Below are 60,948 nucleotides of genomic sequence, written 5' to 3'. Positions count from 1 at the left end.
CGCCCCGAGTGCGGCTTGATTCGCCCTCAGAAGTCACTGCCCTCGATCGGGCGCTCCTTCCGGGACGCGCCTCCCGGGGCACCTGCCCCTGCCCCTGCCCCGCCTGCAGGGCCCCCAGGCGCGAGTCCCTCTGCTGGGAAAAGGCGGCCGCCCCCCGCCTCCCGCAGGGGAAGCGACGCAGACGGGGCCTCGCGTCCTCCCCGCGCGCCCCGCCCCAGAGCCCGCGCGGCCGTGTTGCACTTTCCCCGGTTCCCACCCAAAGCGCCTGCTGCCCTCGCCTGGGACGCCGCCTGCCCGGCTCCTCCGGCGCCCAGGCGGCCATCGCTGCGGGCAGTGGGCGCAGGAGACCGGGGCCCGGGAGCCGGCAGCACTGGGCGGCCCCTCGCTCCCCGCCTCCCGCGCCCCGCGATGGATCAGAGGCTCTCGGAGTTGATCGAGGACCTCACGACGTCGGGGGAGCCCCGGCTGGACCCCGAGAGGATGAAGGAGCTGAAGAAGATGTGCAAGTACGTCCTCGGGTCCGTCCAGCGGGCCGGGCGCCTCCCGCGGCTCCCCGGCGCCTCGCTGGGAAAGCGCCCCAAACGGACGGCGGGGGGGGGGGGGGCGCGCGGCGGAGGCTGGTCTCCCGTGCGGGTGGTGGGCGTCCCGGGGGCGCATCTGCTGCGGTAACTGTCGGGACCGGCCATGGGGAGCTGAGGGTCCCCGGTGGGCGGGTGTCCACCGCCCTTCCCTCCGGCTCAGACCCCTCACCCTGTGCTACAAGCCGGAGGCTTGGAAGGTGCTTATTCCGCGATGAGAACTTACATCCCCCCGAAGGTTCCAGCCCAGACTGTTCGCCCAGAAGACCCGCCCTCAGCAGCCGCCGGGCAGGTGGCAGGGTGGCCTGTGCGCAGCCGCTCAGCGGGGGAAGCCAGGGGTGTGGCCGGCGGCCCGTCCCCCTGCGTCCCCCTGCGTCCCCCTTCCCCGCAGGACGCTGCCCTCTCCTGTAACGTCCACCCGTCTGAGCTTTACTCTTAATTCAGCCTTTAAAGTAAAAACCATTCTTGGCTTGCGGGTTTTTGTTGTTGATTTTTGCTTAACCTCACATGAGAACGTGGAGAGAGGGGGAGAGAGAGGAGCATCCATGGGCTGCCTCCCGTGCCCGCCCCAGCTGGGCACTGAACCCACAGCCCTTGGGTGCACAGGACGCCGCTCTGGCCAGGGCTCGGCTCGGGTTTTACGGAAGCAGAAAGGGGCTGGGGGCGGCCGCACAAGGGGGAGAACCAGGACAGAGAGGGCGTGTCCCTGCCCACGGGCGCTTGGTAAGGACGCCGGGTCCCCAGGTCCTCGGAGGAGCAGCTGAGCCGCGCTTACCACCTGCTGACGGCCCAGCTGAGGCAGGAGCACGCCGAGGTCCGCCTCTCCGCCTTCCAGGTCGCCGAGGAGCTCTTCGCCCGCTCCCACCTGTTCCGGCTGCTGGTCGTCTCCGACTTCCAGGGGTTCCTGGAGCTCACGCTGGGCACCGACCCCCGGCAGCCCCTGCCGCCCCCCCGGGAGGCCGCCCAGAGGCTGAGGCAGGCTGCCGCCCGGGCTGTCCAGGGCTGGAGCGAGAAGTTTGGCGTGGCCTATAAGAAGCTCGCCTTGGGCTACCACTTCCTGAGACACAGCCAGCAGGTGCGTGGGCCTCGCGTGGTGGACAGACGTGCCCGGGACCCTTGGCGGCTGGGCCAGGGTTGGGGATGGAGCAGACCGGAGAGCGGCCAGCAGGTGGGAGGCGCAGCTCTGGGAGGAAGCTGGGAAGCTCCCCAGGGTGAGGGGAGTGGAGCCTGTGGCCCCGGTGCCCACAGGTGGGCAGGGGAAGGAAGGACAGCGAGAGCCCTTCTCTGACAAGCCCCCACCCTCGGACCCTCACACCCTTTGGCGCCTCTCCCGCGTCCTCAGGTGGTGGTCTCGGCCCGGGGCCCAGCCGGCGGTGCCCGTCCCTGCTGATGGAGCGACGCGGTCTGTCCGCCTCCCGTTGTTGGGAGGTGCTGCCGGCTGGGCTCTGCCAGGAGCTAAGCCTGCCGTCCAGCGGGTCCCTGGTGTTCTGAACACTGAACTGGAGACACTCCGAGGCCTGGTGTGGGCGGTGCCAGTGCCACTTCTCTGGGGCCTTGGCTCTTTCTGTGTTCTATTCAGTTGGGTTTTATCTCAATCTCTCAGGTGGATTTTCAGGATGTGAACGCCAGGACGCTGGCGGAGAGGAAGCGAGAGGAGGAGAAGCAGAGGCGTTTAGACAGAATCTACCGGGAAAGGTCCGAGCAGGCCGTGCGGGAGATGGAGGGTGAGTCTCCGTGGCCCGGTGGGGGGTGAGGGGCGGCAGGTGGACAGACCAGCTGGGCCCGAGGAACCTCTCCTGGCGGGCAGCCGGAGGGCCCTGCGAGCCGTGCCCCCCTCGGTGGTCACGCTGGCCGCGCCCGCCCCGTGCTGCCGGGCAGGGAGGCGAGATGTGCAGCCTTCGGTGGCCTGTGGGCCGTGTCTGAGCTTTACCCCTCGTCTCTTGGCCTCACTTGCTCTTGCAGCCCCGCCAACCCCAGCATTTGCTTTCCGGCAGCCAGGGTGTGAGCACGGGGAGGTGGCCCTGCCTCTGGCCAGGGGTCGGCAGGTGCACAGCAGGTCGCTGGGCCCAAGGAGGGGGAGCCGTGTGGGCGTGGGTGCAGGTGCACTCAGGTTGGGGGCGTCCTCATGGCCTCACAAACCTGCCGAGGAGTGGCTGTCGCAGCTGAGAGAAGACCCTCGGGGTCAGCAGGAGTGGGAGGACGGCCCCGGGGCTGCGGCTGCAGCCAGGGTGCTGGGCTGGGGGGCGGGGGGGCTGAGCTGTGGGCAGCCCGCCTGCTGCTGGATGGGTCTCCCTGAGACAGCGGGCCCTGCCCTTGGCGGGCGGTGCTGTCCTGAGACATGATCGACGAGTAGCGTCTTGACCTTCGCAGAAATGTCCGGGGACATCCGGGGCTGCCTCACGGAGGTGGACAGCTGCTTCCAGCTGCTGGTGCCCTTCGACTTGGGGCCGCACCGGGGGGCCGTCGCGCCTGCCATGGCCTCTGGGGCGCCCGAGGAGGGCCCGCCTCGCCTGGCCAGCGCCCCAGACCTCGGGGACGAGGAGCAGCCCTGCTGCAGCAAGAGCCTGCCTGCCTGTGCGCGCCGCCCAGTGGCCACCACGGGGGCCTCGGGCGACGAGGAGGACGAGGAGGACAGCGACCAGGAGGACTTTGTGCGGCGCCATGGGCTGGGCTCCCACAAGTACACGCTGGACGTGGAGCTCTCAGGTACCTGCTCCTGCCGCTGCTCGGAGCTCCCTCGTGGCCGCAGCCCAGGGCCCTCGGGCACTTGTGACAGCCCAGACTCGTTGGGGCTGAGAGCAGGGTACGGCCCCCAGGGCGGGGTTAGGCTGTGGGCCCCAAGGCCTGCCCTGTGCCCTCGTGGTGGCTCTGGCTGCTGCCCAGTCCATCGGGGTCCCAGGGTGGCCGCCGGGCCTGGGAGGAAAACGAGATGGAGAAGGGGCTTCTCGCTGTGTCTGCAAAGATACAGGTGGTGCCCTCAGAGCCCACGGGGCCCTGGTGTCCCAGCCTCGCGGCTTCACCCCGATACCCCCCCTTCCGCCGAGCTTCCTCACCGGCCCCGACGCCCGTCCTTGTGGGTGTGAGTGGGGTTGCCCTTCAGATGTGTTCTTGGGAGGAGGGCAGCCCTGCTGGAGCCGCAGGACGTCCTCACACGCACGCCCTCACCCAGCGCCTGACGAGCCCCAAGGAACTGCCCACCTGTGCCCGGGGCAGGGAGCTGGCAGCGGTGGGAGGTGGGGGTGGCAGCTGGATTGGCTGGGCACAGGGAGGAGCCGGCCTCCATCCTGAGGCAGTGGGGGCGGCGGTGGACGGCCGGGCCTGTCTGTCCGTGGGAAGCCGTAGAGGTCTCGGGTCCAGGGGAAGGAGCATCAGGTCAGGCTGCCCTGGTCTTTGCCAAAATCATGAAGCAGCAGGTTTGGGCGTCAGGTTTGGGGTCCCAGGGGGTCTGTGATGGAAGTGGGATGGGGGAAGTGCCAGTGACCTGCCCGGGGCCCTGCTCCCCCGCAGGCAGCCTCAGGGTGCAGGAGGACGAGGACAACTGCGCCGTCATCCAGTCGGCCCGGGACGCGCTCAAGCTCATCCAGAACAAGTTCCTGCCGGCTGTGCGCACCTGGGTCCAGGTGAGGCTGCGCGCCTGGTCGTGCCTGCGGGGAGTGCGGGGAGGGTGCCCAGCCTGCCGGGTGACGCGCCCTTGCTGGCAGCTGTTCACCCGCGCAGGTGCACGTGGCCAGCACTTGGAGGCCGCCATCGACTTGAAGGCTGAGCTGGAAACCGCCCTGCGGAGATCCCAGGAGCTGGACATTGAGCCCGAGGGGCCTCGCGGGAGGGAGGTGAGTCGGGTGAGGGCTGGTGGGGCGGCAAAGTCTCTGGCCCTAGCTCAGCCCTCTAAGCAGAGAGGCTGGGCTCTGGTGCATTCCGGTTCCTTCCTCACCAGGCCCTGGAGTTGAGGATGAGGAGGTAGAGGGGCTGGGACAGGGAGTCCCCAGTCCCTGGGGTGGGGGCCTGTGACTTCCAGGTGAGTTTCTGAGCAGTTGGGCCTCAACTTTGTGGAGTGTGCAGCTCCCTGGGGCCAGCAGAGGGCGATCTTGTCTTCAAAGAAAACGAGGCTGTCAGGGACGCTCACAGCAGACGGGTACAGGGCTGCAGTGAGCCTGGTGGCTGTTGGTGTGGCTGTGAGTTCATGAGTTGCTTGCAGAAGCCCTGTCGGCACCTCCACCACCTCCGAGCTCACAGAGACTCGCACCTCTCACGGGCAGGGGCCAGCGTGCTGCCCCGGGCGTCTGCGGATGCTGTGTGGGTGGGAGGGTCAGTGTCCACCCTGGTCGTCCGTGAGGCAGCTCCAGGCTGCTTGTGGCAGGAGCGGCTTGGGGAGTGGGAAGCCATTGGTCGAGGAGATGCCACCGCCCATTCTGAAGGCTGGAGGGCCTGGCCTGGCCTGGCGAGGGGCTGACAACAGGGTAAACCGAGGCGGGCGCTGTGCGTGCAGCGCAGGGCGGTGCGGGCCAGGGTCTGACTGAGCGCGGGAGCAGGCGGGAGGCGCCTGCCTGTCAGGGAAGGAGCGGGCGGAGATGAGGCAGAGACGAGGCGCTCCGGGGGCTGATGTCTAGGCCTGCGCGCCGGTCCCCGGAGACAGCTCATTCCGGGGCTGCAGATGGAGCGATTGGCCGGGCTGAGTGGCAGCGCGGCTCAGGTGAGCGCCGTTCCCAGAATAGACGCCGCGGTATCTGTGCATCTGCTCCCGTTCTGTTCTGCGCCGGGCGGCCGCCTGCGGCTGGTAGTTAGAAACTCGGATCGCATTGTTCTTGGCTGGTTTTCCTGTAAGACGCCTGGGGTTAAATCCCTGGCCTCGGTGCCTCCCCACTTAGCCCGGGCCTGGCTGAGCGGGGTGTGGGTTCAGTAAGTGACTTAACATCTGAGAGCTGGTCACTGTGTGAGAGGGTCCCCGGGTCCCAGCGACCCGAGCCCCAGACACGGGAGGGGAGCCTGGCTCTCCAAGGTCCGAACGCGGGGCCTCTCCTCCCGCAGCTGCACTGGGGGGTGGAGGGGGGCCTTTTTCTTTTGATTTCCTGTTTCTGTCCTCGTAGCCACTGGTTCCTACATATTGTTTTCCTTTTGATGTAGATGTTCTGTCTTTAGGAAATATTTAAGCCGGTTTAAATGGGTCTAACGGTGCTTTATAGAGGCCTCGCCGCCTGCGCTGGGGAACGGCTGGGATAAATCTCGCCCCGATCGATAGGCAGCAGCCCTGGGAGATTTAGTCTCCAGCCGGCAGCTCGGCAGCGGCACGATCACGGGCTGCATCCGTTACGCTGATAAACATCCTCTGGAAACTTTTAATTATGGAGCTAAGATCACCAATTCCTTAGTGTTGTGTAATTAACAAAATAGTAATTTCCCCTCACCAATAAGTCAGAAAAAAATAATTTTAAGTGTCGGTCTATTTAAACTACCCGCAGTGGGGGTTTAAAATAACATTGGCTTACGTGTGTCAGTGGCTAAAGCCCACACGGACCCTGTTCCCACCATCGCCGGGCTCTGGCAGCCACGTGAGGGTCCTGGGCCGGGGCCACTGTGGAGCGAGGCCCGGCCGCTCTGTGTGGGCCCGGCCTCCTGTAGGTGAAAAGGACAGGGCAGGAAACGCAGGGAATGAAATGTTGGACGTGTCAGGCTCCCAGAGAGGCAGCGGAACTAAATCAGTGGCGCGGGGACCTTGGACTCGGCAGGGCCAGTAAACAACCTTCCTGTGACGTGGCCCCTCCATCATGCTGAAGGCCAGGCCGCTGCCTCGAGGGGCTGAGAGCAGGGAGGGTCTGCATGCTGATCTCCTGGGACTGGGGAGCATCTCAGCCAGGCCTCTCCCGCCCCAGCGCCCCCTCCCCCCACCCCCGCAAACACCTGCATCAGCTCGCCTTCCCAACGGCCCTGCCAGCCCTGTGCTCCAGCCACCTTCACATGTTGTTCCTCTAATGCCAGAGGCAGCTCCCCCAGGGGCCATGCTATAGCCCATTTTACAGGTGGGAAGACTGAGTTGGGCAGTTGTGCGAGCCTTGTCTTCCTCCCAAGACCGAGCCACCCAGGGAGGGTGCCACCCAGTGTCACGGGGCAGGAGTCCTGCCTCCCGAGCTCTGGGAGGCCAGGCCGAGCCAGAGAGCAGGACTCCTCATCGAGCTTCCTCTCCATGCTGGAAGCACCTCCCCAGCCAGGAAGCGAGGTCTCCGTCAGGTGCAGGAGCTCAGGGGGAAGGCTCTGTGCCCCTGCGCACTCTGACGGCTGCGGCCTCCATGGCACACCTGTGGTCGCTGGAGGAGAGGGCTGTCCATTTGGACCAAAGCCTGGCGTGGACGCCCGCCTGTCTCCTGGCTGCCATCCGCTGAGGTTCACGCATGCGCCCTTACCTGTCTGCCCGCTGCCCATTTGCCCAGACCCAGCAGAGCTGGACCCCAGCCTCACCCCCGAGATGGACCTCCAGGCGCAGCGCCCTCCTACCCCCAGCAACGGGCCTGGCCACGGGAGCAGCCCCACGCAGGCTGCGTGCAGCTCACTCCTGCGAGCCATCAGGCCAGAGAGGGAAGGGACAGCCCTTCGAGGACGGGCGGCTCCTGTCCCCAGCTCAGGGCTAGGCCACGCAGGCTGTGGGGTCCGTGCGCTGCCCGTGTCCTCTGCTCTCTGATGCTGCTGAGATAGCGGCCTGGCTGGGCAATTTGCACGGCCTTCTGGGAGGGCATTAGCATATAAATAGCCGCCGGATGACGGCCATCACAGCTGAGCACGTTTAATTTTTAGTTTATAAGATAGAATGGGGTTTTAAATGCATAGCCATCAAGGCTGGGAGACAAATGCAGGTGGGAGCTCACTTGTCTGACGAGGCCTTACATCATTTTTTTTTTAAAAGGGAAACACACATAAACTGAACAGAAGTGATTTCTTGGGTGAAAAGTAATTGAGATTGCGCACCAAGTTAATTAGATCGCACAGAATTTATTTAATGGTCCCAGCTGTATCGGGCGGCCTGGTGGGCGGGCTGCCCTGGCGCGAGGCGCGCTTCCCATCCCCTCTCCGGTAATTAGTATCCTCGCTACCTCACTTCTGCAAACTGATTGCGTTGTATATTTTAGCCATTTTATTGCTTGTTTAATTATGATTGTGGAGGCTCATTTTTCTAGATCCTTTTAACTGTGGGTGAAGAATCCGTTCGTATAGAACCAGCGAGGCCATGGCCTCCTCTAGGCCTCCCTGACCGCGGGCGGGCTGTGCGTCTGAAAGCTTCGAAAAGCGCAGGAGGAGTCCGGTGGCCGAGGACTGACCGCCTGCCGGGCCCTCACCTGTTCGGGGTGAGCACGTGGCCGGCATGACCTTCACGAGTCCCAGAGGAGGCGCCAGGTCAGGTGGAGATCTGAAGCTGCCCCGGGGACACCTTCAGCGGAGGCCACCTCAGGGTGTGACTTCCTCCCAGAGGATGGCTCCTCGGGCATCCTGGCGCCTGCTCTGCCCTGCCCCCAGTGCCTCCCCCAACCCCTCCCAGTGCAGGGTTCTGACCCCATCCGTGACCTTTGACCACTTGGGGAGGTTGTTGCTGCTGCCTTGAACCGCGGGGCTGGCCCAGGAGCTCAGGTGCAGGCCTTCGTGGCCAGCTGTGCTGGGTCCAAGGTCGTGGGAGGAGTGGCAGCCTGTGGGGGCGGTGCTTCTTGGAACAGGTGCTTGGTGCGAGGCCCACGGGCAGGCCACGCACGCAGGGGCCACGGAGGGCGGGGCAGCAGTGCCTTCCCCACCTACCTGGGCGCCCCGTGCAGACTCCCTGGGCCTGTTGAGCTCCCCTGGGACCCCACACGGCAGGGGGAGCTGTCGAGCTGAGGGTGGTGTGGCCGGAGGCTGCTCTCGGCTGCAGTGAGCTGACCCAGCGCTGAGGGTGGCCCGGCTGGCACCTCCGGAGGCAGTTCTCACAGCCCAGCCGCCTGCGCTTGCAGAGGTCCTCGCCCCAGCCTGTCCCGGACTCGGGCGCGGAGTGAAGGTGTGTGTTCCTGCTAGTTAGCTCAGCAGCTGAATGTGTTTTAGAAAGTGGAAATTTAACACAAGTCCCTGGTGAAATTCGAGGGTGGGAGCGATAAGCACAGTCTTTTATGAAAACGACCCCCATATTTAAAATGTGGCATCTGCGTTCTGCATTGTAGCACCCGGTCGGTCCACATCTACCTTTTAGGAAATTAAAACACATAAATTCTGTTTAGTGTTGGGTGCGCACTGTGAGGCCGGGAGCCGCCATGCCCTCGAACCTTGGGCTGCTTTCCCTTTCATAAATTCCAGGGAGATTCTATACAAAAATAATTTTCAGGTCCGCGGCTCATTGTTATTCAAACGTGATTGATTGTCGTCATTTGCTCAGCTCGGGAGTTAAGTGCCCCTGTCATTTCCAAAGAGTATAATTGGGACGTTTCACAGGTCAGCGGCGGAGACAGGCTTCCCTTTGATCAGTGTTAGGCTGATAACAGAAATTGCCGTTTCCAGTGATGGATGTCTCCGCACTCCGAGGCAGGGCTGCCGGAACCCAAACCAAGTGCATTTGCATCTGATTATGCCTCTGGGCTGCGGAACCAGGTACCGCCTGCAGCCCAGGGTGCCTCGGCCTGGACTTGGCCATGGGGCCACGCGCGCCGCCCCCTGTGGCCAGTGTTGTGTCGGGGCCTGTGTCAGATGGCCCTGTACCTGCGTTTGCCTCTGAGCCTGACCAGCCCGTTGCTGGTGCTCATGGGACAGGGTCTGTCTTCCTTCCTGCCGCCTTTTCTTAGGGGGCCTGGCCTGAAGGCACAGTGGGGGCCGTGGGCGGGGTTTCTGGGTGCCTCTTGCTGTGGCCCTCTCCCTCTCAGGAAGGACGTCTGAGGGGCGTGGCTCCCCTGGGAATGGGGGGCTGAGCCGTCCTGGGCTTCATAAGGTTCTGGCCAGGACTCCTGCCCCCAGTGTGCGTGGCCCTGCACATTGATTGGCGTGTGCCTGGCCCTGGTCGCCCCGTGTGGGAGCTCCTCTAGGAGCACCCGCCCTTCGTGCACAGGGCCTGCCACTCCCACTGAGTCGGGAGGGCGAGGACCCATCACACGGACCTGGGCGGGGCCTCGCGTCCAAAGGAAACTTCCTGTGGTGGCTTTTAGCATCGTTGTTAAGGACAGAATGTTCCAGAAGTGCTGTGGTCACAGCAGCACCCGAGGCTCCAGCTGGCCCAGAACAGGGCGTGGTGCTGTGGCCGGGCCGAGCCGAGCTGGGCTGTCACCTCCCTGGGCCTTGCCTTTTAGGGTGAGACCTGCTCTGGGGTGCTCTGAGGTGCCTGCAGGTTCGTGTTGGGGTTTGAGGGGGGTGCACAGAGCTGGTGGTTTTAGGAGCGAGCGGGTGGGCTTGGAGACAGGTCAGTGAGTACAGCCACAACGCTGACCCCAGCTGGGGCCCCGGCACCTCCACCTCTGCCTGCTCCTCCCATTCAGCCTTGGGGTGTCCCACAGGCGGCGGCCCTGGGAGACGAGGACGAGGACGAGGACGAGGATGATGGCGACTTCGTGGAGGTCCCGGAGAAGGAGGGGTACGAGGCCTGTGTCCCTGAACACCTGTGGCCCGAGGACGGTGAGTGGTGGAGGGGCGTTGCATGGGGCCTCGGGGTGGGATCTGGGCCGCTGATGGGCCACGGTCCTGAGGTGCGCTTGGCGCGGTGCCCTGGCAGGCTGCAGTCAGCCCCCGCGGTCTGCACCCGGCCCTGCTCTCCATGGAGCGCGGGGCCTGCGGCCTGTTCCTGGTCCGCGGGAGCCAGCCCCGGACACGGAGCTCGCATTTCCTCGGAGTTTTCACGGAGGGGCTTTTATCTTCCCCTTAATCCTGCGTCTGTCAGGACGCAGTCTCTTTCTCAAATTTACATTTTAATTACAAGGCCAGCTGGACTGGGCAAAATCAATAGTGTCAGGCGGAGGCTGGCTGTGGGTGCCTCGCCTCCTCTCCTGGATTGATCCGTCCGCCCCGCCTGCCTTAATGCTCCAGGCGGATGGTGCCACTCATCAGTTTAAACAAAAAAGGAGATTTGGGCATTTCCATGATTCTTCCTAAAGCAACCGTGGGAGTGAGACTGCACCAAGCCCTGCACCGAGTCCGACGCCGGGGCGGTGCCGGGGCCGCGGGCCCTCCCTTCCAGCCTCCCCTGAAAGTTCCCCTGAAAGCCGCGTGCCGCCCGCGCGCCTGCTCTCCGGCTGCACTTGGAAAGTACGTCGGCGAGATTGATTTTCTACCGCAGTGTGAGATGGCGGTGTTTTTTTAGTGCCCCGAGTATTTACCCCGCTCTAACACGCTTACCCATCTTTTTAATGGTTTAAAACAACAAATCAATGAAAAATATATTTCATTCTTGTAACTCAGGAATTCTCATATTGATCTTGGGCTGTGACTGTATCCATCCAAACCCCAGTGTCATTACCAGCCTCTCCGTGCGCGTGCACGCGTGCATACATGCTTGTGCGGGCCACCGTGTGTTCCTAATGGCGTGCCATCAGCCTCCCAAGTGGGCATGTGGGCGCCTTCGTCAGTGGGGCCTGGGCCTCAAAGCTCATGCTCAGGTGGCCAGAGGTGGACACAGTCACTCTAAGGGGCTCTGTCCTGTGTCCCCCTCTCAGCATGGGACCCCAAGAATGGGGCGGACGGCAGAGCTCCAGGGTGCCTGGGGCAGGGCGGGCAGACATCTTCTGTGATAGGCGGTGGGCCATGTGCGCCCCTGGCAGCTGCTCACCCCTGCTCCCTTCTGCATGTGGCCGGCAACTGATCAATGTTCCCCTCTCCGTGTTTCTCTCTCTCCTTTCCTCTCTATCTAAACTCACTGAAATACCTGCAGGTGAGCCCCCAAACATTCATTCTGAAGGTCATCCCTAATAATTAAAGATTCATACTTATATCTGCTGTCCACTGCTTGCTTCTGCAGTTTATCAATGTCTGTACATCCCCCGCACAAGATGGTAACCTGGCTCCTGGGCACAGCTGGGCGCCCATGCTTCAGTCAGTCCCCCGCGGGTGGGATGTACAGACAGGTGGGTACTGGGCAGCACAGGCTGGCCAGCTGGTCTAGGGAGGGCAGTGGGCTTCCGTGGTGCCTGAGACGCTGCCCTTGTCTGCCCCAGGAATGTGGGGGTGGACGCTGGGCGTGTGGGCCCATCGGTGGCTGTGTTCTGGGGGGATGCTGCAGGTGCCAGCATCGGGGCTTCAGCTGGCTGGTGGCAGGGCCGGCCCTCCGTGGGCTGCAGCCATGGCTGCTGGAGGCCTTGGTGCCCTGACCTGCAGGCCTCCTGCTAACCCCGGGTCACACCTTTCCTCCTGGGCTGGGGGCACAGTGCAGGGGTCTGTTCAGGACGGTGACCAGGAGCAGGAATGTGTTTCAGGGTCAGAGAAAGACCTGGCTGCGCAGGGCTTGCTGGCGAGGAAGAGGAGGAGGACGGACGAGGAGGCGAGCGACCCCACCTCTGCTGCCGCCCAGCTCCACCGGCTCCGCAGCCACTTGCCCCCAGCCCCGTGCCCGAGCCCCAGGTGACTCCCGGTCACCCCGCCTCTGCCCAAGGCACGGCCTCGAGCTCCTTGATGGCAGCCCCAGGTGTGCACCTGGCCAGGGCACACCTGCCAGCACCTGTGCCTATGGGGGTGGGGGTGGGGCAGAAGCGGGTGGGGGCACCCAGCCCAGGGCGAGGGCCCCAGATCCAAGGCCCGCTCCCCGTGCCGCTCCCTGAGCAGTGGGAGCCGGGCTCCTCACAGCCTCAGTGGTGCCTGGAGCCGACCGGCCTGTGCTCAGGGAGGGAGAGGGAGAGGCGGTGGCTGTGGCGGCCTAGGTGTGCACGGTCGGAGCGCCCTGCTGTTCTGTGGCCCCTGCAGGGCGCCGCTGGCACCGGAGGAAGCCGGGAGGCTGGCAGCAGAGCGGGCCCGGGCGCCCGTGGTGCCCTTCGGGGTGGACCTGTGCAACTGGGGCCAGGAGCAGCCTGCGGCCGGGAAGGTCCTCAAGTGAGTGCAGGCGCGTCTGGTCTGGGGCCTGCCCTGCTCCCACCGCCACCCGCAGACAGGCATCCGGGTGCCAGGGCCCAGGGCACTCCCCTCGTTCAGGCTCCTCCAGCCCTTGTCACCATGGTCTCATCCCACTGCCCTCGCCCTCTGGCCTCCTCGGGCTCTGAGCGGCTGGGCCTGGGGCCCTGAGGAGGGTGGGAAGCCCCTTGCTGTGTTCGCCTGCGCTCCGGCCCCACAGACCAGGGGGCACGGCTCTGCCCTCAGGAGCCCCACTGGGGCGCAAGCCCGCGCGGCTCTCACAGGCGGGCCCGCCTGCAGGGTGGAGTCTCAGCACCGCTTCTGGAAGCCCAGCGAGGTGGATGAGGAGGTGGACAGCGCCGAGGTCTCGGAGGTGCTGCGGAGCCGCCACATCACCTTCGCAGGGAGCTTCGAGCCCGTGCAGCACCGGTGCCGGGCCCCCAGGCCCGACGGCCGGCTCTGTGAGCGCCAGGACCGGCTGAAGGTGAGCGTGTCCGTGGGGGCCTGGGGGCCTGTGCTGGCTGCAGCTACCACTCAACCCTGGGCTGTGCCTGGGCCGCCTGCTCCGCGGGGCCTGACTCAGGCACCAGGCGCCCCCTTCACCCTTTTCCGTGACGGCAGCTCCCTGGCACCTGCCTTCGAGGGGTGAGGGTGGGTGGCGAGAGGCAGAGGATGACGACCACTGTGCTTTGCCCCAGTGCCCGTTCCACGGCAAGATCATCCCCAGAGACGACACGGGGCGGCCCCTGCACCCGGAGGACAGGGCCCGGGAGCAGAGGCAGCAGCTGCAGAGGCAGGCCGGGCACTCAGGTGGGCACCTGGTGAGGGGGGGGGGCCCTGTTGGGGGACAGTGGGTCCCAGCAGCCACCAGGGCGACTCTGTGTATCTGTGTGTGGACCCTGCCTCGCCAGCTGGGCCCCTGGGTCCACACAGCCTGTGGGTGTCGGGCACTCCTGTGGGAGAGTGGGCACACCCACTCCCGAAGCCCCTGTCACCACTGGCTTGTGGGGCTCTGGGGTCTGAATCAGGCTTTGCAGGCACATGAGGGAATTGAGGCAAGAACAGCTGATGGGCTGAGCCCATGCTGCTTAGAGGAAGCAGCTCGTTCTGCCCTCATACCTGCGGTCTGGCTCTCGCCAAGCCCCATCCCTGTGCCTAGCATGTGCGGTGTGTGTGTGCGTACGTGTGTGTGGTTTCTGTGCGTGTATAGTGTGTGAGTGTGCGCGCCGTGTGTGGTTTGTACACCCATGTGTTCGTGTGCTGCACTTGTGTTTTGCGTGTGTGTGTGTGTGTGTGTGTGTGTGTCTGGGCAGAGGCGAGGGGCGCTGTGTCTCCAGATGCTCTGTGGGGTCCTCGCCAGGCTCCCCATCTTCTGGCAGAGGGCCAGTTTCAGATGTGCTGGCCAGTGGGCTGCAGCCCCTCGTCGTCATGCTCAGGACAGCGTAGGGAGCTGTCTCACCGTGGTGCGCGTGTCAGCTTGGTGCTGGGGCACATGCCATGCAGCAGGGCCGCGAGGGTCTGACGGGCAGTGCCGTCACCGGCTGGGCAGCACGTGGGCGCTCAGTGGACTGGAGTCTTGAGGCCCTGGCCACCGGGTGTCCTTTCCCCAGACCCCCGAGGAAGGTGGGAGGCAGCTGAGTCTGGGGGGTGCTGGCCAGCGTGTGGGGTCCCAGCGGTGTTTGTCATTAGTGGAGTGTTTCCTTTGTCCCCAGAGACGGAGATTAGATTTAGCCTGATGCCCGGCCGGCGCCTGGCCCTGGCCCGACGGGCAGGAGGGTCGGACCTGCTAACCCGCAGGCCAGCCTCCCTGGAGGTGCACACTCAGGAGCAAATTGAGAGCCTGTTTTTGTGTCGCCCTGAGGAGTGTCTGTTCCCGGCCGTGGTGACTTGTTAACAACAGGTATGGGCCGCGGCCGGGCCGGGCTGGCCAGTCAGATGTGAAATAGCGTCTCTGCACTAACTGCGGTATCGATCCCGCCTCCCGCACGCGGGGCAATTTTCTTCCCGGGCCTCCCCGGTGACAATGCAGGCTCAGCCTCGCAGGAGGCGCGCCCGGCTGCTATTGATTTTCTCCAGGGGCTTTAAATTGCTCCTTCATTTCCCCGAGATGCTCATTCCATCTCGCGCGGGCACTGCGTTTTCCGTTGTGTTTAAACAATCGCTCCATTCACTGGGCTCCTAAACTGTGACGCCTTCTTATTACCGGGAGATAAACTGTTTAGACAGTTTTCCTTAATCTTGGATTAATCGTCTCTGTATCTGAGCTCTGCAGCCCGTTTTCCTTCACTTCAAAAAATCAACTTGGGGAGGCCTCGCCATCTGTCTGTCTGCCGCACGGCTTCCCTGTGCCCTGCGTGCTCTGCTCCCAGCCCGCCCCCCAGGTTCCCGTTCGCGAGGTGGGGGGCCCAGCACCCCCTGCAGGTCTGCCTGGCCGAGCCAGGGTGCTGTGCTGCGACTCCTGACCTGTGTGGCCCTCTGAGCTGCTGGCTGGACCCACACCATGTCTCATGGGCCCCTTGTGGCCTTTCAGAGCACCAGGCCCTGGCTGCCAGAGTGGGCACCTTGGTCTCTGACCCCCATGCCTGCCCCTGCCCCTGCCCCGGGCCAGAGCCCCCTTAGACAGAGCCCTCAGCAGCCCTGTACATGAGCACACGGCCGGGCCTGGTGCCACCTGTGGCCACTGCCGCCCCCAGGCCTGGCCGCGAAGGGCGCGTGCAGGAGGGACAGGGCCCCGGGTGAACACACACCCTCACTGCTGAGACCTGTGGCCAAGTCACCTTTGGACCAACACAAAGAAAGCCCAGCCCTCCCTGCCCCCTCGCCAGGGCCCCCTGCTGTGCGTGCCCTCGGCCAGCAGGCAGGTCAAGAGGCCGTGATGGGGGCCTGGGGGGACAGTCCAGCCTGGACGGCAGGAGCAGCTGTGAGAGGCCCTGCCCCCAGCCCAGCTCTCCTGGCTGGTGGTGCAGGTGCTGCGTCCTAGGGCGCAGGCAGTGGCCTCAGCCCTAGGGAATGGCCAGCGGCCTCCCTGCCCCTCGGTCACTGGGCGATCGGGGAGAGGCACGCGGGTGGTGCCAGGTGTTTTCTGAAGTCTCGGGTCTGTTTGCAGACTGGCAGGACCCCGAGTTTATGAGGGATGTGGAGGTGGCCACAGGGGTGGACCTTGGCTCGTCCAGGGCTGGCAGGAGAGGCAAAGGCAAGAAGAGGAGGCACCCCGGCCTCACCGACCTGAAGCAGCAGGCAGACACCGCCCGCACACGCATCGCCAAGAAGGTCTTCGCTAAGTAAGAGCCCCTCATCAGCCCCAGAGGGCAGCTGACCAAGCTCCCAGCCGTCCCCTGAGGCCTTTGGCACCCCCTCTGCTGTGCATCTCTTCGTGTGGCCACTGGGCCCTGGCAGATGGGGGCTCCAGGCCAGGGAGGGGCAGCAGGCCCTCGGGTGGAGCCTGGAGCGGTCGCCCCGAGGTCATGGGTGAGCCTCTTCCCAAGCAGGGCTGCTGGCGCGGAGCCAGCCTGGGTCTTCCCTTGCCCGGCCGACCTGGAGGGCTGGGCACTGGCCTGGGGCCTCGTGGTCAGTGCTCAGGGGTGTCCACCCGATGACTTCAGGGAGGCCAGTCCCCTCCAAGTCGGGCGGAACGGTCATCGCACGGGCTCAGCCCCAGCAGAGCTCAGCCGGTGCCACCAGGACGGTGGTCACTCCACGTGCTGCTCTCACAGCAGCTTGGGGTCAGGGGTCAGGGCAGGACCCTCGTAGAAAGGCTGCCAGCCCAGCAGCCCACCGCCCCGCCCGCTGCTGTGGTCAGAGGCTCCCACCAGCTCAAGGTGTGGCCAGAGTGTTTGTGGCTTCTGTTGAGGAAACCCCATGAGGCAGGGCCGCCCTCCTCGGAGTTACGCCCTTGATGGCTCTCAGCTGAATGTACGGGGCAGGTGATGCCCCTGCCCTCCTGGCTGGCTGTGCTGTCTCCCCGGTCCAGGTGGGGCTGGGCAGCAGGGCAGCTCCCTGGGTGCCCACCTGGAGCCCCCCAGGCTTCTCACTGCTGGCTTGTGTCCTCCCACGTCCAGATGCGGGCGAGGCCCCAGGCTCCAAGCACGAGGCTGGTTTCCTGTGGATCAGCCAGGGGCAAAGGGTACCCTGGGTGCTGACCCGGAGCCGTGTCCTCGCTGCATCCTTGGGCTGCTCGCAGCAGCTGTGTGACGGGGGCCCTGAGGAGAGCTGGGTGACCGAGCCCCTGGAACAGGGCCCAGCAGTCGCTGCTTCGCGGCCTCGGGGCTTCCTCCTGGGCTCCAGCGCCGGCCGTTTCCGCGCTGTGTCACTCACCAGCCTGCAGTCTGAGAGAGGTCCGAGGGCCGCGTCCGCCTCCGGACCCAACCCCATTGCAGCCGGCCCTGGTCAGGAACCAGCCGGGCTCCCTGCTCACATCTCGCTTTGCTCTCCCTGCAGGGCGGCCGTGCAGAGGGTGGTCACAGCCATGAACCAGATGGACCGGAAGAAGCACGAGAAGTTTGCAAACCAGTTTAACTACGCGCTGAGTTAGGGGCCCCTGCGCTGTGGCCCCCTCTGCTCTCAGCTCCTCTCCCTCTGCCAGGGCCCCGGAGGGGAGGGCGGACAGGTCTGGGCTGTGGCCTCCGTCTCCATGATTGTGTGCAATGTGAGGAAATGGTGCATCTTCTGATTAAAATGCTGAGGGTGTGGACGCGCCGTGGCCATGGGGGCCACCACCATCTGGGTTATGGGTCGGGCCTTTCTAAGAGGCGCTGGGCGCACAGGGCTCACCTCGGGCAGCCGTGTCCCCAGCGGGCACCTGGCAGGGCCCGCGCACTTCATGGTGTGTTCAGGCCATGAATTCTCCCCACGTGCACTTGTCTGGGAATGTCTTCATTTCTCCTTCACTTCTCAGTGTGGGAATGTGCGTGTGGCCACCCCAGCCACCTCCCAGCCCTCTGCGGGGGTCACCCGCTCAGGGACTCTAGGAAAAGCCCCACTTGTGTAAATGCTGTTTTAATGCAAACACAAAGGGAAGCGGGCACCCGCCCGTTGCACAGTGAGGGTCCGGTTCCCCCTGCCTTGGTGCCGGCTCCATGAGCCCACTGTGTGTCAAACACGACCTAGTTGAGTTACAGCTCGCGTGCCGTACTCTCTCTAAGGCACGCGGGCAGTGGCACCACGTGTTTCCAGTGCTGAACCGTCCCCCCACCCCCACCACGTAGTTGCAGAACTTCATCCCCCTGAAAGGCAGCCCGTCCCCAGGAGTGGCCACTCCCCACCTCCAGTCCAGGCCCCTCTGAGCTACTGCCTGTCTGAATTTCCCTGTTCTGGACCCTGCATGGAATGGAGCCCTGATGGCCTGTCTGGCTCAGGACAGCGTGGCTGTCCGAGGTTCTCCCGTGTCCAGCCAGTGCCAGAAAGTTGCTCCCCTTTACTGCCCGCTTGCTCCAGCGTTTGGAGGTGCCTTTGTTTATCCACTCGCTAGCGACGTGGATATTGGCACATTTTGACTTGGGAATAATGCTGCTGGGAACATTTGTGTGTTGTGTGGACACGTTTTCACTTCTCGTGGGCATGTAACTAGGAGCGGAATTGCTGGCTCACAGGGCGACTGTTTAGCCTTCTGTGGAACTGCTGACCTGCTTTCCCTGCGGCTGCACCTTGTACGTCTGTCTCCCCAGCTGTGAGGGTTCTGACTCCTCCACATCCTCTGACACTTGTTAGCATCTGTCTTCAACCACAGCCATCCTCGTGGGTGAGGTTTGGTTTGCATTTTCCTAGTGACTGGTGATATTGAGCATTTAAAAAAAAATACTATTTTATTGATTCCAGAGAGGGAGAGGAACATCAATGATGAGAGAATCATCGGCTGCCTCCTGCACGCCCCACACTGGGGATCGAGTCCGAAACCCGGGCCTGCGCCCTGACCAGGAATCAAACCGTGACCTCCTGGTTCATAGGTTGGCGCTTAACCACTGAGCCACACCAACCAGGCTTGAGCATCTTTTCATGTGACTTTTGTACAGATGGGAAGTTTTCACTTGTCTTATACTAATTCAGTGTTTTATAGATCGGTTTGATTTTCCATTCCCTCCTGAGTCAGTTTCAGTAGTTTGTAGGAATTTCATCTAGGTTGTTACAATTTGCTGACATATAGTTGTTCATAGTATTCGTTTATAATCTTTATTTCTGTAGGGCCAGAAGAAAGTATTTTGGGAGTTTGAGTGAAATTATTTGGTCTGGCCCTGCCCTGGCAATAGGGGTGAGTGAATGCAATGCTTGACCAAGTAGAGCAGGCTTTTAGGCTGATGTGCGGCCTGTGAATGGTGTCGTGAACACGCACAGGGCCCTGCTTTGTGCAGCTGGCTTGCATCAGAGGGAAGGCAAGGTTCAGGAACAAACGTGCAATCATGCCATCTTCTGTCTGGCTCTGTGGTTGCCTTTGTCAGCGCTCTTCTCCTGGTGGGGTTGAGTCTAGTGTTTTCTCACTTGGGCCTCAGAGATGCCTTTTTTATTTCTTGAAGGGAGATCTGACAGTGAGTTCTCTCCGTGTCTGTCTGGGAATGCCTTCGTTCCTTCTCCTTCATTATGAAGACAGGCTCTGCTGGGAGGAGAATTCGCTAACAGCTAACACTGGAACCCGCCCCCCATCGCCGTCTGGCTTCATGGACCTGACGAGAAGCCGCTGCCACTGACACGCGGAGCCTTCGGCACGGGAGGGTCTCCTGCTGCTTCCCAGCTGCCTGTCGTTGGCGGTGTCCCTGGGGGGCACCGGGTGGATCGTGTGTGTCCTACTTGGAAGTTGTTGAGCTTCTTGATGTGGAATTTGGAAGGTTTGACGGTTACTTTGTGGGGGAGTCCCGCCCCGTCTCACCCTCGGCTGCCATTGTGTGCGCGGCCGTTTGGCCGATGACGTTTCTGAGGCCTGTTTGTTCTTCACCCTTTTTTCTGTCCCTCAGGCTGGACCTGGTGGCTTCTCTTCAGGCCCAGGCTCCTCCTGCTGCCAGTGAAGGTGCGATGGGCCTGCTGGTGACTCTCGGTTTCGCTGGAAGAGGCCTCGTACTTCTCAGCGCCAGCACTCCGCTTGTTCTCGCCTGCGATTTCCTCTTTCCTGACGCTCTCTCTGGTGAAACGTCACTCTCACCCTCATTCTGGAGCTGTGGTTCCCTTTAGTTCTCCGAACATGTTTGAGTGGTTGCATGGAAGCCTTTGTCCAGGAAGTTCACCAGCTGGGCGGAGCCAGGGCGGTTTCTGTGGACTCCTGGTTGGCCTGTGTGCGGGCCACACTTCCTGTCTCTGTGTGTCTCACAATTGTCTTGTGATTGAAAATCGGACATTTTAATTAATATGACATAGCCGCCTGGGAGTCAGGCTGCTCGGTGTCTGATGAGTTCTGTAAAGTCTGTGTTCTCTGTTGTGCTTGGCCGTGAGGTCTCTGCTGGGTCAGTGTGCTGCCCAGCTGATGATGGACCTTCAGCACTCCGCCAGGCAGTGCCAGCGCTGCCTTGCCTCCCCTCCCACCTGTGCAGAGCTTCAAGGTCAGTCAGAGGTGAGGGCTTGGGGTCTTGGTCAGCCTCTGGTTGGCCCAGCTGGTATCCCGCCAGCAGCTGCATCGTTAAACAACCCGCACCGAGCACTCAGGCAGAGGCGAGCCGGCCCTGCGAGTGCGATCTCCAGGGAGCCGCTGGGCGGTCATCTAGTGGCCATGCCCTGAGGATGAGGCTCCCCCTCCCGGGCCCGGAGCTGAGGGGCAGTGGGAGCAGCGCACACTGAAGCCACAGAGCGGCCCGGCTCAGGCCCAGCTGTTTTCTCGGATGAACACTCCTTGGATTGTTCTGAGTCTGTGTTAATTCCCAGAGTTTTGGAAAAGTTTGTCCGGTTTCTCTGTGGCTCATGGGCCTTTCCTCTGCCGTGGGAGGGGCTGCCCCGTGCCCGCGTGGCCTCCGCGTGCGGACGGCCGTGGTGTGCGTGGAGGTTCAGTGTTGGCAACGGCTCTGCCCCCTTGCTGTGGCCAGCAGTCCTGCGGCAGGTGTGCATGCACGCGTGTCTTCTCACACGCGTGTCTTCTCACACGTGAATGCTTCCTGGGCTTCACTCCTGGGAGGGGGGTGCTGGTCAGGGCGGTGGGGCAAGTACCATGTGGTGAGACTGCAGTGTGGCTCTCAGAAGTGATGTCAGTCCACCATGACCACACCCTGGGCGTGTTCCCAACGTCGGACCCCAGGTCTGACCCCCACGCCCTTGGCGTGTTCCCGACGTCGGACCCCAGGTCTGACCCCCACGCCCTTGGCGTGTTCCCGACGTCGGACCCCAGGTCTGACCCCCACGCCCTCGGCGTGTTCCCGACGTCGGACCCCAGGTCTGACCCCCACGCCCTCGGCGTGTTCCTGACGTTGGACCCCAGGTCTGACCCCCACGCCCTGGGCGTGTTCATGGCAGTCGTCGATCTTCGCCAGGCAACGTGCAGTCTCGGAGTCGGATATCTGTCTCAGAAGTGAGACTTGTTTTCCGTTTCTATAAACTGTGTCCTGGCCCTTGCTCTTTTTCTGTTGGCTTGTTTCCTTCTTATTAAATTGCAGGAGTTCTTTATTCGTTAAGAAAATGAGCTCTACGTTGTACATTGCAAATATTTCCTCCATTTGTCTTCTGATTTTGCGAAAGGCTTCTGAGGGCTGTTTTCCCCAAGCAGGTTTATGTAAAAACACTGCCACGGTTCTCTGTACACGGTGGGTTTCCTCTTACATTTAAGTCGCTGCTCTGCGTCCCTTCGGTGTGATATGCACTGTGACCCGGGAGCCCTGACTGCAGTGGCTGGTCCCCTCCACTTACTAACGGGCCCATGCCCTGCAGACGGGCCCCTCTGAGGAGGTGCTGCTTCTGAACTTGCTCCGCCCCGTCCCCTCCCTGCCTGCCTGTGTCCCACACCTGCCACCTCCCTGCATCTGGAGGTGGAGTCAGGGCGTCTCCCTGGCTCTCCCTGGCGTTGGGTCAGGAGCGCTGTCACCCGCTCCTGTGTCAAAAGACAAACCTGTGGGTCTTTCCACGTGTCTCTGGCCAGAGGGGCCCGTGGAGGGCGGGGGTGGCTGGCCTTGGCGGCCGGCAGGCCCAGTGCAGGTTCCACCACGGAGTCCAGGGTGCCCAGTGACTGGGCGCTGGGGGGCCACTTCCCTCAGGCCCCAGGTGAGGGGGAGGAGGCTGCACCCCCACCTCTGTCCTCAGCACCCCTCCTCTGCCTGTCAGTGTGGCTCAGGTCCCTGTGAGTCAGAGAGGGGCGGGAGCATGAGCCCACCTGTAGGAGAGGGCTCCACAGCTGGGAGGGCACGGAGGTCCCAGCAGCTCCTCCCTCCGGCCCCACCGCCTGGGCACAGGGGCCACTGCACAGGACTGTGGGGGGGAGGGGCAGCGTCCTGGAGCAGCTGCCAATCCCAGGATGCTTGGGGGTGGGGCCCGGGATGGATGAGGCCCCCCAGGACCTGTGCGCCTCAGGCCTGTGTCTCCCCTCGGGACACTCCCTGCATCCCTGAGCGACCTGCTTGTCCAGCCCCCAGCCCCTCACTCCCTGCTGCCCACCCGGCACCCTCCCCGAGAGCACTGCCCTCCAGGAGCCTCCCTGGTCCCCATGGGCTGGGAAGGCCCCTCCCAGCTGAGTGGCTTTTCTTGGTGGCACGTGAACCCCAAGTGGCCCAGGACGGAGACCTAGGGGCCCTGGCTGCACCCTGGGGTGGTGGACATGACACTCCAGGCCCGCTGGCCAGGAGCAAGGGGCCTGCGAGAAGTGGGCAGGGGTGGGGGCAGCCTGACAGCCCTGCTGCGCTGGGCTTGGGTGGGCCAGCAGGGAGTGAGGAGGGCGAGGGTGCACAGGGCGCCAGGGTTCCCTGTGATGTGGGCGGGGCCCGGGCGAGGCTGTGGTCCCAGATGGGGACGAGGGAACCTGGCCTCCAGACCCGGGACAGCGGGTGGGGCAGGAGGGGCCCAGGAGCCACAGGAGCCCCGAGAGGGAGGGGTGATGGGCGCCAGGAGAAGCCAGTGCAGAGGGCAGTGGACTGTGGGCTCTGAGGGGCCGAGCAGGGGAGCTGAGGGCAGGTTTGGAGACGAGGACAGAGGCACGTGGGGGCAGGAGAGGGGTGGGTGCTGCAGGCCAGGTGACTGTCCCACTGAGGTGTGGCCATGGCTGGACAGGGCCCAGAGTCCCCTCCATGCCAGCGGGGAAGGGGGCAGGACAAAACTGGTTAAGCCAGCTGTGCGGGTGGCAGGTCTGCTAGCAGCCCCTGCCCACCCCTCTGTCTGGGAATAACACTGCCCCAGCCGCCTCGGGCCAGGAATGGCCATGTGACCGAGCTCTGGCCAGGGAGCTGCGAGCAGCTGTTACCTGGGCTGTTTAACGGGAAAGGCCATGGCCCTTCTCCCTTCCTGTCTGCTGAGTGGAGGGGACCTGACGGAGGATGAGGGCCCAGCAGGGACCACGCAGGAGACACCTGGGCAGAGCCGGGTCCGAGGACTCTGTGAGGGTGTCCTTGTCCAGGGCCACCCCAACCAGCGTCACCCCACAGGAGAGACGATGACCTCCTTTCAAGGCTGTTCCAGTCGATGTTTTCCTTCCTGCAGCCAAAGCCAGTCCTAACACAGCAAGGGACCACCCTCAGAGCGGGCAGTGGGCTGTGGGCGGGGCTGCGGGGCGGGCGGAGGGAGCCTGGGCGGCCAGGGCAGCGGGCAGGGGTCCTGCCTTGCTATTTGCAAGGCTCCTTCCACCTGGTGGTTTGTTGTGGACACTACATGGGTACAATTTTGGGATTGTGGACGGAGGATGCTGCCTGGGCCAGGACACTCAGGTCCTGGGTGGTGACAGCCCCCCAACACACTGACACCAAAGTGGAACCATGGGGAAGGGGGTCAGGGGGAAGGGGACAGCAAGGCCACCGCTTGCCTCTGCATCCAGCCCAGGCCCTGGGTAGCTGGGCCCTGAGTCAGGCACAGGACCCCGGGGAGCTGGGCAGGCAGGGGGCCCAGGCCCAGTGGGAGCAGAAGGGGCGGGGCAGCTTCAGAGAGGCCAGCACCCAGCACCGCCCCACTGGGGAGAGTGGGGGAGCTGGGCCAGAGCCAGGTCTCAGCTGGGCTCCCCCAGGAGGGAGAGGGTGTCCCCAGCACACCCACCACCTCCCGGCCTCAGTGCCCTCCATGTCACAACCATAGCTAGAGCCCACAGGCTGCCCTGCAAGGGCCTGCACATGCCAGGTGTGCCCTAGAGGGACTGTGGGCCCCAAGCCACAGCAGGGCCTGCTCAGGGCCCCATGGGGGAGGGGGGGATAGAGCACATGGTGGGGGGAGGGGGAGGGGCATCGCATCCCTGGCTTCATGGCCTCCAAGCCGCCCTGAACCCTGCTCCAGGCGGGGTGGCTGCTGGGTCTGGGTGACCTTGGAAGGTCAGCAGCAGCAGCATGAGGGTGCAGGGAGTGTGCGGGTGCGGGTGCGGGTACAGGGGAGCTGAGGGTGCGGGGAGCTGAGAGCTGAGGGTGCGGGGGAGCGGGAGGGTGCGGGGAGCTGAGGGTGCGGGGGAGCGGGAGGGTGCGGGGGAGCGGGAGGGTGCGGGGAGCGTGGGTGCAGGGGAGCGGGAGAGGCCAGCGCTGGTGAGCTGCTGTGTCCAGAACACCTTCTCTCCCTGCCGCTTCTCGGTTGGCCGCAGGTACAGGGGAGAGGTCGGCCCTGCTGGCAGCTGAGGTCTGAGCCCCCAGAGCTGGGCTGGGGTCCCCGTGCGCCTGCACCTGGTCTGAGAAGCCGCTGAGCTCCGCACTGGAGACTGGGAGGCAGGGGCTCCTCCCGGGTCCTGGGGGCACACCTATCCTGGCCTCGCCGCCAGCCTCCCTCAGGCTAAGTGTGCAAGGACGCTGGTGATTTATGAGGCCGAGGGCCTTCTGGAAACTTCTGAAGCCTCTGGGCCTCCTCAGTCAGCTGCCTACCCCTGGGGAGGTCTCCACGCGAGGCCAGAGATGTCCTGCGCCCCCTCCTGTAGCCACGGGTTGGGTGGTGCTGAGCCTGCGAGGAGGGTCAGGCCGAGCTCAGACCCCCTCCCCGCCCCTCCCCACACCCGCCCGCCCCTCCCCACACCCGCCCGCCCCGCAGCGAGAGCAGAGGAGGGAGTGGCCGGGAGGAGAGGGGTGGTGTGGGGGGCAGAGGGGAAGGGCGGCCGGTGGCCAGGCGGTGGGGGTGCCAGCTGGTGGTGGGGAGGCTGCGCTCTCCCACTCCTGTCAGGGCGGGGTGGGGTGGCCGCCCCTGCAGAGGGATCGTGCTCTGGGCCGCAGCCTGGCCCTGCAGCCGCGGTGGCGCCGCTGACCAGCTCCGGGTGCCCGTTAGACCCTCGGGCCCAGCGCCGCAGGATCCCTCCGCGTGCGAGGCTCAGGCCGCCAGACTGGTGGCTGCGGCCCCACCATCCCCTCCGAGTCCGGCAGGTGCTGTCTCAGGGACCCTCACCGCCAAGAGCGTCTCTGACCCCGGAGCACCGGGCCTAGAGCTTCGGGTCTCGCGTGGGGACGTCGCCCAGAGGCCCCTCGGGTCGCTGGTGGCCACACGGACGCACTGGGCTCCTCCCGGGGACATGGAGTCGGGCTGGGGAGGGGCTCCCGGCAGGTGCCTCCACTCCCGGAGCCCCAGCTCCTTCCGTGCGGGCAGCGGCTGGACGTGCCCAGCAGGAGATGCCCCACCCCGGCCTGGCGCTCAGGGTGGAGGGCGCTCAGGGGACAGGCTGCGACCTGCCTGTTCCGTCCTCTGGGCGCACCCACTCGCTCCCCGCGGCTGCGGAGGATCAGGGGAGGGGAAGGGGACGTCCGGGGGCCACCGGTCCGGGCGGAGGGAAGGGTCTTGGACGGGAACTCCAACGCGCACGCGGGTAACCTCTGTGCCCAACCCCAGCGCACGGGGTGGGACCAGGCGAGTTTGGCTGTGGGAGGCCGGCCCGCGCCCGATGGAACGAACGCCGCGCGGGCGCCCCCGTCGCACCGAAGCTCCCACCGAAGGGCAGGGAGGGGGACCGGGCGCGGGCGGCGCGAGAGTCGGAGGGACGCGGCGCAGTCTCTGCGCTTTATTGATTGAACCAAGTTCGGCAAAGTGCTTCGCGGCCCGCCGGCCCGAGCGTCCTCATGAACTCAAACTCTTCCGGGGCAGCGGCTGTCCCGTCGGCGAACCGGCCCCACGCCGGCGCGGCGCTCAGAGGTGCGGCGCGTAGAAGGCGGGCGCGCCGTAGGTCTGCGAGCCCAGCACGAAGGGCGAGAGCACGGCCGGGCTCGACAGGAAGGGCAGCTGCGCGGCGCACACCAGGCCGCCGGGGCCGTGCGCCGGGTACCCCGCCGGCCCGTGCATGGCGAGCGGCGCGCCCATGGGCGGCGACGGGCTGAGCGGGCTGAGGCCGCCAGGCAGCCCCGCGCCCGGCCCCGCGCCCGGCCCGGGTCCCCCGCCGCCGCCGGTCGGGGCGCTCGTGTCGGCGCCCGGGTTCTGCTTCTTCCACTTGGTGCGGCGGTTCTGGAACCAGATCTTCACCTGCGTCTCGGTGAGGCTCAGCGACAGCGCCAGGTTGAGGCGCTCGCACACCGACAGGTAGCGCGTCGCCTTGAACTTGTTCTCCAGCGCCACGAGCTGCTCGTAGGTGAAGGCGGTGCGCGCGCGCCGCGGCTTCCCCGACTTGGAGTCGGAGCCCGTGCGCTTGCGCTTGGGCTTGGCGGCCCCCGCCGCGCCCTGCGGGGCTGTCCCTGCGCCCCCCGGCGCCGCCGCCCCTGGACCTCCGGGCGAGTTCCCGCGGGGGCCGGGCGCCGCCGCCTCGTCCACGGTGCCGGGCGCCGTCTCGGCCTCGGCTGTGCCCGGGCAGCCCGACCCGCGGGCCGCGAGGCTGCCGCCGCCTCCTCGGGCCTCCTCGGCTCCGGGCGCCGCCCCCGCTTCGGGCGCCCTGTCCCCGTCCCCGTCCTCGTCGGGCGCCTCGTCCCCGCTGTCCGCGCTCGGGCTGCGGCCGCCGCCGCTGCTGTAGTCGTTGGGCTCGGCCTCGTCCGCCTGGTAGGGGTCGCCGGCGTCTGCGGGGGGCGGGGGGACGCACAGTGAGACTCGCGCCTGCTTCCCCGCGGGCCCCCACTCCCGCCGCCACTCCCGCTGCCCCACAACGACGACCCCTTCCCCCGTTTCGTTGCTTCTTCCTTTATTCGCTGCCTTTCCCTTCGCCTTCGCCCTCCTTCCCTGCGCTCCTCCCGCGCCCCAGCCACGCGCCTGGGCCTGAGCAGGACCCTCGGAGCTTCCGGCGTAGCGAAAACTCGATCGACCCGCAGGCAGATACAAACTTCATTAAACTCATCTGTGTGGAGCACAGACTGGTTAAGGGCCGTTTCGTTTATTTCGGGGAGTATTACGCCCGAGTCCCCGCCTTGAGGAGGCGCGGGCGGGTGCGGACTGGAGGCTGGGCCGCCCCAGGAGGGGCTTCTGGGACCAGCACGGCTGCCCGGGCTGTCTCTGCCTCTGGCCTCCGCCCGGAACCAGCCACCCTCGCTCCTCTGCTGAAATCTGGGCCTGGCGGCACCTTAAACCCAGCCGGGTCCTCCAATCGAGGCCGCGCGGTCCCGGAAACTAGGAAGAAAGTGTCTGCCCTGGGGCGGGTCTATGTGGCTCCCGCCCCACAAGAGGGAAGCCTGGCGGGTGCCACTGCTGGGCACCGAGGTCCTGGCTGGTACCGAGACCAGGGAGTAAACCACAAATTCAGTAGCAGATCCTCGAGGGCAACCGCCAGGGCTTGGGAGCCTGCAAAGCCGAAGCCGGGCCCACGCCCCTCAGCAGCGGCTGGGACCCTGAGCACCTTCCACCCAGCTTCTGCCCCGCGCAGGGTGGGCCCAGAAGGAAGGGGCTGACCGGCTGGAGTCTGGGCCTCCCCGGGGTGGGCACCCAGAAACCCCGCCGGCCAGGCTGAAAGCGGGAAGGGTCCTCCCAGCTCAGCCCCACCGGGAGGGGCCAGCGCAGGTGCCTGGCCACCTGCCTCAGGACCCCGTCCTGCGCCCCCTCCCAGTGCTCCCCATCTTGAGAGCCAGGCCAGGAAGTTGGGCGGAGGAGTCACCCAAAGCAATCAGGAGCCGGTCGAATGCAGCCTTGGTCGATCGCGGCCCTAATAAGTGTAATAGGTTTTAATCGAGTAATTATCCGAATTTTGACCCTATAATTTAGATGTTCAGGGGGGAGTTTGCAAGGTGCTTGAAAGAGATATGCGCGCCGCCGTAATGGGATATCGACCGGCCGGTGCGGGCCGCCCCATTACCGGCCGCTTTCCGCCGCTAAGCACATTTCCCCTTAACTGTAATCGAAGGGATTTAATTGTTTTTCCAGAGATAACCAGCGTTTTGTCACAATTAGTCTGATTTGTCAAAAAAAAAAAGTGGGGGGAGGGAAGGAGGCCTCAGGCGGCCGCGGCCCGGGCGGGGAGGTCACCGGCCAGCGCGCGTCCTCGCCTCCAACTCCCTCCGGTGCTGGCGACACGCGGGGCAGAACCCGGCCGCCCTGCAGCCCGCAGCTGGCCCCGGCCTGGCAGAGCCACCCGGAGGCGCCGTTCGGCGCGGGCCCCGGAGTCCGGGTCGGACGGAGGCTGAGGGCGGGCGGGTGCGGGCCCCGCGCGCTGCGAACTTCCCGCCGCGCCTGGGCCCGGGCCGCTGGGCTCGCCGAGGGCGTCTCGGAGCTCTAACGCAGCACGGCCGGTCCCCGCCCCGCGCCCCCGACCCAAACCCGCGGCTTCTACTCACGAGGCGGCTCCGCTGCGGCGGCGGCTCCCGCTCCTCCGGCGGCGGCGAGGGCGCGGTGCCCCAGCTCCTCTGCGCGCGGTGGGCGCCCCGGGGCGGCGGGGACGAGGGCGCACGGGGCCGAGGCGCACGCGGCAGGCGGCACGGGGCCCAGCAGGACGCAGCGGCGTCTTCTGCTGTTGAACTTGTTGGGGTCCAGGATGTCCAGCACCGAGAAGGAGGTGGGGCGCGGCGGCGGGGCGGCGCGGGCGGCCCCGGCTCCCTCGGGCGCCGCGGGCACCGTGTCGCTGGCCGCCAGCGCAGGGGCTCCGGACCGAGAGAAGGCGGGCGGCTCGGCTCGCCCGTCCATGGCGTCCCGGGCGGCGGCGGCGGCGGGCGCGAGCGGTGCGGGCCCCAGGCCGGGTCCGGGAGGCGGCGGCGGCAGCGCGGGGCTGTCCCCGGGAGCCGCCGGGCCGCTCGCGCTCATGCCGGCCTCCCGCCAATCCGGCCGCTCGGGACTCGCCGGCTACTGGGCTCCCATCTCCGGCGGCCCGTGCGCCCCCGCACGGCCCGGTGCGGGCGGCAGCGGCTCAGCTCGCTCCCGCGCGGCGCTCCGCGCTCGGCCGGTGCTGCGGTTCTGTCGCCGCCGCCGCCGCCTCAGGCGCCCGCCGCGCCCGGCCCGCACATTTATGGCGGCCCCACCGGCGGCGCCCACGCGCCCACACGCCGCACACACGTGCGCCCGCCGGCGGCCGCGGGGCGCCACCGCCCTCGTTAGCGCGCGCGCCTAATTGGCTGCGAACGGTCCGGGGCAGGGGAGGCGGGCCTCGCGCGGGACGCACGGCCGCAGCAGCCCCGGCCCGACTGACAGACGCGCAGCCCGGAGCTGCAGTGCCGTCCGCGGTCAGCGGCGCCCGCCTCCCGGGCTGAGCGGGAGGAGACCGCGGCTTTTAAATAATCGCGGGGTCGGTCGGCGGGAGCTTGGAGGCGGCGGGGACGTCCCGCGCGGGGCGCGGCCTCTGTTCCGGGTCCGGGCGCGGGCCCTTGCGTTCTGCGGGCTCCGAGGCGCCGGCGCGGGGAGTGGGCCTCGCGGGCCTCTCGGGTCTGGGCCGCGCCTTCAGCCGCCTCCGCCGGGTCCCCCGGAGCCGCCCCGCCTCTCCCGTCGCTCCGCTCGGCTCCGCTCCGGCCTGGGGTCTCCTCGGCGGGGTCTCTGCCCCTCAGAGACCCGCCCCTTTCCCGCCGTCAAATTAGCGCCCCGCCTGGTGACTCCACGGAGGGGGGCGGGGGCGGGGGGCTCTTCAGAAGCGGAATCGACAATGAGGGGGGCTGGCCCGTCCTCCGGTCTCCGCCCCGCCCCCAACGGCCCGGGAGTCGCAGCCGCAGCAGGATCCGCACAGAAACCTGTAAGCGGGGCCTCACGCAAGCCCGCCCCGCGCTGGGAGCAGGGCCCTCGGCCCGGGGCGTTATTTGTGTTCCCCGCAGGCCCTGCGCCCCGCCCTCGGAGCACCAGCTCCTCCGCGGCTCCCGCCACCCCGGCTCCGGCCCAGGGGCACCCCGGCCGGCCTGGCCCAGGGGGAGTCGCGCAGCAGCGCCGGGAGCGTGCGCGGCTGTGTGTGACGGTGTGAGTGCGCCTGTGCCCGGGCGGGGTGCGCGCCGCCTCACACCGCGGTCCCCGGAGCCTGCTCCGCGCGCAAGGACGGGTCCTTTGCAATTACCGCGGGCAATGATCCTTTGGAAGCAGAAATTAAAAGTTGGGAGAAATAATGGGGGACCGATCAGCTGTAATTCGGGCCAAGCTCCGACAGGCTGAGCCTCAGGGACCCCGAGGCCGGGCCTCACCTCCCCCAGCCCCGCCCCTCCCCCGCGTGCCGGTCCATCCGAGATTCTAATCAGACCCACAACACTGTGTCCTTCGTCGCCAGGACTTGATTATTCTTTATCTTTAAATTATAAATCACCTCTGGGGGAAGGAGGGTGCTAATCTCTCATCTCAGGGAGGTAATTATCTCCTTCCGCCCACCTTCCTGCAGGGGCTCTGGGATAGAGCTGTGTCCACCCCACACACTCACACTCACTCACACACACTCACACTCACACACACTCACACACATTCACTCTCCTTCGCCAGCGCACGCCACACACCAGCGCACATTCATTCATGATCACCCAGGCACGCCACCGGGGGGCCTGACCCACAGACACCACGGCCCGCTCCGCCCCGCAGCTCCCGCTGGCCTGGGGCGCCTGCGGGTCCCTGAGGTGCCACTCTGCTCCCGCCGAGGCACAGCCGCTGGGCGCCCGGGAGCAGGCCCCAGTGCGGACCTCTGACCCGGCTCGGCAGCACAATCCCTCAGGCGCCCCTCAAACTCCAGCCACCAGGCGTCCGTCCATCCTGTGGGCAGCCAGGTAGCCGCGGGCGCGAGCGCACAGGGCGGACACAGCCCCGCGCGGCAGGCCGGCTCGGCTGCCCTCACTCCGTGACACACGCTAGGTGCTGGCAGGTGAGGCAGGGACATCAGCTCTCGGTGCAACCTTCATTCAGCTCGGACACCAGAGGCAGCGTGTGTGCGAGCATCACGGAGGCCTGGTGTTCAGAACGCACAGAGGAAGCATGATCTGCAGTGAACACAATGAAACAAGAAATCCGAATGTACAGCCAGCACACGCTCCGCGGGCACGCGCGCTCCCTCTGCCCCAGGAGAGGCGGCCACGGCCTCAGGGCTCAGGCCACTTGGAAGAGGCGTGGTGACCTCCTAGTTTGGAGGTGCTGAGACACCCCTCTGTGGTCCTCCCTCCCTTCCCCTCCCCCTTCCCCTCTGCCCTGCAGCAGGCACAATCTGCGGGGGGGGGGGGGGGTGGCGGGAGGGCAGGGTAGTGTGAGGGGGCCTCAGAGCTACACAGGGGCCTTGGGTCACTTTCCTGTGGGGAGGGGGACGCTGTGTGTGGACAAGGCCCAGGGCGATCACGGCATCCTCCCCCCCCATCCCTAAGGAACAGCCCAAGGGAGATGTACGGCCCCCTGCTCTCCCAGATACCCTGAAACACCCTGCCCTCCCCCCAACTTCAATGGAAACGTCCGGGGCGATAAAGACGTCCTTTCACTCCTAATCACAATTGATTGTCAATTAGACCCTCATTTGTGCAATCTTGGCCCATCTGCCATATCAGGTTATCGCCGAGCCACCAGCTTCCCTGGCGGGGCCCCAGGTGGGCACTGACAGGTGAAATCAGTGCTTGAGATGCGATGCCGCCTGCCCAGTGGGCAGATCACACCCCTTCATTGCTGCGCCCCCACCCGCTGCACATCAGGCAAAGCCAGATGGGGTCGTTGGCGGGCTGGGAGAGGGGTGTCCAGGCAGGAACCAACATGGGGCAGGGACAGAAACTGAGGGGGGGGGAGACGCAAAAGGTCTCAGAAGTGACCTGGAAAAGGGGTGGGTGAGGGCTGGGATTCCAGAAGAGGAAGCAGTGTTTTTGGCCTGGATCCTCGCCCAGCACTGGGGCTCTGGGAAGTTTGGGGAGACAAGAGCAGGAAGGGAGCCCCACCACCCTAGCCACGGACTCGCCATGTGTTTCTGAACCCCCATCTCAATTTTCATCTGTCAGTGGTGGGGTTTGCATTCCATGTGACCTCTGAGGTCCCTGCACTCTCCCTTGGGGGTCAAACGATGACCAGGTCAGAGCCTTCATTGTACACAGTGGTGGGGTGGGGGCCCCCCTTCTCTTGCACCTGGAGAGCTGGCAGGGCAGCAGTGTTCAGGAATCTTCAGGGGACAGGGATGAGTAACCCCCACTTTGTATAATGTTTGTGTCTCGCAGGCCACACTCCACCCCAGGCCGCCTGGGGTCATGGACTCCTGGGTCCTGCCTGGGGCCCGCGGCCTGTGCGCCTGGGGCGAGGCGGGGGAGATGGAGAATGGGCCGGAGCCTCCCGTGCGCCCTCCTCTCGCCTCCCCACCCTCCTCGCTCCGCGATGAGCTTTTCGGAAAATGACCTTTTCCGCGTATTGGCTTCTTCATTCATCTTCTCTGCGACGCACCTCCCCTGGGGCCCCCCGATTCCTTGAGAAAGGGTGTCCCTCACTCAGAACACGAGAGGAGAGAGGGACTGCGGGCTGCCGGCTGCCGTCCCCAGAGCCCTGCGAACCCGTGGGCCCCGCCCAGGCGGCCTCGCCCGGCGAGTGCTCAGGACCAGGGACAGCGGCACGGCCCCGGCGCCTCCGCCCTCGCGCTCTCCACGCGCCCCTCCGACGTCTGCGCCCGGCCCTGATCTCCCCCACACGCTGGGCCGCCCGAGGAGGAAGAGGGGGCGGGCACAGGACCAGCCACACCCCGGGTCGGAGCCCGCCCCCCGCAGCCCCCAGGACGGACTGTCACAGGTTTTCTCGCCGGCGTTTGAATTGTTTGACGGAGCTGGGAAGCGCGCACTGCTGGGCCGCGGGCGGAAAGGGCCGGTCAGACGCCAGGGCAGGTGCCAAGGCGGGTCGCACCCTTTGCACTTAAAGGTGGGCCTGGCGCGTGGCTCAGGGCTGAGCATCGACCTAGGAACCGGGCGGTCACGGCTCCATCCCGGTCCGGTCCGGGCACAGGCCCGGGTTGCCGGCTGGGTCCCCAGTGTGGGGGGCGCGGGAGGCAGCAGAGCCATCCTGCTCTCTCATCATTGATATCTCTCTCCCGCTCCCTTCCTCTCTGAAATCAATAAAAATAGATTAAACTTAAACATAAAACAACCAACAGCAGCTGGGACAACTGGAGCGGGGCCAAGGGGGCGCCTGGCTCCCTCCACCTCCCTCGGGGCTGCGCAGGGCCGGCCAGCGCCCTCCCACGGCCTCGGGCAGCGCCGGTGGAAGTCACCCCCTTGCAAACGAGTAGACTGAGGCTGGAGGGTGAGCTCAAGGTCACCCAGCCGGTGTGCGGGGAGCTCTGAGGACCCGGCTGCTCCCCACCCCGCATGGCGCCCAGGCTTGTTTCCTGGGCATCCGGTACCGTCGCCCAGCCTCAGGGACCCTGTGTCCCCTCGCACCCCCATCCCAGGAGCGCCCACTCCTCCACGGGCCATGCATACAGCTGCTCTCATGGCTCACCCCTGAGAGGTGCGGAGTGGAAGTGGGGGATGAGGGGCAGGAGTGAGCAAGGCAGGCAAGGGTGCCCGGGAAGGAAGGGGGAGGTTGAGGGAGGGATCGGGGGCTGAGGGCGCTTTGGGAGGTGAGAGACGGGACGGAGAGGGAGCTGGTGGGCTCAGGGAGGAGGCGGGAGTAGGAGGTGGGGAGTATGGGCTCCGGGGGACCCCCGACAAGTACACAGTGGTGCTCAATAACGAAGTCCCGCCCAGCAGCGCCTGCGCTCTCATGAGCGCCTGCAGGGCCGCTGGGGGTCCGGAGGGCACGTGTGGGGGGGTCACGCCGCGTAATGAGCTTAATTGAGGTTAATGCCTCTCGCGCGGCGCCCTGATTATTAAATTATTATTATCACTCGCATGAATCATAATTAGGAGGCTCAGCAGCGCTCCAGGGGCGCCTCGGGAGCGGTTCTGGTGTGGCCGCCGCTGGGGGGGCGTGTGCGCGCGGCGGGGGTGGGCGCGAGCTTGGGCTGAGCGGCTCCCACGGGTGTGCGATGGAGGCTGGGAGGCGGCCGCTGGGCAGGGAGGGGCTCACGGCTTATGTTCCCTCTTCTCAGGCGGGAACTGCAGCCCCCCCTTCCCAAGGCTCCCTCCTGCAGGTTCCTTCTCTGTGACCCCCACGCGTCGTGTCGGAGTCCCTGGGACCAGCTGCCCGGGGGAGCCTCAGCGAGCGCAGGGTGGAGGTGTGTGTCCTCCCCGAGCACAGGAAGGCGTGCGGGCCCCTGTGTGTGTCAGCACGGCTCCTGTGTGTGTGTCTGTGTCCACGCGTGTCTGTGTGTGACTGTGCATGGTGTGTGGCATTGTGCATCCCGCTGTGTGTGTCTGGGTGTCCACTGTGTGTGTGAGTGTGTGGGTCTCGATGTCCACGCTCTCTGTCCATCTGTGTGTAACTGCAGGGGTGTGTGGGCAGCATGTGCCCTGGGTGTGTGAGTGTGTCTGGGTGGACTTGTGGGGGGGCTGTGTGCCAAGCCTGGGGCTGACTCGTCTCTGCAGCTGTGTGCCGTGGGACTGCGGGGGGGTAGGGCGCGGTTTCGGGGGCCCCAGGGGTGCAGCCTGTGTGAGATGCTAAGCCCCTGGGCCCTGTCCTTCAGCCCCTTCCCTCCCCCTCCCCCCACAGCTCTGCGGGGAAATTCCTGGGAGAGGAGGCGGGGGGCGGGGGGGGGGCAGTGCTGGGCCCCCAGGGCGAGAGGAGAGGAATCAGCGCTGGCCCCTGGCCCCAGAGCACCTCTCCCTTCCCCTCCTCTGTCTGTTCGCCTCTCGGTTGCTGCACCATCTTGAAGGGAGAGAAAAGGAAACATTAAGATCCACCGTGAGCCTGGCTCGGAGGTTTAACGATTTCAAATGAGCCCGGCGTGGGCGAGGCCCTGACAGGCCGTCCGGTGGCAGATGACGGCTAAAATTACCCGGAATCAATATTCTCGCCGGGTGTCCGGGGCTGATAAGCGCCGCCAAGACAATGTTGACTATTAAAGTCGACAGCTTGAGATATTACACTATTAGTTATGCTATTTTTAATAATCTATAATATTTGGGCTATAATTAATTAATTATACGGGTCAGATAATATCTCGGGCTGGAATGAGGTCTGAAGGACCTATTACGGTGGTAATGAGAAAGGAGAAATCTAATCTGAGGACAGGTGCTGTGAGGCCTGGCGCTCAGGCCTGGGACCCTGCCCCCGCCTGCCGCCTGTCCCCGCCCCAGACAGCCCAGTTGCCGGAAGCCAGGGAGTGTGGGGTCCCCCGCAGGGGGCTGCTGTGTGGCTGGGGGGGGGGGTGTCTGCACGTCCCGCGGGGCCCAAGGGGTCAGGTTCCCACCACCCTCTACTGCTTTCCAGCTTTCTCTGAAGTGAGGGGGTCCCTGTGTTGCGATGCTCAGGGCGTGCACCCAGGCCTCACCTCATGCCCCTCCAGAGTCTCCCCAGCACAGAGAATGAAGCCCAAGCCAGAAGCTGTGGTCTGCGGAGCTCCCTGCCCACCCCCGCCGGTCCTCCCCTCTCCGTGGGCTGCCGCTTGCCCGCAGGAGGCCCTCCTGCTGCCCTGGGAGGAGTGACCTTTGGTGAGTACAGCTGTCCCGTGGCTTAGACCAGGACACACGTGGCCTGAGTGAGGGCTGCCCTGGGTGGGTGGGGGGGAGTGGGGCATGGGCACGGCGTCAGCAGTAGCTGCCCCCCACCCCGGGCCCTGCTGCAGGCGGCGGGTCGGGAAAATGTAGCCCCTTCGCGCACCAGGGCCTTCGCTAAAACCACAGGACAGGCTGGGGCTCAGCAGGGGCCCCCAGAGGGCAGAGAGCCGGGGGAAGGGGGGCTTGGTGCTCCCAGGCCTGCAGGCATCCAGCTGGGGCTGCGAGCTAAGTCCACCTGCCCGGGGCCTGGGCTCTAGACACCTGGGGCCTTGGCCCTCGGTGGCGGCCCTGACAGGCCGTGGGCCCTCTGCAGCCGCCCTCCCTGCCAGCCCAGGCCTTACCCAGAGGGCCCGCTGGTCAGGATGTTTCCATCCTCCGCATGAGGCTGGGCTCCGGTGGCTAATATTCCGCGGAAGATTTCGCACAGACGGCCAGGAGAGGCCTGCTCTGCCTGCTGGCGGGATTCGGGTGATGCTGGCCTCAAAGGCTGACGTGGAGCCCGGCCCGTGTGGCTCAGTGGTTGGGCATCGACCACCAACCAGGAGGAAGCTCGATTCTGGGTCAGGGACGTGCCTGGGGTGCCGGCTCGATCCCCCGTGGGGGCGGGTGCAGGAGGAAGACAATAGTGTCTTTCTCCTCATTGGTGTTTCTCTCTCTCCCTTTCCTTTCCTCTCTGAAATCAATAAAAATATATTTTTTTAAAAACTGGGTTGAGCCGAAACCGGTTTGGCTCAGTGGATAGAGCATCGGCTTGCGGACTGAAAGGTCCCAGGTTCGATTCCGGTCAAGGGCATGTACCTGGGTTGCGGGCACGTCCACAGTGGGGGATGTGCAGGAGGCAGCTGATCGATGTTTCTCTCTTATCGATGTTTCTAACTCTCTATCTCTCTCCCTTCCTCTCTGTAAAAAATCAATAAAATATATTAAAAAAAAAAAACTGGGTTGGAAAGGGTTAGCTCTTCTGTTTTGTTAGAGATTATGTAGAATTGGTGTTATTTTTATCTTTAAATATTTGTTTATTATTTATATTTCTAAAAATATTTTTATTGATTTCAGAGAGGAAGGGAGAGAGAGAGAGAGAGAAACATCAATGATGAGAGAGAACCATTGATCGGCTGCCTCCTGCACACCCCCCACTGGGGATCAAGCCCGCAAACCAGGCCTGTGCCCCTGACTGGAATCGAACCCGGGACCCTTCAGTCCGCAGGCCGATGCTCTATCCACTGAGCCAGACTGGCCAGGGCCCCCTCGGCTATCCTTTGCTGACTGTTTCCATGGTACACCTCCTCCATCCTTTCCCTTTGAGCCGCCTGAATAAGGACATTTAAAGTGGATTTGTGTGGGCAGCATGTCACTGGACTTTCCTGAATCCTGTGTAAGAATTTCTGCCTTTTAATCGGCGGCTTAGACCGCTGACGTGGGAGGTGGGTCGGGGCCGGGCCTGTCGCTGTTACTCTCCCTGTGCGTCTGCCTCGTTCCCTCTCACTTCTTCGTAACGCTGCCCGCGTCTCGCTTGCCTGGTCGGCCTCCACTGCCTCCGTATAGAATATTGTTCAGCGATTGCCGAGGTCGCAGCGCAGACACCGGGCTGGCACAGCCTCTCGAGAATCAATATTTTGCCGCTGCACGTGGGATGCGGGAAGCTCGGGGCCCAGACCGCCTCCACCAGCTCTGTGCCTGTCGCTGCCTCATCACGGCACCTGCCTGCAGCCCGTGCCCTCGCGGGCATTCTGACTCCGCGTCCGACCATCCCGCGTGCTGTGAAGAAAGAAGGAAAAATCGGAGTTGACCCGGGCACCCGTGATTTCCGTGGCTGCGCTCTGAGCTCCCCCTCCCCCTGAGGCGGCTCTCACGCCCGCCGTCCGCGGGACCGTGAGCGTCTGTCTTAGGGAAGGTCTGGGTACGGTCTCTGAATTGCCTGTTGCCCGAAGACGGCGTTGTTTCGCCTTAATTTACGAGGGGTTTTCGCTGGGTGTGGGACCTGGGCTGAGGGGCCGCTGCTGTCGGGGTCCTTTCTGTTTTGGCCAGTAGTTGGAGTCCATTTCTGGGCACGGATTTATTTTTTATTTTTTTAGTTCATCTTCTTTGGAGTCCACTGAGCGTCTTGAATCTATAAATTTGTCTTTACAGATTTTGGAAGTTTTAGGCCACTATTGTCTTTCTTATTTTTAATATATTTTTATTGCTTTCAGAGAGGAAGGGAGAGGGAGAGAGAGAGAAACATCCATGATGAGAGAGAACCACTGACTGGCTGCCTCCTGCACGCCCCCCACTGGGGACCGAGCCTGCACCCCGGGCCTGTGCCCCGACCGGGAATCGAACCCTGACCTCCTGGTTCACAGGTCGACGCTCACCACTGAGCCACCCGGCCGGGCGGCCACTGTCTCTTCGAACGTTTCTTCCGCACGTCCCGCTCCTCGCGACTCCACGGTGTGACACGCACCTCGTGTGGAGCCTGGTGCTCTCCCGCCGTGTGGGCTGGTCCCGCCTGCCCGTCGGCCGCCCGGGGCATCTGCACAGCGGGGGCGGGAGCTCTGGCCGAGAGCAGCCCAGCGCCTGTCCACCTGCTGGCCGTGGAGCCCGGGGAGTCAGCGGTCCGGGGTCACGCATGGTGGAAGCTGGTCCTGCTCCTGGCCAGCAGGTGACAGAGGCTGAGGGGCTGGCTCCCCACGGCCAGCACTCCCGGGTCGGGGGCAGGACGGGGACAGGTTGGGGTCACAAGACATCGGGGTCACACCAAGCTCTGGCTTGCCCCTCCCCAGGTGACGCCCCAGGTCCCTGGTCCAGTGCCAGCCCTGGGTGCTCAGCGACCCTGCTCCGGTCCGCCCGGGGCCCAGATCTGCAGCCACAGGAGCTCCTCAGGGGCAACGCCCCACCGGGCCGGCCAGAGCCTGCAACGCCGGTTCAGAGGACGGGGGTGCAGGCCGGCCCTCCCCTGCACCCCGAGACGTTCCTTCAGCACTAAATGCCCAGGCCCCAGGGCCCAGGGAGGGAGAATGGAGGGCCCGGCCCCTCCAGGGGCCTGGCAGGGCTGGGGGTCTCATTCTCCCTCCCCAGGGGGCTCATGGGGACCCCCAGCAGCCACAGCAGCTGCCCCCCAGCCGGGAAGGAGACCCAGATCCACTTATGCTCTGGAGATGGTGGGGGGAGGGGGACGGAGGGTGGGCCCCTGGCCGTCCTGAGTGGACAGACCACAGACTGGGGGAGGCGGCCCCTTCTCCTGCAGGTTGGGGGTGGGGGGGCTCCCCTCAGAGGCCGGAAGGGGGTCTCCTGCTCCTGGGCCAGCTGGCAGGGCCCTGCCGGGGCGGGCCGGGGGAGCTGATCCCAGGCTTTGGAGCGGGACTGTGTGCGCGTGTCGCCCACAGCCAGCGCCTCCCGCACTCAGAACTATTGTTAATTAAGACTGTCTCCATTATAGGGCTAATTAACAATTAGCATAAACATAATTAGCCAGCGCTGACATTTAACTCATTACATTGTTTAAATAATTTTCGGAAATTGCCCCAGCGGCATCCTGTCAGCTCCCCATAATGGCGCCACTTTGTCATGTAAATTACATGACATTTGTGTTGTTGGTCCCGCTCCGTGGGAGACAGGCCCCCAGCTGCCGCCCATCCCCGGCCTCCAGCCTGGCCCTGAGCCCCACGCCTGCAGGGGCACCCAGGCTGGTCCCCGATGCCCACACAGCCTCCCGGATGCCTGCGGCAGGAGGGTCAGAACCCCGCTCCCCGCCCCGTGGGTGGCTGGTTAGGACCCAGGGCAGAGGGACACCCCTTCTTTGCTGTCCTGGGACCTGGAGGGACCTTGGCCAGCACTTCCAGCAAATTCCCCGAGACCAGCGGGGTCGGGGTGCCCTGGACACCAGGGGCGGGCGCTGGCACCGGCCAGAGCCTGCTCGGTGGGAGGTGCCTTCCAGGCCCAGAGCAGGGGCGCACGCTTGCAGCTCCCCGAGGAGTGGCTGGGGCCTTCTCGGGCCAGAGCCAGGCCACCGAGGGCGCCTCCTCCAGGCCAGGACCCTGGCAGCCGGCCCGGGGATCCCTCTAGGTCCCCATCCCTACCCCTGGGCCTCGGGCCCCTGTGCCCAGAGCCTGTCCAGGGCGGGACGCAGGGCGCAACCCAGTTCTCCTCCAGGCAGTTCCCAGACTGACCCTCCTCCGGGCCCCTCAGCGCCCTCCCGGGCCAGGTGGGAAGGGGCGGGGCTCTGGCCTTCGGCTGTGACCCTCTCTGGGCTGGGCTGTGCCCTCGAGCCCCCAGGCCCTCCGCCCAGAGGGTGTGCCGCCACTGGGCAAGCCCCACGCTGGTCTCCACCCTCCTGTCCAAAGGGCAGGTGCCTACGGCGGCCCCAGCGCCCGCGGCCCGAGGACACCCCTGGGTTCTGCTCTCTGTGGGTCATGCGTGTTCTGCCCCGAGAGTGACAAGCAGCGGCGACAAGTGACTGCCGTGATCCCGGAGCCCCTGCCCGTCATCTCACTCCCCAGGCCTCCAGGCGGAGTGAGCAGCCCGTGCCCCGCGGCCACGGCTAAATCAAGTGCCCGCGAGCCGCGGGGGCCATCCTGGCTGTTAAGTGCTTGTCAGCGCCCGGCCTCTCCTGACTCCATAAAGCTCCCAAGAATTATAGGAGCCACGGGGTCCCATAACTCACTGCTCTGGAGAGTGAGCCTGGCGGCCAGTAATTCATATTTGTGGCGATAATATTGTTTTCCACTTTCCGAGAGTTACCGCCGCGTCTCCCTCCCAGGTCACTGTGGAGATCAAAAATCAATTTGGGAAGATGGATACTGTCAGGGACCAGGCGTGAAGCCGCCCCCCCCCCCTCGCCACCCGCCTGAGCCTCGCAGGGGCTCTGGTCCGCCGGCACCCCACTCGGCTGCCCCAGACGTGCCTCAGGCCCCCTCCCTCCCGCCCACCCTGGCGGCCGGTTAGGCTCTGAGGCTGCCCCTCCCCTCGCCTGCCCGCCTGTCTCCACCTTGTTCCCCAGGAGCAGGCGGTGGCCGGCTCCAGTGTGTGCCCCGGGCCTCCAGGCCATCTCGGGTGGCGGCCCCGCCCCACTCTGCCCTGCCCATGCCCACCCGGAGCTGGTGGGTCAGGAACAAGAAGACCTGCCCCGTGGGAGGCCACACCCTGGCTGGCCGTGGGCCCCAGGCCTCACACGCAACGGGCAGGACGGGCCCCAGATTGCAAGACCCACTTGCCCTCCTGCCGGGGGACCCTCCTGTCTGGGGACCCTCCTGCCGGGGGACCCTCCTGTCTGGGGACCCTCCTTCCTGGGGACCCTCCTGTCTGGGGACCCTCCTATCTGGAGACCCTCCTGCCTGGGGACCCTCCTGCCGGGGGACCCTCCTGCCGGGGGACCCTCCTTCCTGGGGACCCTCCTGCCGGGGGACCCTCCTGTCTGGAGACCCTCCTGCCGGGGGACCCTCCTGCCGGGGAACCCTCCTGTCTGGAGACGCTCCTGCCGGGGAACCCTCCTGCCTGGGGACCCTCCTGCCGGGGGACCCTCCTGCCGGGGAACCCTCCTGCCGGGGGACCCTCCTGCCGGGGGACCCTCCTGCCTGGGGACCCTCCTGCCTGGGGACCCTCCTGCCGGGGGACCCTCCTGCCGGGGGACCCTCCTGCCGGGGAACCCTCCTGCCGGGGGACCCTCCTGCCGGGGGACCCTCCTGCCGGGGAACCCTCCTGCCTGGGGACCCTCCTGCCTGGGGACCCTCCTGTCTGGAGACGCTCCTGCCTGGGGACCCTCCTGCCGGGGGACCCTCCTGCCGGGGGACCCTCCTGTCTGGGGACCCTCCTGCCGGGGGACCCTCCTGCCTGGGGACCCTCCTGCCGGGGGACCCTCCTGTCTGGGGACCCTCCTGTCTGGGGACCCTCCTGCCGGGGGACCCTCCTGCCTGGGGACCCTCCTGTCTGGGGACCCTCCTGCCGGGGGACCCTCCTGCCGGGGGACCCTCCTGCCGGGGAACCCTCCTGCCGGGGGACCCTCCTGCCTGGGGACCCTCCTGCCTGGGGACCCTCCTGTCTGGAGACGCTCCTGCCTGGGGACCCTCCTGCCGGGGGACCCTCCTGCCGGGGGACCCTCCTGCCGGGGGACCCTCCTGTCTGGGGACCCTCCTGCCGGGGGACCCTCCTGCCGGGGGACCCTCCTGTCTGGGGACCCTCCTGCCGGGGGACCCTCCTGCCTGGGGACCCTCCTGTCTGGGGACCCTCCTGCCGGGGGACCCTCCTGCCTGGGGACCCTCCTGCCGGGGGACCCTCCTGTCTGGGGACCCTCCTGTCTGGGGACCCTCCTGCCGGGGGACCCTCCTTCCTGGGAACCCTCCTGCCTGGGGACCCTCCTGTCTGGGGACCCTCCTTCCTGGGGACCCTCCTGTCTGGGGACCCTCCTGCCGGGGGACCCTCCCTGGCGGAGGCGTGAGGCCCCACACGCGTGTCTGGAGGACAGAGCACCGAGCCGCCAGCAAGGGGAGCGTGGGGACGAGGGGTCCGTTCCAGCCTGAGGAGCAGTGGCGGGATGCTGGGAGTTGAGTGACAGGCCTGAGAGGCAGGGAAGGCGGGCCTCACAGGGGCAGCAGCACGTGCGTGGCCAGCTGCCCAGCACCTGGCACGGGCACAGGCTGGCAGAGGGAAGGGGGCAGGATGTCCTCGAGGCTCCTCCCTGTGCTGGCGGCCCTGGTGCTGGCCTGCCCAGGGGTCGCCGTGCCCTGAGGGGCAGGCGGAGGCCCGCCCCCTGGCGCTCTCCTCCGGCCACGGGCTGGGCCCTGAGCCGAGGCCTCCGCGTGCCGGGCGCCGGCCTTGGAGAGGGCAGTCTGGAGACCGCTCCCGGGTGGTCAGCGAGCTGAATGATCTCGCAGGGCTCGGTCACCACCCGCCCCTCACCTCCCGGTGGAAGCCTGCCTGCTCTCCCGTGTGCCTCGGGCCCTGTGGCTCCCGCTGTCCAACGAGGGCCTGGCGGGCGGGTCGGCAGGGAGTGTGGTGGGGGCATGAGCGTGGCTCCCGGGTGTGACATGGTGGTGGGCTGGGTGTGAGCCGGCAGGTGCTGTGTGTGTGAGCATGTGTGCATGTATGTGCTCATGTGTGTACACACAGGTGAGGGCCTATGTATGCGCTGTGTTCACGTGGGTGCATGTTTATGTGTGCCTGTGTGGCACGTGTGTGTGTGTGTGTGTGCGTGCATGTGTGTGCATGTGTGTATGTGTGTATATATGTGTGTATATGTCTGTGTATGTATGTGTGTGCGTGCATGTGCGTGCATGTGCGTGCATGTGTGTATGTGTGTGTATGTGTGTGTGTGTGTGTGTGTGTGTGTGTGTTGGTGGTTGTGTTGGTTTTCTTTTTTTTAATATATTTTATTGATTTTTTACAGAGAGGAAGGGAGAGAGATAGAGAATTAGAAACATCGATGAGAGAGAAACATCGATCAGCTGCCTCCTGCACATCTACTGGGGATGTGCCCGCAACCCAGGTACATCCCCTGACCGGAATCGAACCTGGGACCCTTCAGTCTGCAGGCCGGCGCTCTGTCCACTAAGCCACACCGGTCAGGGCAGTGCCGGTTTTCTGGAATGAGTCTGCGGACCGTGAGGGGGTTTTCTTGGAGCTGTCCCGTGGGCTGGCCACACGCCTATCCTTCCTGATCTCCAAGGCCCTTGAGCGGCCCCACACCGGTTGCACTGGGAGTCCTGGGAGCAGTGTCGGCCATGGCCCTGAGGACGGTCCCCTGGGGCCCAGAGGCAGGCCTGCCCGTGTCCGGCATCGCCCTGACGTCAGAAGGGCCAGTGGGTCCAGGCAGCGGCCTGGGGGCACGGCCGGCAGAGCCCTCCTCGGCCGGACCCTCCGCCACCGCTCTGCCCTCCCCCCTCCCCGACACGCTCCGTGCTCCGGCCTCAGGCCCTCGCAGCCTCAGCTCAGGTCGCTTCTGCCCGAGGCCCCTCCTGGCCGACGACATTCCTCCTCCCTCCTGCCTGCGCGTGCTGGGCCTGCCGCCCACCTCCACGGACCATCTCCGTGTGCGGCCTCCTCTCCCCAGCACACGGCCTGTCCAGCGGGAGGGCGGCCGCCCTCGGCCCTCGGAGCTGCTCTGTGGAGCTGCTGAGGCGTGAGCCGGGTCCCAGTTGGACGGGCTTGGCCGGAGGAAGTTTCTGGAACCGCAGGGGAGCTTCACTGTGACTGGTGGGCTCCGGGCCCTCACCCCTCGCTGGCCGTGGCTCCCCCACACCTGGCCTCCTGCGGGCGCCCCCTCCCAGGCCCCAGCGGCCGCAGCCTCGAGGCGCTGGGGCACCTGGTGGAGTTGCCGGCCCTGCCAGGCGGAGGGGATGTGGGGTCTGGGGGAGGCAGAGGCCCGTGGGCGTGTGTTCCCGAGTCGGAGAGAAATGGGCGCCCCCTCTTCTGGCTGCTCTTGTGGGGGCGCAGACAGTTAATTACAAAGCAGCGAACGGTGCTCCGAGCTCAGCTGCGTGGACACGCGGGATATTGGCCCGTAGATCACTGTCCCGCGAGGGCTTCCGGCTGCTTAGCGCTGCCCCCCCACAGGAACTGAAGGCAGGTCCCCTTTATTAATAAGGGGGTACACAGGGACATCCCCCGAAACGCCTTTCAGAAGGGACTTCAGTTCTTCCCTGGGCACGGGCAGTGCGACCCAAAGGCTAGGCTGCAGGGCTGTGCCCGCCACGTGGCTTCTGGGGGTGGGGCTGGCTCCCAACAGCCTCCACGACCCCTGAGGGCCTGGGGGCCCAGCCAGGGTCAGGGGGTCCTCAGGCTGAACCCTCCCGGCTGGTAGGGGGGCTGATGCCTGACCTCCCCGGGATGGAGCCCACACAGGCACCGGGGCCAGCAGGCTGGGAGTGCTCATGGGCCAGGACCCCCCCACCCGCACCCCGTCCATGCCCCAGCTTGGGTCAGGCAGGAACAGCTCTGGATGGGGGTCCTGACCAGGCGGGAGCAGTGCCCCCCCCCCTGTCTGGGCGGGGTGACCAGCAGCTGAGACTCTGCACGAGGTCATCTTCCCCGTGACGTGGGCGCCCAGTGTCTCAGGGGGAGCCCAGGCCCCATCCGCCCCGCGACGGCAGAGGGGCTCAGCCAGGCACCTTCCGGGGGCAGCGGGGGCAGGGCCTGTGGTCCCCCTGGCCGCTCCCTCTTGCCCCATCTCCTGCCTGCACACCCGAGCTATGCCCGAGGACACCCACCCACAGCCCAGCGGGGGCCGTGGGACCAGCAGCCACTCCCCGCTGTGGCGGGAGGGAGGCAGGAGGCCACCTGGCTGACCACCTGCCCCCCCCCCGCCCACATGAGGGGCTCACAGTCCTCCCTGGTGCAGGGAGAGCCAGGCGGAGAGATGGGGGGAGGCTGGGACGTCTGGAGGAGGTGGGGGGCCTGGGTGAGGTCCTTTCTGAGTGTTCCCAGCAGCCCCTGCCCACCGGGCCCCACACACCGCCAGGAGGGGCTGTCCTGCCAGGGCTGCACGTGGGCTCCGCGTGTCTGAGCCCGACAGGCACTGCGCTGGTGGCAGCGGCCCTGAGCCGGGCGAGGAGCCGCACGGGGAGCCCAGCAGCGTGAGGACGGGCACCCGTCCATCCTGTCCGTCCACACCCTCCACGACCCCCAGACAGTGGCCAGGGGCTGTGGCACTGGCTCTGCCCCTCCCCCTCCCCGTCCCCCGACAGGGTCTCCTTCTCATGTCCCAGGGGCCCACAGGCTCCAGGCCGGCCTGGGGAGGGTGTTCCCTGACGCTGACCTCTAACCTCGGCCACGGGAGCCGCAGGCCTTCTCCTGCCGCCAGAGCCCAGCGCGGCACCCCCTCTGCCCAGCCCAGAGCCCAGCGCGGCACCCCCTCTGCCCAGCCCGGAGCCCAGCGCGGCACCCCCTCTGCCCCGCCCAGAGCCCAGCGCGGCACCCCCTCTGCCCCGCCCAGAGCCCAGCGCGGCACCCCCTCTGCCCAGCGATCCGCTGCAGGAGCCGGAGGGAGGGAGGGAGGGAGGGGTGAGCCCCGCAGGGGCCGCGCTCGAGGTGGCTGCCCCTCAGCCTCAAACCAGGGAGATCTGGTTACGCGGTGAGCGCTGTGGGAGGCGTGTGTACAGGTGTGGGTGTGGGCGCGAGTGCGCATGTGTGCACATATGTGCGCATGTATATCCATGTGCATGTGTGTCCTTGTGTGTGCGTATCCGTGTGCCTGTTTGAGCTCCGGCCCAGGGCACACAGCTGCCTCTCCTGGCCTGCCCGGCCCCTAGAGAAACTTCCCTCCATGAACGCCCCACCCGCAGGCTCCCGCCCGCCCTCACTTCACGCCCAGGCCCCAGACCCCGCCTGTGCCTCCCGGGCCTCCCTGAGGGCATTGCGCCCACGGGTCACCCTGTGCTTCCCGTGCCAGCCCTTGCCCTGCACAGACCGTCTGCTCCACGCCCAGCAGCCAGACCTGCCCGCGGTGAGGACCGGGCTGGCCCACACCCGCGGCTCCCAGGGCCCCAGACTGGAGGCCCCTGGGTGCCTGTCCCCAAGGGGCTGAGTGAGGGCCTTGCAGCTCATGCTGCCCAGAGAGATGGTGTGGCCGCCCATGGCCGCCCCGGGAAAGGCACGGGTGTGAGGTGACCGCCGGGCAGGTGCCAGGAGGGGAGCTGCGGCCCAGGAGAGCTGGGGGGCCATGACAGTCAGGTAGCGGGAGGGGAGTCAGGTCCCAGACCAGAGCGGGGAGAGCCCTCGACCCTCTTCACAGACCTTGAGCCCTGGGCAGCCCCCACGTGGCCCCTCCTGGTTGGCTTGGGGGCTGTGCCCGCAGACACCGGCTGGCCACCAGCTCCTGGCGCCCACCTTCCCCTCTCCCCCGCCTCTGCCGCGGGCTCAGGGGACGGGCACGGGCAGAGCGCAGGCGAGCGTGTGTGCCGGTCTGACTCGGGCAGCGCGCTGCGGCCCTGTGCCGAGGAGCTAAAGAGGCTGCGAGGAAGACCCTATTGATTTTAATTACCACAAACAGCCCACAGGGACAAAGGACTCGGCTGTTTATGGAGCGGCCATGCTCCTCCATTGTGGAGGGAGAGATCAGATCAGCGGCCCTCATTATTTCTATAATAATACGGCCGAGATGCTGCTTGGGGCTGAGGGCATTTTTTTAAAGCAATAACCTCCCTGCTCCGCCCCCTCGCCGCCCATCCTAGGCAGGCTTAGCAGCGAGGAGCAATTACATGCTGTCGATATTAATTCAATTAAATCCAGGTTATTTATTGGGTATTAGGGAGGAGGATCCTCTCGTCTCGCACCGACGGGGCAGCCGAGGGAGAGCAGGTTCCGGAGCCCGAGTCAGCGAGTCTCCAGGAGGGAGGCGGGAGGGCCGGGCAGCTGTGGCTAATGGGTACGTTTCTCCCGGAACTGGGAGAAAGTCGGGCTGGACAGGGTTCCAGTTGGAGTCCTCGCTCTTCTACAAACTGGTTGAGTGGCCTTGAGTGAGCCATCCGATGCCTTTAGCCATTGACTTGGCAACTGGACATTGATTTTGGATGATGGTGGTGACCGTGATGATGTTGACAGGGTGGTGGTGACAGTAAAGATGATGAAGGAGATAAACAAGGAGTTGATGGCAACAACAATGGTTTTAATGATGATGGTGGTGGTGATGGTGATGATGGTGATGATGGTGATGGTGATGATGGTGATGGTGATGGTGATGATGGTGATGATGGTGATGGTGATGGTGATGATGGTGATGATGGTGATGGTGATGATGGTGATGGTGATGATGGTGATGGTGATGGTGATGATGGTGATGATGGTGATGGTGATGGTGATGATGGTGATGATGGTGATGGTGATGATGGTGATGATGATGGTGATGGTGATGATGGTGATGGTGATGGTGATGATGGTGATGGTGATGATGGTGATGGTGATGATGGTGATGGTGATGATGGTGATGATGGTGATGGTGATGATGGTGATGGTGATGGTGATGATGGTGATGGTGATGATGGTGATGGTGATGATGGTGATGGTGATGGTGATGATGGTGATGATGGTGATGGTGATGATGGTGATGGTGATGGTGATGGTGGTGATGGTGATGATGGTGATGGTGATGATGGTGATGGTGATGGTGATGATGGTGATGATGGTGATGGTGATGATGGTGATGGTGATGGTGATGGTGGTGATGGTGATGATGGTGATGGTGATGATGGTGATGGTGATGGTGATGATGGTGATGGTGATGATGGTGATGGTGATGATGGTGATGATGATGGTGATGGTGATGGTGGTGATGGTGATGGTGATGATGGTGATGGTGATGATGGTGATGGTGATGATGGTGATGGTGATGGTGATGGTGGTGATGGTGATGGTGATGATGGTGATGGTGATGATGGTGATGATGATGGTGATGGTGATGGTGGTGATGGTGATGACGGTGATGGTGATAGTGATGATGGTGGTGATGGTGATGATGGTGATGATGATGGTGGTGGTGATGGTGATGATGGTGATGGTATGATGGTTATGATGGTGGTGATGGTGGTGATGATGGTGATGATGGTGATGAGGTGATGATGGTGGTAATGATGGTGATGATGATGTGATGATGGTGGTGATGATGGTGATGATGGTGATGATGATGACAATCATTATGGTGGTGATGGTGATGGTAATGGTGACAAAGGTGATGGTAATGGTGGTGGTGATGGTGATGATGGTGGTGATGATGGTGATGATGGTGATGATGATGACAATCATTATGGTGGTGATGGTGATGGTAATGGTGACAAAGGTGATGGTAATGGTGGTGACGATGGATGGAATGGGTGATGGCGATGGGTGTGGTAATGAGAAGAATGCCTGCTTGGCTGCCCTCACTCTGCTGCCATCCAGGTAGCTGGGACACGGGGTTTTTAACAGCCTGTGGTACAGACGAGTGAAGAGGCTGCTGATCAGATAGAAGCCGCTCGCTGTCTGGATGCGCGTCAGTGCCGGTGGCGGGAGGGCAGGGAGTGACCTACATGGGGGCCCAGCTGCAGGGGGAGCAGGACACTTGTGCCGGTGGCCCCTCCGCTCCAGGCTGAGCGTGTAGGCCCTGGAGGGCCCTGGGTGGCTACGGGGCTGACAGCTTCCTCACATCTCTCACTTGATACTCACAGCACCCCTGGGCCGGGACACCCCCGGGGCCGATGTCCGGTCGTCCTGCCCCCGTTGACACTGGCTGACAGGGCAGCTGGCACACACGCCCTCCCACGCCCTCCCCGGATGTAGCTATGGGCCACCTCAGCCGTGCGAGTGTCCCCCCAGGCACAGCCACTGGCCTGAGGCTCAGTGGTCTGGGTCGGCCCGTGTGCTCTCCACGGTGGGGGTGACTTTGTGAGGGGGGCGCCCTGGTCGCTGGGACGGAGCGGAGGCTGGAGGGCACGTGGAGCCCGCTGGCTGGTGGCGCCGGGGACAGCGTTGTTGGGGACCTGGTTGGGACTGAGGTTCTGGGTGGATCTGAGGGACCGAGAGGCCGTGCAGGAGGCAGGGGTGAGCGGAGGCCGCGGGAGGAACGGGAGGCCGGGAGGGGCCGGGCCCGCCCCAGGACAGCACGGAGGGGGGGGGGACCGCCTCCTCTCACTGATTCAGTGCAGGCGAGCCCCTCCCGGCGGGACAGGGTCTCCCAGGGGCTGTCGGGGGCTGCAGGGCGGCGGGAGCCTGCTGGTCCGTCTCGGGCCGCCGCCCCGGGAGGCATGCCCGTCAGGCCTCGCTCACAGCCAGAGCCAGAACCACCGGGGGCTGGCGGCCGCCCGACCCCCGCTGGGCACGCTGCCTCCGGCTCCGGGGCGGGGGAAGGGGCTGGGGGGCTGCGTGCCGCCTGGCGCCGGACACCGTGTCTAACCGGCTGAGATTGACCTGTTCGGGGCTCCTCGCTGCGGCTGAGCGATTGGATCCGAGCCCCGCACAGCAGCGGGCTAGTAATTGGATGTGATGAGATCGAGGGCCACGCTCCCAGGAAGGGGCAGCGCCGTGGCCGGCGGGCAGTGGGGGAGGGGCTGCGGCCAGAGGCGCGGGGGGGGGGGGGGGCGGCCACTGGCTGCCCAAGATAAGCCCGAGTCCTCGGCCCCCAGCCTCCCAGCCGGGGTCACAGACAGAGCCCCAGGCAAGACGGAAGGAATGGGCTGCGGCCACGCACCGCCCGGCCTTGCCACCCGGAGGGCACCGTGCAATTAGTTTTAAATATCAATTTCACGGCGCTCCTGGGAGGAGGCAGGCGATGCCGGCCACAGGCTGCGTGCTTCTCGCCGGCGTGAACTTTGTGAGAAAAGGCGGACGCCACCAACCACGCATCCGAATGAGGAAGCCGGACGGCTCCCTGGGGCCTGCCGAGAGCCGCCCAAGCCCCGGGCCTGTCCTGGGCCTGCCCATCCGACCGGTGCCCGCCCCTCTCCCCTCTCCTGCCCCCTCAGGACTCTGTGCCTGTCTCTGGTCCCTGGTCCCTGGTCCCTGCCTGCCCCCTCCTCCAGGAAGCCCGCCAGGAGATTGTCTCAGACCAGGCTCCACGCTGGGCCACATCCCACCTGCCCGCAGGCCTCTCCTGTGCCTGAAGCTGGGGAGTGAGTGAGGGACTGGCCAGGGCCAAGGCTGGGGTGGGGAGGGGACGGGGGAGGCGGAAGCTGGAAGGGGCCAGGCTCCGCCCCGAAGGCAGGTGCCGCGGAGAGGGGCAGTGATGGACGGCACTGGAGGTCCCATGGGTGAGGATGGCTCCCTGAGGAGGGCTCTGACCCTGACCCTGACCCTGGGCCAAGCGCTCGGCCAGCTTGGAGGAGAAGGAGGGTCCCTGAGACAAGGGCTGCCAGGCCCCCCGGCCTCTGCCACCACATGACAGCACCCAGCCCACCGCCCCAGACCAGAGGCTGCAGCGACGGCTGTGGGCCTGGGCCTGGCCCTGGGCTGAGCCCGCCCCCGCCTCCCGGGACCGGGTCTGGGGGGCAGGACCCCGCCGCCGGGCACAGGCACAGGCTCGCGGGTGCTCAGGCGGAGGTGGCGGCCGGGGATGCAGGGGCGGCTGACCCACCGGGGGTGTGCAGGGGCGGCTGGTCCTGCCGGTGATGTCACGGGCGAGGGCGACTGGTGTCCGCGTGCCGTCCCGGGGGGGCGCGCACAGGCAATTTATCTCCGTCTCCCGGCTCTTAAAACACTTTTATCAAAATCGGCGGTCACACGGCGCTGAACCGTGGCGGCCTCAATCTTAAACGCCCGCCGCAGATTTTAATTTGGGGAAGATTAATGCGCTCCCGGCCGGCCGTTATCGGGCAGCTCCTGTCCCGTGCCCCCCCTCCCGGGCAGGGGTGGGGTGGGGCTGGGGGAGGGTGCAGCTGCTCCCCAGACCCTGGTGCGCGGTCCTCCTCCGCCCCAGAGTCTAAGGCACGACCTCCAGATGTCGGGGTGTCTGGGGTGGTCCCGGGGCCCTGCTGGCCTGCACCCCCTCCTCTCAGCACTGGACACTCCTGGAACTCCGGACGCCAACATCCCACGTCGGGGGCTTCCCTGTCCCCAAGCCCCGCGGCATCTCCTCTCCTGGGGCACCCGCGGGCTCCTGGCCTCACCCCCGGTGGCCCCAGCGCGGAGCCTCGGACCCTGTCCACGCCTCCCACCCAGGTCTGTGGGCAGCGGCCCCCCTGGCTCCACCCCCAGGGCCTCTCTGAGCTGCTCTGGTCAGCGGCCTGTTTAACCCCGAGCTGCCCTTGACCCACACCGTCCGCTGCAGGGAAGCCAGAGGGCCTGGCGCTCGCACCTCTCCCGGTCGCACCCGGTGGGCACCTCTGAGGGCTCGGCCTCGGAGGCAGGCGGGCCGCCCGCTGTCCCCTCCGCCCGCCTCCTCCTGCCTCGCCTCTGGGAGGGTCCTGGCACCTGCCCGCCCAGACGGCCCCCGTGAGCTCCCAGCCTGGTCTCCAGTCCCAGGCCTCCTGGCTCCTCCCCCTTCACGGACACGAGGCCTCCGCCGGGGGACCCCCGCCGCCCACTCTCTCTGCGGCGCCCAAGGCAGCAGCCACTCATCCCTGTCCCCCAGGCCCAGCTCCCAGCACAGGGCGGGCACCGGAGCTGCTCAGGGAGGAGCATGGGCCCCGGAGGAGGGACCGACCGGAGGTCCTGCCTGGGTGGGTGGGGAGAGGCTGGGCCGCGGGCGGGGGGTGGGCGGGGGGTGGGCAGGGGGGCCAGGTTGGCTTTCACTGGGACCCTCCGGCTTCAGTCCAGAGGTGATGGGGGTGGGGCGGGTGGCAGGGACCTGTGGGGACCCTCAGCCGGCCCAGCAGGAGCAGAGGGCCCTGGCGCCGCCATGGAGGGGGCAGAGGGTGAGGGGGCTCAGGAGGCCCCTGGCTGGTGGCCTGAGCACAGGGGCATGGGGGGCAGGTGTCGGGGTTGGGCCGCGGGGTGTGGGGCGGGCAGTGGGCAGCACGTGTGGAGCTGAAGGGGCCACAGAGGAGAGAACACAGCCTCCGGGGCAGGGGCCGCTGGGCTGCGTCCAGGGCGGAGGGAGAAACAGGGTTCCCACCTGCTCACGGGCTCCGGCCGGGCACTGTGGGCACCCACCTGCCCGAGCGGCCAGGGAGGCTCCCTGCGGGGGGAGAGGGTGTCCAGGGGCAAGGACAGGAGAGGCTGTGTCAGGAGGGAGGAAGGCGGGTGCCGGGAGGAGGGTGCGGGGAGGAGGGTGCGGGGAGGAGGGTGCGGGGAGGAGGGTGCTGGGAGGAGGGTGCGGGGGAGGAGGGTGCGGGGGGAGGAGGGTGCGGGGAGGAGGGTGCGGGGAGGAGGGTGCGGGGGAGGAGGGTGCGGGGAGGAGGGTGCGGGGAGGAGGGTGCGGGGGAGGAGGGTGCGGGGAGGAGGGTGCGGGGGAGGAGGGTGCGGGGGAGGAGGGTGCGGGGAGGAGGGTGCGGGGGAGGAGGGTGCGGGGGAGGAGGGTGCGGGGAGGAGGGTGCGGGGGAGGAGGGTGCGGGGGAGGAGGGTGTAGTGGAGGAGGGTGCGGGGAGGAGGGTGCGGGGAGGAGGGTGCGGGGAGGAGGGTGCGGGGAGGAGGGTGCGGGGGAGGAGGGTGCGGGGAGGAGGGTGCGGGGGAGGAGGGTGCGGGGGAGGAGGGTGCGGGGAGGAGGGTGCGGGGGAGGAGGGTGCGGGGGAGGAGGGTGCGGGGAGGAGGGTGCGGGGAGGAGGGTGCGGGGGAGGAGGGTGTAGTGGAGGAGGGTGCGGGGAGGAGGGTGCGGGGAGGAGGGTGTAGTGGAGGAGGGTGCGGGGAGGAGGGTGCGGGGGAGGAGGGTGCGGGGAGGAGGGTGCGGGGAGGAGGGTGCGGGGGAGGAGGGTGCGGGGGAGGAGGGTGTAGTGGAGGAGGGTGCGGGGAGGAGGGTGCGGGGAGGAGGGTGTAGTGGAGGAGGGTGCGGGGAGGAGGGTGCGGGGGAGGAGGGTGCGGGGAGGAGGGTGCGGGGGAGGAGGGTGCGGGGAGGAGGGTGCGGGGGAGGAGGGTGCGGGGGAGGAGGGTGCGGGGAGGAGGGTGCGGGGGAGGAGGGTGCGGGGGAGGAGGGTGCGGGGAGGAGGGTGCGGGGGAGGAGGGTGCGGGGGAGGAGGGTGTAGTGGAGGAGGGTGCGGGGAGGAGGGTGCGGGGAGGAGGGTGCGGGGGAGGAGGGTGCGGGGGAGGAGGGTGCGGGGAGGAGGGTGCGGGGGAGGAGGGTGCGGGGGAGGAGGGTGCGGGGAGGAGGGTGCGGGGGAGGAGGGTGCGGGGAGGAGGGTGTAGTGGAGGAGGGTGCGGGGAGGAGGGTGCGGGGGAGGAGGGTGCGGGGGAGGAGGGTGCGGGGAGGAGGGTGCGGGGGAGGAGGGTGCGGGGAGGAGGGTGCAGGGAGGAGGGTGCGGGGAGGAGGGTGCGGGGAGGAGGGTGCGGGGAGGAGGGTGCGGGGAGGAGGGTGCGGGGGAGGAGGGTGGGGGGAGGAGGGTGCGGGGAGGAGGGTGCGGGGGAGGAGGGTGCGGGGAGGAGGGTGCGGGGGAGGAGGGTGCGGGGAGGAGGGTGCAGGGAGGAGGGTGCGGGGAGGAGGGTGCGGGGAGGAGGGTGCGGGGAGGAGGGTGCGGGGAGGAGGGTGCGGGGAGGAGGGTGCGGGGAGGAGGGTGCGGGGGAGGAGGGTGCGGGGAGGAGGGTGCGGGGGAGGAGGGTGCGGGGAGGAGGGTGCGGGGGAGGAGGGTGCGGGGAGGAGGGTGCGGGGGAGGAGGGTGCGGGGAGGAGGGTGCGGGGAGGAGGGTGCGGGGAGGAGGGTGCGGGGAGGAGGGTGCGGGGAGGAGGGTGCGGGGAGGAGGGTGCGGGGGAGGAGGGTGCGGGGAGGAGGGTGCGGGGGAGGAGGGTGCGGGGAGGAGGGTGCGGGGAGGAGGGTGCGGGGAGGAGGGTGCGGGGAGGAGGGTGCGGGGGAGGAGGGTGCGGGGAGGAGGGTGCGGGGGAGGAGGGTGCGGGGAGGAGGGTGCGGGGAGGAGGGTGCGGGGAGGAGGGTGCGGGGAGGAGGGTGCGGGGAGGAGGGTGCGGGGAGGAGGGTGCGGGGAGGAGGGTGCGGGGAGGAGGGTGCGGGGAGGAGGGTGCGGGGAGGAGGGTGCGGGGAGGAGGGTGCGGGGAGGAGGGTGCGGGGAGGAGGGTGTAGTGGAGGAGGGTGTAGTGGAGGAGGGTGCGGGGAGGAGGGTGCGGGGGAGGAGGGTGCGGGGGAGGAGGGTGCGGGGAGGAGGGTGCAGGGAGGAGGGTGGGGGGAGGAGGGTGCGGGGAGGAGGGTGCTGGGAGGAGGGTGCGGGGGAGGAGGGTGCGGGGGAGGAGGGTGCTGGGAGGAGGGTGCGGGGAGGAGGGTGCGGGGAGGAGGGTGCGGGGAGGAGGGTGTAGTGGAGGAGGGTGCGGGGAGGAGGGTGCGGGGAGGAGGGTGCGGGGAGGAGGGTGCGGGGAGGAGGGTGTAGTGGAGGAGGGTGCGGGGAGGAGGGTGCGGGGAGGAGGGTGCGGGGAGGAGGGTGCGGGGAGGAGGGTGTAGTGGAGGAGGGTGCTGGGAGGAGGGTGCGGGGAGGAGGGTGCGGGGGAGGAGGGTGCGGGGAGGAGGGTGCGGGGAGGAGGGTGGGGGGAGGAGGGTGCGGGGGAGGAGGGTGCAGGGAGGAGGGTGCGGGGAGGAGGGTGCGGGGAGGAGGGTGCGGGGAGGAGGGTGCGGGGAGGAGGGTGCGGGGAGGAGGGTGTAGTGGAGGAGGGTGCGGGGAGGAGGGTGCGGGGAGGAGGGTGCGGGGAGGAGGGTGCGGGGAGGAGGGTGTAGTGGAGGAGGGTGCTGGGAGGAGGGTGCGGGGAGGAGGGTGCGGGGGAGGAGGGTGCGGGGAGGAGGGTGCAGGGAGGAGGGTGGGGGGAGGAGGGTGCGGGGAGGAGGGTGCGGGGAGGAGGGTGCGGGGAGGAGGGTGCGGGGAGGAGGGTGGGGGGAGGAGGGTGCGGGGAGGAGGGTGCGGGGGAGGAGGGTGCGGGGAGGAGGGTGCGGGGGAGGAGGGTGCGGGGAGGAGGGTGCGGGGAGGAGGGTGCGGGGAGGAGGGTGCGGGGAGGAGGGTGCGGGGAGGAGGGTGCGGGGAGGAGGGTGCAGGGAGGAGGGTGCGGGGAGGAGGGTGCGGGGAGGAGGGTGCGGGGAGGAGGGTGCGGGGAGGAGGGTGTAGTGGAGGAGGGTGTAGTGGAGGAGGGTGCGGGGAGGAGGGTGCGGGGGAGGAGGGTGCGGGGGAGGAGGGTGCGGGGAGGAGGGTGCAGGGAGGAGGGTGGGGGGAGGAGGGTGCGGGGAGGAGGGTGCTGGGAGGAGGGTGCGGGGGAGGAGGGTGCGGGGGAGGAGGGTGCTGGGAGGAGGGTGCGGGGAGGAGGGTGCGGGGAGGAGGGTGTAGTGGAGGAGGGTGCGGGGAGGAGGGTGCGGGGAGGAGGGTGCGGGGAGGAGGGTGCGGGGAGGAGGGTGTAGTGGAGGAGGGTGCGGGGAGGAGGGTGCGGGGAGGAGGGTGCGGGGAGGAGGGTGCGGGGAGGAGGGTGTAGTGGAGGAGGGTGCTGGGAGGAGGGTGCGGGGAGGAGGGTGCGGGGGAGGAGGGTGCGGGGAGGAGGGTGCGGGGAGGAGGGTGGGGGGAGGAGGGTGCGGGGGAGGAGGGTGCAGGGAGGAGGGTGCGGGGAGGAGGGTGCGGGGAGGAGGGTGCTGGGAGGAGGGTGCGGGGAGGAGGGTGCGGGGAGGAGGGTGCGGGGAGGAGGGTGTAGTGGAGGAGGGTGCGGGGAGGAGGGTGCGGGGAGGAGGGTGCGGGGAGGAGGGTGCGGGGAGGAGGGTGTAGTGGAGGAGGGTGCTGGGAGGAGGGTGCGGGGAGGAGGGTGCGGGGGAGGAGGGTGCGGGGAGGAGGGTGCAGGGAGGAGGGTGGGGGGAGGAGGGTGCGGGGAGGAGGGTGCGGGGAGGAGGGTGCGGGGAGGAGGGTGCAGGGAGGAGGGTGGGGGGAGGAGGGTGCAGGGAGGAGGGTGCGGGGAGGAGGGTGCGGGGAGGAGGGTGTAGTGGAGGAGGGTGCGGGGAGGAGGGTGCGGGGAGGAGGGTGCGGGGAGGAGGGTGCGGGGAGGAGGGTGTAGTGGAGGAGGGTGCGGGGAGGAGGGTGCGGGGAGGAGGGTGCGGGGAGGAGGGTGCGGGGAGGAGGGTGTAGTGGAGGAGGGTGCGGGGAGGAGGGTGCGGGGAGGAGGGTGCGGGGAGGAGGGTGTAGTGGAGGAGGGTGCGGGGAGGAGGGTGCGGGGAGGAGGGTGCAGGGAGGAGGGTGGGGGGAGGAGGGTGCGGGGAGGAGGGTGCGGGGAGGAGGGTGTAGTGGAGGAGGGTGCTGGGAGGAGGGTGCGGGGAGGAGGGTGCGGGGGAGGAGGGTGCGGGGAGGAGGGTGCGGGGAGGAGGGTGGGGGGAGGAGGGTGCGGGGGAGGAGGGTGCAGGGAGGAGGGTGCGGGGAGGAGGGTGCAGGGAGGAGGGTGCGGGGAGGAGGGTGCGGGGAGGAGGGTGCAGGGAGGAGGGTGCGGGGAGGAGGGTGCGGGGGAGGAGGGTGCGGGGAGGAGGGTGCTGGGAGGAGGGTGCGGGGAGGAGGGTGCGGGGAGGAGGGTGCTGGGAGGAGGGTGCGGGGAGGAGGGTGCGGGGAGGAGGGTGCGGGGAGGAGGGTGCGGGGAGGAGGGTGCGGGGAGGAGGGTGCTGGGAGGAGGGTGCGGGGAGGAGGGTGCTGGGAGGAGGGTGCTGGGAGGAGGGTGCGGGGAGGAGGGTGCGGGGAGGAGGGTGCTGGGAGGAGGGTGCGGGGAGGAGGGTGCTGGGAGGAGGGTGCGGGGAGGAGGGTGCTGGGAGGAGGGTGCTGGGAGGAGGGTGCGGGGAGGAGGGTGCGGGGAGGAGGGTGCGGGGAGGAGGGTGCGGGGAGGAGGGTGCTGGGAGGAGGGTGCGGGGAGGAGGGTGCTGGGAGGAGGGTGCTGGGAGGAGGGTGCGGGGAGGAGGGTGCGGGGAGGAGGGTGCGGGGAGGAGGGTGCGGGGAGGAGGGTGCGGGGAGGAGGGTGCTGGGAGGAGGGTGCGGGGAGGAGGGTGCTGGGAGGAGGGTGCTGGGAGGAGGGTGCTGGGAGGAGGGTGCGGGGAGGAGGGTGCTGGGAGGAGGGTGCGGGGAGGAGGGTGCGGGGAGGAGGGTGCGGGGAGGAGGGTGCGGGGGAGGAGGGTGCGGGGAGGAGGGTGCTGGGAGGAGGGTGCGGGGAGGAGGGTGCGGGGAGGAGGGTGCGGGGAGGAGGGTGCTGGGAGGAGGGTGCGGGGAGGAGGGTGCGGGGAGGAGGGTGCGGGGAGGAGGGTGCGGGGAGGAGGGTGTAGTGGAGGAGGGTGCGGGGAGGAGGGTGTAGTGGAGGAGGGTGCGGGGAGGAGGGTGTAGTGGAGGAGGGCGCGGGGAGGAGGGTGCGGGGAGGAGGGTGTAGTGGAGGAGGGTGCGGGGAGGAGGGTGCGGGGAGGAGGGTGCGGGGAGGAGGGTGCGGGGAGGAGGGCGCGGGGAGGAGGGTGTAGTGGAGGAGGGTGCGGGGAGGAGGGTGCGGGGAGGAGGGTGCGGGGAGGAGGGTGTAGTGGAGGAGGGTGCGGGGAGGAGGGTGTAGTGGAGGAGGGTGCGGGGAGGAGGGCGCGGGGAGGAGGGTGCGGGGAGGAGGGTGTAGTGGAGGAGGGTGCGGGGAGGAGGGTGTAGTGGAGGAGGGTGCGGGGAGGAGGGTGTAGTGGAGGAGGGCGCGGGGAGGAGGGTGCGGGGAGGAGGGTGTAGTGGAGGAGGGTGCGGGGAGGAGGGTGTAGTGGAGGAGGGTGCGGGGAGGAGGGTGTAGTGGAGGAGGGTGCGGGGAGGAGGGTGTAGTGGAGGAGGGCGCGGGGAGGAGGGTGTAGTGGAGGAGGGTGCGGGGAGGAGGGCGCGGGGAGGAGGGTGCGGGGAGGAGGGTGTAGTGGAGGAGGGTGCGGGGAGGAGGGTGTAGTGGAGGAGGGTGCGGGGAGGAGGGTGCGGGGAGGAGGGTGCGGGGAGGAGGGTGTAGTGGAGGAGGGCGCGGGGAGGAGGGTGTAGTGGAGGAGGGTGCGGGGAGGAGGGCGCGGGGAGGAGGGTGCGGGGAGGAGGGTGTAGTGGAGGAGGGTGCGGGGAGGAGGGTGTAGTGGAGGAGGGTGCGGGGAGGAGGGTGTAGTGGAGGAGGGCGCGGGGAGGAGGGTGCGGGGAGGAGGGTGTAGTGGAGGAGGGTGCGGGGAGGAGGGTGTAGTGGAGGAGGGTGCGGGGAGGAGGGTGTAGTGGAGGAGGGCGCGGGGAGGAGGGTGTAGTGGAGGAGGGTGCGGGGAGGAGGGCGCGGGGAGGAGGGTGTAGTGGAGGAGGGTGCGGGGAGGAGGGTGCGGGGAGGAGGGTGCGGGGAGGAGGGTGTAGTGGAGGAGGGTGCGGGGAGGAGGGTGCGGGGAGGAGGGTGTAGTGGAGGAGGGTGCGGGGAGGAGGGTGTAGTGGAGGAGGGTGCGGGGAGGAGGGTGTAGTGGAGGAGGGCGCGGGGAGGAGGGTGCGGGGAGGAGGGTGTAGTGGAGGAGGGTGCGGGGAGGAGGGTGTAGTGGAGGAGGGTGCGGGGAGGAGGGTGTAGTGGAGGAGGGCGCGGGGAGGAGGGTGCGGGGAGGAGGGTGTAGTGGAGGAGGGTGCGGGGAGGAGGGTGTAGTGGAGGAGGGTGCGGGGAGGAGGGTGTAGTGGAGGAGGGTGCGGGGAGGAGGGTGTAGTGGAGGAGGGCGCGGGGAGGAGGGTGCGGGGAGGAGGGTGTAGTGGAGGAGGGTGCGGGGAGGAGGGTGTAGTGGAGGAGGGTGCGGGGAGGAGGGTGTAGTGGAGGAGGGCGCGGGGAGGAGGGTGCGGGGAGGAGGGTGTAGTGGAGGAGGGTGCGGGGAGGAGGGTGTAGTGGAGGAGGGCGCGGGGAGGAGGGTGTAGTGGAGGAGGGCGCGGGGAGGAGGGTGTAGTGGAGGAGGGTGCGGGGAGGAGGGTGTAGTGGAGGAGGGCGCGGGGAGGAGGGTGTAGTGGAGGAGGGCGCGGGGAGGAGGGTGTAGTGGAGGAGGGTGCGGGGAGGAGGGCGCGGGGAGGAGGGTGTAGTGGAGGAGGGTGCGGGGAGGAGGGTGTAGTGGAGGAGGGTGCGGGGAGGAGGGTGCGGGGAGGAGGGTGTAGTGGAGGAGGGTGCGGGGAGGAGGGTGTAGTGGAGGAGGGTGCGGGGAGGAGGGTGTAGTGGAGGAGGGTGCGGGGAGGAGGGTGCGGGGAGGAGGGTGCGGGGGAGGAGGGTGCGGGGAGGAGGGTGCGGGGAGGAGGGTGCGGGGAGGAGGGTGCGGGGAGGAGGGTGCGGGGAGGAGGGTGTAGTGGAGGAGGGTGCGGGGAGGAGGGTGTAGTGGAGGAGGGTGCGGGGAGGAGGGTGCGGGGAGGAGGGTGCGGGGAGGAGGGTGCGGGGAGGAGGGTGTAGTGGAGGAGGGTGCGGGGAGGAGGGTGTAGTGGAGGAGGGTGCGGGGAGGAGGGTGTAGTGGAGGAGGGTGCGGGGAGGAGGGTGCGGGGAGGAGGGTGTAGTGGAGGAGGGTGCGGGGAGGAGGGTGCGGGGAGGAGGGTGCGGGGAGGAGGGTGCGGGGGAGGAGGGTGCGGGGGAGGAGGGTGCGGGGGAGGAGGGTGCGGGGAGGAGGGCGCGGGGAGGAGGGTGGGGGGAGGAGGGTGCGGGGAGGAGGGTGGGGGGAGGAGGGTGCGGGGAGGAGGGTGCGGGGAGGAGGGTGCGGGGAGGAGGGTGGGGGGAGGAGGGTGCGGGGAGGAGGGTGCGGGGGAGGAGGGTGCGGGGGAGGAGGGTGCGGGGGAGGAGGGTGCGGGGAGGAGGGCGCGGGGAGGAGGGTGTAGTGGAGGAGGGTGCGGGGAGGAGGGTGCGGGGAGGAGGGTGCTGGGAGGAGGGTGCGGGGGAGGAGGGTGCGGGGAGGAGGGTGCGGGGAGGAGGGTGCGGGGAGGAGGGTGCGGGGAGGAGGGTGCGGGGGGAGGAGGGTGCGGGGAGGAGGGTGCGGGGAGGAGGGTGTAGTGGAGGAGGGTGCGGGGAGGAGGGTGTAGTGGAGGAGGGTGCGGGGAGGAGGGTGTAGTGGAGGAGGGTGCGGGGGAGGAGGGTGCAGGGAGGAGGGTGCGGGGAGGAGGGTGCGGGGAGGAGGGTGCGGGGAGGAGGGCGCGGGGAGGAGGGCGCGGGGAGGAGGGTGCGGGGAGGAGGGTGGGGGGAGGAGGGCGCGGGGAGGAGGGCGCGGGGAGGAGGGTGCGGGGAGGAGGGTGCGGGGAGGAGGGTGCGGGGAGGAGGGTGCGGGGAGGAGGGCGCGGGGAGGAGGGCGCGGGGAGGAGGGTGCGGGGAGGAGGGTGTAGTGGAGGAGGGTGCGGGGAGGAGGGTGCGGGGAGGAGGGTGCGGGGAGGAGGGTGCGGGGAGGAGGGCGCGGGGAGGAGGGTGCGGGGAGGAGGGTGCGGGGAGGAGGGTGCGGGGGAGGAGGGTGTAGTGGAGGAGGGTGCGGGGAGGAGGGTGTAGTGGAGGAGGGTGCGGGGAGGAGGGTGCGGGGAGGAGGGCGCGGGGAGGAGGGTGTAGTGGAGGAGGGTGCGGGGAGGAGGGTGCGGGGAGGAGGGCGCGGGGAGGAGGGCGCGGGGAGGAGGGTGTAGTGGAGGAGGGTGCGGGGAGGAGGGTGCGGGGAGGAGGGTGCGGGGAGGAGGGTGCGGGGAGGAGGGCGCGGGGAGGAGGGCGCGGGGAGGAGGGCGCGGGGAGGAGGGTGCGGGGAGGAGGGTGTAGTGGAGGAGGGTGCGGGGAGGAGGGTGCGGGGAGGAGGGTGCGGGGAGGAGGGCGCGGGGAGGAGGGCGCGGGGAGGAGGGCGCGGGGAGGAGGGTGTAGTGGAGGAGGGTGCGGGGAGGAGGGTGCGGGGAGGAGGGTGTAGTGGAGGAGGGTGCGGGGAGGAGGGCGCGGGG

General features: G+C 66.9%; 2 protein-coding genes across 2 annotated transcripts; one reads left to right on the top strand and one right to left on the bottom strand.

Moving 5' to 3' along the window:
• The first annotated feature begins 319 nt into the window (after nucleotides 1–319).
• On the top strand, nucleotides 320–21,205 carry UVSSA (UV stimulated scaffold protein A). The gene is made up of 14 exons (XM_081092754.1): nucleotides 320–506; nucleotides 1,323–1,653; nucleotides 2,182–2,302; nucleotides 2,949–3,284; nucleotides 4,086–4,198; nucleotides 4,280–4,408; nucleotides 10,064–10,181; nucleotides 11,972–12,116; nucleotides 12,456–12,581; nucleotides 12,900–13,083; nucleotides 13,298–13,409; nucleotides 15,706–15,880; nucleotides 17,037–17,125; nucleotides 19,541–21,205. Exons 1-14 carry the CDS (start codon nucleotides 409–411, stop codon nucleotides 19,612–19,614), a joined length of 2,151 nt encoding a protein of 716 aa, XP_080948880.1. The 5' UTR covers nucleotides 320–408; the 3' UTR covers nucleotides 19,615–21,205.
• A 4,573-nt stretch (nucleotides 21,206–25,778) lies between these two features.
• Nucleotides 25,779–28,796, bottom strand: NKX1-1 (NK1 homeobox 1; the record flags this gene model as incomplete). Its single annotated transcript, XM_081092681.1, has 2 exons — nucleotides 25,779–26,632; nucleotides 28,334–28,796. The coding sequence occupies 2 exons, from the start codon at nucleotides 28,794–28,796 to the stop codon at nucleotides 25,779–25,781; spliced, it is 1,317 nt and encodes a 438-aa protein (XP_080948807.1).
• Nucleotides 28,797–60,948: the final 32,152 nt, after the last annotated feature.

The sequence above is a fragment of the Myotis nattereri genome, assembly GCF_964212035.1.
Source record: "Myotis nattereri genome assembly, chromosome: 1".
NCBI classification, from domain to species: domain Eukaryota; kingdom Metazoa; phylum Chordata; class Mammalia; order Chiroptera; family Vespertilionidae; genus Myotis; species Myotis nattereri.
This window is presented reverse-complemented; position numbering and strand designations above follow the sequence as displayed.

What these genes read in the sequence shown, in the direction of transcription:
- UVSSA (XM_081092754.1), top strand. Translation starts at nt 409, where the DNA reads ATGGATCAGAGGCTCTCGGAGTTGATCGAGGACCTCACGACGTCGGGG. An exon ending in AGGGGCCTCGCGGGAGGGAG is followed by an intron (nt 4,409 to 10,063) that starts GTGAGTCGGGTG and finishes GGTGTCCCACAG; the next exon opens with GCGGCGGCCCTGGGAGACGA. An exon ending in ACACCTGTGGCCCGAGGACG is followed by an intron (nt 10,182 to 11,971) that starts GTGAGTGGTGGA and finishes AATGTGTTTCAG; the next exon opens with GGTCAGAGAAAGACCTGGCT.